The 62483-nt window shown below is 40.0% G+C and overlaps 2 protein-coding genes across 3 annotated transcripts; one reads left to right on the top strand and one right to left on the bottom strand.

Annotated features, from left to right (window-relative positions):
* Positions 1 to 1808: 1808 nt before the first annotated feature.
* On the bottom strand, positions 1809 to 34044 carry LOC147607616 (uncharacterized). The gene is made up of 3 exons (XM_086790787.1): positions 33127 to 34044; positions 32654 to 33041; positions 1809 to 2546 (listed from the first exon to the last, which is right to left on the bottom strand). Exons 1-3 carry the CDS (start codon positions 33756 to 33758, stop codon positions 1809 to 1811), a joined length of 1758 nt encoding a protein of 585 aa, XP_086646913.1. The 5' UTR covers positions 33759 to 34044.
* A 17643-nt stretch (positions 34045 to 51687) lies between these two features.
* LOC147607615 (L-type lectin-domain containing receptor kinase S.4-like) lies at positions 51688 to 55272 on the top strand. Of its 2 annotated transcripts, XM_086790263.1 has the most exons (2): positions 51688 to 54062; positions 54123 to 55272. In XM_086790263.1, the coding sequence occupies exons 1-2, from the start codon at positions 52266 to 52268 to the stop codon at positions 54297 to 54299; spliced, it is 1974 nt and encodes a 657-aa protein (XP_086646389.1). In that variant the 5' UTR covers positions 51688 to 52265; the 3' UTR covers positions 54300 to 55272. The 2 variants fall into 2 exon arrangements, with proteins under 2 accessions (XP_086646389.1, XP_086646388.1); XM_086790262.1 differs by having other exon boundaries at positions 51689 to 55272.
* Positions 55273 to 62483: the final 7211 nt, after the last annotated feature.

Below are 62483 nucleotides of genomic sequence, written 5' to 3'. Positions count from 1 at the left end.
AATAGTGTTTGTATATGTAGATTTTATCTCTTGATACACACATGCATGCACACACACACACACACACACACAAACACAACAACAACAACAACAAAACATATATGTGTAAAGGTTACTTTTCTACCTGAACTCTAGCAACTCATTTCAAAAGTGTGGCATTGTACTATTGCTAGCAACATTTGTTCAAATCTACCCTTGTTCTCCTCCAATGGTGACCTTTAATTGGCACTTTTAATAGTAGTATCAAAGTGTATAACTCGTCGACATATTAATGCCAAAAAGTTTACCTTGTGATTGGTGAAACCAAATATCATATTATTTTCCAAAACAAGCTTGCTTCGGACGCTAGCATAGCATTTTGGGTTGCTTTTTATAGATGAAATCATGATTAGTATAGCTAGCGTACACTACAATACGTCGGGGGCATAACAACATTTTCTAACAGCATTCCAACAACACTTATCTTGTTGAGATGTCGAGAAATTCGGTCGCTATCCCACAACGAAATATCGTTGCTTAGCAACGCATGTAATAGCAAAATTTCACTACTGTTTTGCTGCGAGAATAGTAGCAAAATTTCGCTACTATATTGTAATTTTGTTGCTCAACAACGAAAATAGCTGCTATTCTCGTTGCAAAAATTTCAGAGAGTTGTTGAGTGCCGAATTTAAGTTATATATGTCACATACACATAGAAAATGATTACAGTTAAAAAAAAAACATCAATCAGAACCCTTGGAGTCATGTTTCGAGAAAAAAAATAAAGATAGTTAAAAACTTTTGAGAAGGGAAATAATGTCAAGATCATGAATCTATCCCATCTTGTAATAATCATATGTGTTGCTTCATCAATGTCTATATCTAATGGAAACACAATGAAAAGATGTCACTATCATTATCTAATAAAGCATTGTTATTGTAAATGAAGGGGAAAAGAGAGAGAGAAGATTGCACTCATAATGGAGTACCACATGTACTCAAGATGGAGTACCACATGCACTCAAGGGAGTACCACCATAGCCAAGAAGCATGAAGCTTCAAGCAGTATCAATTCATTCATAAGAGTATGTTGGTAAAAGTATCATCCCCTAGTTACAATATTCACTTATATACTTGCCTACCATCTCACACTCATTAATGTTGGGCCTCCATACTTGCCCGGCCTTACCTATGCCCGTGGGCTCTCTTTGAGCCTAATTCCAAGCCCCCTTCATTACAAACCATCCCCACCCACAAGTTTCGTCCTCAATATCATGTATGGAGCAATGTATGGGTTGTTTGCAATCTTCTTGACTTCCCTCATAAATGCGAGATACATTAGTTGCATCTCCAAAAGTGCTTCACACAAAAGAACTCCACATAGAGCTGTCCACTTATTTTATGTACATATGGACTACTATCTATGATATCCATAAGCCCACGGAGTCTTGTTGAGTGTTGATTGATGAGTGGTGAAGTACACCAATGACCATGGCTATCCATACAGTAAATTTACAGCAATCACATCCTTTATATCCTCATTCCATTCCATGCATATAGCTGTCTAAAGGCACCATACAACTGTACTTATTCCATGAAGACTCAAGCATAAGGCAATAGGTGACCCACACCAAGTACCCATTACTTCCAAATATGCCTGATTAAAAAAGAAACCCTTTCACTTTCAATGGCAATGCATAGTATCCACCCGAGTCAAACGGAAATCCATCCGCTTCAAGTGGCAATGCATGTTTTCCCCCCGAGTCAAATGGAAATCCATCCGCTTCAAGTGGCAATGCATGTTTTCCACCCGAATCATATGAAAATTCCTACGCTTCAAGTGGCAATGTATGCTGTCCACTCGGATCATATGGAAATGAATCCACATCATGCATCTTGTCATGTATTCTGAAATCAAATGGGTATGAAACATCATAGTTGGAAGTGTCACCAACCAATGATCCACCATCAAAGTCCACCCATGAATCACTTCCATGAACCAAAGCATTATCATCATCATTACCCAAACCATTTTCCTCATAAATGTTATCACAAGGATCATAATCAACCACATTATTACTTTCATCCACACCATCATTTTGGGAATCCATATCATATGCCACATCTTCATGGTCGGCAACCACAAATCTCTCATGCAATGCAACACCATGAAGATCTTCGTAAGAGTTGTCTCCTTCATCAAGAAGAGTTTCATTGCATTCATCTTTATCCATACAATTCTCTCCAAGAAAAGATCCATGCATTTTCTCTTCATCTTTCTCATTAACAGTTGCATCTTCATGGCTATCCACTAGTTCATTTTCAGCCATCCATACATGCATTGAAGCCACTTGACGCAAATCATTAGCATCTCCATCATCACTTGAAGTGTCCCCATAGCAATGGCTTACAATAAGAGATGTGGACTGAAGTGAACTCCTATTAGAAAGTCCATATATAGACGGGGTAGGCTTGTAGAAGAGCTCCACGAACAACATGATCTCATTAAGAGCAATGCCATTGTCAATATCCATGATGCATTGGATCACTTGCATGAAAATCCTTGCCTAATTTTTGCACAAATCCACCTATGATCGCCTTCTCCTCAATGTTAGGCACAAAGAAGGAAAGGTACCCATATTCGTCGGCATACTTAGGCAATGAATCCACATGTAATAATGGCATGCATTTCTCCCTAAAGCTCCATTGGCTTGAGTAGCCCCACAAAGCTTTGTACCACTTCATAGGCTAAATTTGGCCAATCCCATTTGTACTCATGCATTACTTTGTAGCCACCATTGTCTAGCTTTGCCTCCAAATTTGCATATCACTTTCTTCACTTTGTCTTCCTCATTGCATGGAAATGCACAAAAGTAGGCATCCCAATTGAGAATCCATTCCTTGAGCTGTATACAAGTGACTCCTTCCCCATCAAAAGAGAGCAAAGCTTCTATAAATGATTCACCATGCTTGAACCATAAGCTTCCAATAGAAGTAGAAATCATACGATCCACAATTTCATCCTTTTCAAGGGCTTTGGTAACTTGGAATGTATGACCTCATCATATAACTGTGCATATCTATCTTTGTTATCCTCATTGGAAATTATGTCTATTTCCTTTTGTTTTGACTCCATCAAATCTTGCCTATGCATTCCTTCCTTTCGATAAGGCTTTGACAATGGTGAATCAACATGAGAAACATCTTTTGGGTTCTCTTGAAGTGTTGTCTTTATACTTTGAGTGTACCCATTGGAAGTTCTCACCTTAATTTCAACATCTCTATGCCTACTAAGCCCACAAGATGATGGATTTGGAAATGACCTTTGTGGTTGTGACCAGTCTCTTGTCCTATCAAGGGAAGTATCAATATTTTTCACACAACTTTGCACTTCATTTACCCCATCACCAAGCTTCTTGAAGCCCTTATTCATAGCATTGGACATTTGCTCCATGAGAACATTGCTTTGCTGCAAATGCTACTGTTTTGCCTCAAAAACTCACTGTTTTGAAAGCAAATATCCCTTTGTGTATCCTTTATCGCTTCGGTGATAGTAACCTTTAGTATATCCAAAGTAATGTGCTTCAAAGAAACTTGTGCACTTCCACTTGTGTGCCTTGTCATTCCCTCATTCACCATGTAATCACTTATGTCATGTAAAGGCATTCCCTCTTGTTTACGGTCAACCATAGTACCAAATTAGATTTTTTGGTGCTACGAATACTTCCATCACCGTGGATCACCACTTTGAGCTCCCCTATACCTCTCTGTTTTGACTTTTAGTTGAAAGTCAACTATGAGGATTGACCATCCATACGGTCACGGAACTGAAAACTATTTGGCTCATTGGGAAGCTCTTGAATAGTGTTCTCAAGCTATGTAAACACCTTCAATTAAGTCCGCACCATTTTTGATTGAATTAGGGTTTTCAGCCTAATAGAATTGTCTACTTTTTGTACCCTGAGATGGTGTCCGAATCCACCACTTGATAGCTAGTTAGGACCACCTTAAGACACCCTTTTAATACTTCCAAAGGTCCTTGAGATATCTTGATTGAGTTGGAACTGAATTGCACTTCTTTGACCACTACAGAGTGCAAAAAATCACAAAAATTTTGCTATAGTTTTCCCACAATTTGGCCAAAATCTCAATCAAAATGTAAAAGCAATTGCCCAATATCCACTCATGATGTAATTCCCCAAATGATCAACATCAAAAGCATATGATTGCTCATGTGACCCTTATGCTTTAACCACTAGCAAACATCCATGGCATATCCAATCAAGTGATCAATGGCTTCCATAGCCTCGGCATGCTTGCAATATAGTCGATTGTGTGTCGAAGAAGAGCTTTATGCTTGCTAATCTCCTGGCCAAGTCTTTTCACCCTCGTACTACTTAGTCCGATTCTAGACATAAGTTGGGGCCAAGTCTTCATATCCAAGTACCTAATCCCCCTTCTTGCTGCTTTACCAAAAGCACTCACGAGACAAGGAGAGTTCATGCCAGGGTACCCTCACACACACATGCTAGATTCTATGAATGAAAGTGGTTACAATGTGTGTGAGAGTGGTGTAAAATCCAAAGTGAAGGGATGAAATCACTTACAAATGCTTTTAGCATGAACTCATGCTCAATATCATAATATCAATCCCCTCATGTTGAATGTCTTCCACAACACCAAGCCTCAATCGGCGAACCTTATTCTCCCAATGGTATGAGGGATACCTTGGGCCATTCCCGGGCTTTGCTAATGACGCCGCCCGGCTACACAAGCACGGAATGGAGTTAGCGTCGAAGCCAGGAAAAACTTGCACTCTTTAAAGATAATAATTTCAATGCAATTTATTGAATACATCATCACACAATTCGTAACTTCATACAATTTTATGTCATTATTTTAAAAGGAAAGGATATACATTTATTAACACCAATATAAAAAAAAAATCTTCTTTAAAAGATAACCAAGCTAACCTGGCCACCATTTCCTTGAGGAGCTTGTAAAGGGAGAGTTGGAGCCGCATCGCGAGCATCTTTTCTAATCTCGTTGTTGCGCACTCCTCCCGAGATAATATTCTGACGTTTTCGGGAAAGGGCCATCTTGGACATCGTCTTGTAGGGCTCGCTGTCGCGGTCGAAACGCTCCAGTCGACGGATCTCAATTCTGAGATCATTTGCTCACCGTATGAGCAAAAGACCACAGCACATGAACCCTCTCTTAAGGCTAAAACCTCTTATTAAAAGTCCACGCAAATGGGGGAGGGAGAGAATTGTGAGATGTCAACACAAAAACGTTTTGCTAAAGGGGAGAAGGGCTGAGGGCTGCTGTAAGTCTCTTCACACCGGGGGGGGGGGGGGGGGGGGAGAAAGAGTTAAGGACACTGCCTCCTAGCAAGAGGGGGATAGAGGAAAATTGCCTTATCTGAAAAGTGGCAAATGAGGGGGTGTGAGAGGGGTGGCTGCAAAAGGGGCGGCTGTACTACAGCAAGTACACTGCACAGGGACGGATGGCGGTACGGACGGCAGCACAGCAGAGCAGCATAAGCTACGCAAAAATGCCTGTTGTCCATGGAGCAACCCGAGGGTTTATATAACTTTGGGGTACGAGTACGGGCGCTGCGCAAAGCAAGGACGAAAGGACGGTGTACCAGCAAAGGCTGTAGATCAGTGGCCTGCATGGGTCTAGGGGAAAGGCTGAGCTAGAGTTCTTCTAGGGTTACACTGGCTTGGGCACAATTGGACTGGTATGAAGGGGTTGGTCTCTAAATTCGGGGTCCTTAACTTCCCTGTCCCCTTGACATGGTAGGAGTCGGGTAGTCTTTCAGTTGGTGACCAAAACCTTGGCATCCAAAACATCAATTTTCACTTCTGAGCTCATCCCTCTGATTTCTTGAAAGAGGTGGGGCTCCTGAGAAAGTATTCTGGGGGAAGGGTCTTCCTTCACTTCGGAATCTTCCTGCATCCTGATTTTGATTTGGGCCTTGCTGCCTCTTCGGGGGTGGAAAGTTTGAAGTACTTCCTTAGGCTTGGAATCTTTTAAAGTTAGAGGGTGCAGGATTTGGCAGGATCTTTACTACAAAGGCTTTGGCAAAATCCTTTGCCATTCTTACTGCTTCAGCCATGGACACTAGCTTGGCATTTTTGACCAGATTATGATGCTGCCTAGTTCTGAGGACCGAGGCTAGTACGGTGAATAAGCCCACCCTAGTGTGCAGACATCTCTCTGAGGGGTGGGAGGATCGAGCAATGGAGCCTGAGAGGGCGACAAGCCGGCTTGAGTCCTCGCCAGCGGCCGACAATGAGGTGTATGGTCCCGTAGGTTTTTGCCCAGCGTGTAGAGAAGGCTGGAAGGTCGAATTCTAGATCATCGGTAGTATAAAGGAAAAGAATAAGAGAGTTGGTTTGGCTTTTATGGAATTGATTCATGTATAAACTTTTTTTTATAAATCTTATATTTGGCATTATTGTATTGTGAAAAAAGACTGTTTTAACAAACCTTGTGAAAAAGACCTTAATTAAGGAACATGTTTATTTATGTCAAACAGTGTGGTAGGATTAATTAGAAAACAAATTGATGCGAGTAGGGTAGAAAGTGGGAGGATGGAATGCCCCGACGGCACCATCCTACTACGGACGGGTGGACCCGATTAGTCGGAAAGCTTTCCAACAGATTAAGTGAAAGCCCTACGCTAGATAAATAGGTTCTTGGGCAACTCTATTCTAGAAGACTAGGCCAGCAGCTATGCCTTGCATGGATGAGGAAGAAAACGTTGCCTCTAGAAATCAAGTCTAGTAGTTGCCCAATTTATGGGTGATTTGATTTTTAGAAGATCACGCTCCCCCTGCGTGATACGACTAGTCTTACCTATGAATCGTATCCTTGAATCTCTACATAGTCAAGGTGTCGATGAATAAGAAATTTTCTCCAAGTTAAGACTTAGTGGACTATCTAAAGGGTTTCTCCTATTTTAGAAGGGAGGAATCTTACACTTATGGATAAAGTGATGAAAGTGTCACGAGTCTCTTAGGTAAGATCGCCTCATTCTATTCTCTTAAATAGAAAATGTCTCGTGTTTTATATACTCTCATTGCAAAAATTTGACATATGATTTCTTATGTTATGTTGTAGGCTTCTCAAGAAGATTCTTCCCCCTCAAAATCTATTGTCGAACTCATGAGATGGGTGTCATAAAATGCTCTTTATGCTAGGTATAGAATACACAAAAATACACACATGTTCCAATGATTGCATGCTATTTTTAGAGGGGTTAATAAAGATGGAACACAATATCTGTCAATGTGGAGAGAGCCACTATAGGGATAATTTTCAAGGAGACAAAATTCCCTGGAAGGTGTTGAAATGCTTCCCTATCATTCCTTGCATCTAACACATGCTTAAATCTAAGGGGATTGTAGAACTCATGACATGCCATGCTACTCATCATTCAACCGATGGCATCATGAGAATCATTAGTTGATTCACCAACATGACAACATGTGAAACATCAATGGCCAGAGTTTAAAGATGAGCCCTGTCACTTACTTCTTGGCTTGGACATGGATGGTGTTAACCCATTTGGCTTCAATTCCACATCATGGTCTACTTGGCCTATTGTATTGGTGAATTACAACCTCCCTCCATAGGTAGCAATCAAGAAAGGTCATATCACACTTGCTCTCCTTGTACAAGGCAAGTATAAGGTGGCAAACATGGATGTGTATCTTGAGCCTTTGATTGAGGAGCTTGAGACACTATGGCAAGGTATCAAAGTGCATGATGTCTCAAGGCCAATAAATAGGCGTGAGGTACAAGCTAAAGGAGTTTTGCTTTGGACTATGCATGACTCTCTGGGGTTCTTGGAGCGCTCAGATACATAGTTGATGTAGATAACTTTGAGCTTTAAACTTTAAACTTTAAGTTTATATCTCTACCTCTCCGGGGTTCTTGGAGCGCTCAGGTACATAGTTGATGTAGATAACTTTGAGCTTTAAACTTTAAACTTTAAGTTTATATCTCTACCTCTCAATCGTCTCAACTTTGAAATAGGTTTGGCAAACTCCGGATATCATGTATGTCCAATTTGTGGACCATCACAAACATCATCGATTTCTCCCTCCTTCACATCCCAAGTATGTGTGACATGATGTCTCACCACTTGTGTGATGAGCGGTGGAGATTGGTTTCAGGCATGGAGAAGCACCCCCAATCCACCACCCGATGAGATGTCTAGACACTCAATCTTCTTTTGACTTCCATATTTGTGTGAGTTGAAGATCAATCATCTCTTAGATTCCATGCATATCTTCAAGAATATGGCAACAAATATTTGGTACCATTTAATTGGTAAAAGAGATACAAAGGGTGTAAGGGATGATTTAAAAAACATTGTACGCCTTCCAAGTGCATAACCAATTGAAAGTGAGAGTAGTAACATGGTCCTACCAAAGGCACCATGGGTATTAACCAAGAAGGAGCATAATAAGGTGAAAAGTGTGATTTCCTCTTTTCGTACACCAATGAGAGTAATGCATTCATTGAAGGGTGCCTTCACAAAGATTAAAAAGAAAGGAGAGGTACAATTATATGGCCTCAAGACACATGATTGGCACAAGATATTATAGGTATATAGATTTTCTCTTATTCAATTTATCTTTATGGTACATAATTTGTAGGCTCATATCCTAACTTCCATTTTTTTCTATGCATAGCTTTTTTTTTCCAATTTCTATAGTTAGTTGTGGAGACGAGGTAAGAGAGTCTACTTACAAAATGGAAAGCTTAAGAAGGTATGAATCTTGTCTTCAATTCACTAACTAAGTTATATTACATATTTGTTATTCTCATGCGCTCACAAGTTATGTATAATAAATAGTACACATGATTGTTATGTATGTAGGTACATATCCTTAAAGGAGATAGATCCTACATCCATTGCATTGAGATGGCTCATCTCAATGCTATTGAGGGAGTGTGTATGATCGAGGGCACTTTCCTAGATTAATTCTCACTAGCCAATTGCATCTTGTGGGGTGCATTTGGTTGATGAAGTGGCGCTTTGTGGTGTTGTTCGTGTTCGATGGATGTTTTCCTTGAAAGGTTCATGAAAACCTTAAAGGACTTTATGAGACAAAGAGTAAGGCTAGAAGCAAGCATGAAAGAGAGATGGTTGATGCAAGAGTCTCTTGTGTGTATATCTCAAAACATCTCTCTCATAGATCCTTCCAGGCCATGATTTTGAGGATGATGACCGACTATGTGCCACAAGGAAAAGGACGGCAATGAAGACTAGATGAAGCACTACCCCAAAAGGTGAATACATTCTGTCACATCATGGAGAAGTGGGGAGATACAAGGATGCAATCAATAGACGAAAGGATAAGAGAAGAGCTTTCAGAAGAGCAATTAGACGCTTGCCAATCCCACCACTCGGCTTGGAACCTCTACCAAATGTAATCAATATAGAATGGCTTCATATGGCAATATCGATGGCATCGAAAAATGGAGAGATGGTCACAAGAGAAGAGAATGAGTATGCAAGAGAATGTGACTCTCAAGTAAGTACATTCTTCATCTCTATCTCATGTTTCGATCGTTATATACCTTGTTCAATACACTATACTAAATGTCATGCTTTTGTTTAATGTTAGTACAAACTATATAATATATACCTTGTTCAATACACTATACTAAATGTCATGCTTTTGTTTAATGTTAGTACAAACTATATAATGCGGCCGCTTGTGTGCTGCGTTTTTACCCCCGTTTTTGAGGCGATTTCAAATGCATTGCTGCTGTGAATCGTTGCTTGCTTAGGCTACTATTTGAGGCGATTTTATATGCATACGTTTTGCTGTGAATCGCAACCTGCTTAGGCTGTCATTTGAGGCAAATCACAGTTTGTTTTGACTACCATTTGAGGGCCGTTTTAGGCGATTTTGTCTCCATCAAACATGGCTAAGCTTAGCCTAAGTTTAGCTTAAGGCTTAAGCTTACATAATGGCTGCGTTTGCAGCCGTTTTTCAGCGCATAGAAGGCATCCCTTAGCCTGTTTTCAGCTCACGACTGAAGCAAGGAGTCCGACTACTGCTGGAGATTCATCTTCGTGAAGGATGGAGATCATTGACATTTGTAGCTATGGATTCTCTACTTACCACAGCTATGGATTCTTTACTTGACATGCTACAATCTTCTTCTTGCAAGCAATGAAGGTGGTTTGGTAAGTCTCAATGGCTTCAATTTCTACATTCTCATGGATACAAGGGTTTTACCACTAAAAATGTGAAAATGATGCTTCAAATTTATCAAGATAATGCTAATGATGCTTGATGATCATCATTAAGTGGTGAGCAATAATGCTTCAATGCCTTTTTTACATTGCAATGGAGCCTTCATGGAATTGAATGCACTAAGTGATACATGAATCAATATTGGGATTGGCGTATGATATGCTTATGTGAATGCATTTTGATGCATTGGTGCATCTTGGTGAGATTGGAATGCATTGCTTGGCATTGAAGGCATAAGTCAACACTTGTAATGGTACATGGTATGCTTATGTGAATGCCTAATACACATGTACATGGAGGGGTTGATTGCCCATGTGTTCGACATGTATGCCTCTTACATAGGCATGTCAAACACATGTATGCCTCTTTACATTTATTTGATTGATTGAACACTTTTTATTTTTCTAACACACTCCTTGAACAAGCTTCCACAATGCAAGTGCTTTAGCTCCATGGTGTCCATTATGTATGATTAGGGAAACCTCACCTTGTAAACATCCTCTATTTTTGTGATGAGCTTCATACCATACTCTACAATTTGATGCCACAAAACCTCAATTTTCAACCAGACATGCCACTGGTTAGTGCTAGCTGCAAGAAAAAATAAAATCAATGAGCATTGGATCATACCTCATGCACCACAAATGTGGGTAAATAATATATATCATAGTTAACATCTTACATTCCTCAAGTTTCAATAATTGTAGACTTTTCTTCTCATCGAACACCATTACCAACAAAATACTAACTTTGTGCTCTTTAGATATAGAGTTACTCCTTATTGATGCAATTTGGCTTCTCAACACTGTCACCTCTCTGGACTCTGCGGAACTGAGAGGGAGTCTCTGCACTGTATGCAACTGCCTAGAAGATTTACCATCTTTTTTGGGCTCGTTGCCACTCGTGCTAGCTTTAGGCTTTGGACACTCAGCCTTCGTGTGTCCTACTTCATTGCAATTAAAGCAGCGATTTTCCTTTCGCGCTTTAATATACTGCTCTTTCTTTTGGATTTCGGTGTCTCTTTTTTTCCTGGATGGTCGCGATTTTTTAGACCAATGACCACCTTGTCCTTCCTGGTCCGTCCTATCCCCTTGTTTCTCACTGCGGAACCCTTTTCTTTTGAGGCTTCACCTCCTCTTTTCACCAAAGCATGGTTGAGACAAAACATCTGTTGTATATGTGGTCGATGCAAGGGAAGTACATATGACAACGTCGTATAACAATTGTGCATGTCTGAACATATGGGCTTCATGAGGCATTGGCATGACCAAGTGTGGATGATGACATGGAGGAGAACCATAGAAAAGTGCTAAGTAACATGCCACACCATTCAGTGATGTCGGGTAGATTGCAAAAGGTGGCAAGGCTTCATAGGAAATCATGGGAGGAGACTCATCTTAACCAACCAATAAATGAGGTGCCTCCAACATTGCCATATGAGGAGAAAGAGAATCTCATCATGGATGACATGGTGAATGACTTATTTGGATGGGAGGGCCTAGATGATAGAGAGAAAGCTCCAATGTCAGAAGAGGAGGACACCTTCAATAGAGAGTCAAGCACCCCTTTGTATGGGGGATGTTCGTACTCCACACGATGAGCAAACTTGGAGCTATTAAACTTGCAAACATCTTATTGTAACATACCCATCTTCACTAATAAAGAAATGTCCATGTAATAGATAAATTTATGAGTTTTTATGGTATAAACATCAATGATTTTATTAAATGAGTCATTTCTACTTAGAATCTTCAAATTCTAAGCCCAAATTTAGAATCTGTGCCTAATTTTACCCCAATATAGGATTTTACAGCATCCAAAATGGACACCGGATCAAGCTTATACGTAAATTTCAGTCATTTTTAGTTAAAAAGTGACATTTCAGTCATTTTTAGTTAAAAAGTGACGCCCTTTAAACCTTAATAAATGCACGACCGGGCATCCGATTGACGAACGGTCTGCACCCCAACAACCAAGAGAACCTCCCAGACAAAAAAAATCCCCCCGGGACGGTCCGACACGTAAATCGAGGTCGGTGTCCCAAATTTGGCGTACACACTTACCAGGGTGCCCGTACGATGGCTACACAAGAACCAAAGGATGACCGCCCACTGTGTGGTCCACACGTAGTACCGCTACGTGGACACCCATGCTGTCCCTGACCAGATACATGCGTACCACTCCTTTCCCTGTTAACCGACACCGTACCTTTTTTCTAGACCCATGCAAGCCACTGATCTACAGCCTTTGCTGGTACACCGTCCTTTCGTCCTTGCTTTGCGCAGTGCCCGTACCCGTATCCCACAGTTATATAAAACCTCGGGGTGCTCCATGGGCAACAGGCATTTCTGCGTAGCTTATGCTCTGCTGTGCCGTCGTCCGTACTGCCGTCCGTCCCTGTGTAGTGTACTTGCTGTAGTACAGCTGCCCCTTGCAGCCACCCCTCTCACACCCCCTCATTTGCCACTTTTCAGATAAGGCAATTTTCCTCTATCTCCCTCTTGCTAGGAGGCAGTGTCCTTAACTCTTCTCCCCCCCGTGTGAAGAGACTTACAACAGCCCTCAGCCCTTCTCCCCTTTAGCAAAACGTTTTTGTGTTAAGGACATCTCACAATTCCCCCCCCATTTGCGTGGACTTTAGTAAGAGGTTTTAGCCTTAAGAGAGAGTTCATGCACTGTGGTCTTTTGCTCATATGGTGAGCAAACGATCTCAGAATTGAGATCCGACTGGAGCGTTTCGACCGCGACAGCGAGCCCTACAAGACGACGTCCAATATGGTCCCTTCTCGAAAACTTTAGAATATTGCCTCGGGAGGAGCACGCAACAACGAGATTAGAAAAGATGCTCCCGATGCGGCTCCAACCCTCCCTTTACAAGCTCCTCAAGGAAATGGTGGCAAAGTTAGCTTGGTTATCTTTTAAAGAAGAGTTTTTTTATATTAGTGTTAATAAATGTGTATCCTTTCCTTTTAAAATAATGACATAAATTGTATGAAGTTACGAATTGTGTAATGCTGTATTCAATAAATTGCATTGAAATTGTTATCTTTAAAGAGTGTAAGTTTTTCCTGGCTTCAATGCTAACTCCGTTCCGTGCTTGTGTAGCTAGGTGGCGTCGTTAAGCAAAGCCCAAGAATGGCCCAAGTTATCCCTCATACCATTGGGAGAATAAGGTTCGCCGATATTGAGGCGAGAGATTATGATGCTGCCTAGTTCTGAGGGCCAGGCTAGTGCGGTGAATAAGCCCACCCTAGTGTGCAGACATCCCTCTGAGGGGTGGGAGGATCGAGCGATGGAGCCTGAGAGGGTGACAAGCCGGCTTGAGTCCTCGCCACCACCGGGCCGACAATGAGGTGTATGGTCCCGTAGGGTTTTGCCCAGCATATAGAGGCTGGAAGTGTAAGATTCTTCACTAGCCTCTCAAGATGTCCAGCATCTTCCCCTGTAATCAATCTCCTCTTCAGAAATATAAAAGATCTTGTCTCTGCCTATTTTGACATAGAGAGAGAAAATATTCTACAGAGAGAATATTCAGATTTTGAATATTTTTAGATAGAAAAATTTCTCATATTATTAAAATGAATTTCCCAAAAACAGAAATTCAAAAAGAACTTTCCAATGTGCAATTAGAATTTATTGAAAATGGGTATAAAGGACCTTAGCCTAAGGGTCTAGATTTTCAAAAAAATTTGAATTATGGTCCAATTAAGGTTCCTATGGACCAATAGCATCAATCCATGTGTAGGGAGGAGATAAATCCAATTTGTAAAAGAAGATACCCAAAAATGAGTAAATGCTCACATAAGATGAAGAGTTGAAAATGTACAAGGTTTATTAGTAAAAAACTATGAGCAATATTAAAAATATGAGATATTTTGGGTATCTAAAAATGAGTAAATGCTCACATAAGATGAAGAGTTGAAAATGTACAAGATTTATTAGTAAAAAACTATGAGCAATATTAAAAATATGAGATATTTTGGGTATCCAAAAAGGAGTAAATGCTCACATAAGATGAAGAGTTAAAAATGTATAAAGTTTATTAGTAAAAAAAACTATGAGCAATATTAAAAATATGAGATATTTTGGGTATCCAAAAATGAGTAAATGCTCACACAAGATGAAGAGTTAAAAATGTATAAGGTTTATTAGTAAAAAACTATGAGCAATATTAAAAATATGAGATATTTTGGCTATAATGATTCTATTTTGACACATATGTAAGGAAGGGGAGTTCTTTAAAGGAGGTGTATATTTCACATGCTTGAATGAGTTTTAAACTAAAAAATAATGTGATATTTTTATCTCTCCTCTCTCTTGAACCAAACCAAACCAAATCAAAATGGAACCAAACTGAATCAAAAAGTAACCAAACTAGGTCTAAATCTAGTCCAAATTCAACTAAACTGAATTTAAAAAATTCTAGAATTCAGTTAGCTTTGGTTAGAGCTTCCCTCTCCTATAAATAGAACATGAGTCCTTTGAAAAAAGATATAGAAGAATTTTACTATACTAGAGTTATGCTGAAATAATGCTAATTTCTACTATTCTCTAAATTCTCTCCAAATTGAAGAAATTAGAGCTTCCCTCTTTCTTCAATCCCCATTGGTGGCTCCATCAACATACTTAACCAATTGATTGGTTGGGGACCTCTACCGTGAACAAAGAATCAAGCAATTTGTAAGGTAAATGGTGAATTTTGATCTTTTCTATAATTTCTCAATGTTTCTCTCTTCTCAACCCCTCTCAAGCTTGAGAAGCTTAATTGGAATGGTTTTTGAATGCTATTGAAGTTAATTGATGAATGGTAGTGAAGAGTTACATAATTTGATGAATGCTATTGAAGTTAATTGATTAATGATAGTTAAGAATTACATAAATTTTTATTTATGCTTAATTCAAATGGTTTTTATGTAATTTCTCTCTCTCACTCAAGAAATGGTCATACTCATGACCCATTCTCAATTCAAATGAAGCTTTTCATAAAGCTTTTCCTTAATCCAAGATTAATCTATACTTGAGGTCAAATTAATGACTTTTTTCTATGCTTTTAGTTTATGTATTTCATGAATATTGATGATTCAATCCAGTATGGATTACTGATCCAATTAGGGATCATTCTAATTAATTCTTAATGATAAGCTTTATCCCTTAAAAAATTTGAGATTTATCAATCATAGCTGCGGAGCTATGGTAAAATTTTTATAAAAATTATGCATAAAATAATTTCATTCAAAGCATGAAAAGAGGACTTCCTACCATATTCTAAGAATTATCATCCTAGATTAATTGAAGATATTCATTGTAATCATAGAGAAATTAAATTTTATATGATACATAATTGATTTTCATGCATAGAGGTATGCATAATAGATTATTATTGTAACATAAAAGTGTTACTTTTATCATAATTGATTTTCATGCATAAAGGTATGCATAATAGATTATTATTTTAACATAAAAGTGTTACTTTTATCATAATTGAAATTCATGCATAGAGGTATGCATAAAAGATGATTATTTTATTATAAAAGTGTTATTTTTAGCATAATTAAAATTCATGCATAGAGGTATGCATAAAAGATGATTATTTTATTATAAAAGTGTTATTTTTAGCATAATTAAAATTCATGCATAGAGATATGCATAAAAGATGATTATTTTATTATAAAAGTGTTATTTTTAGCAAAATTGAATTTCATGCATAGAGATATGCATAAAAGATGATTATTTTATTATAAAAATGTTACTTTTAACATAATTGAAATTCATGCTACCATAAAAGATGAATATTTTATTCTAAAAGTGTAATTCCTACTAAATTGAATTTATGCATAGGAAGATGCATAAAAGATTGATTTTTAATTCAAAAGTATCTTTCTCATCTAAATTGAATTTATGCATAGGAAGATGCATAAAAGATTGAATTTTAATTCAAAATGTCATTCTCATTTAAAATAAATTTATGTATAGGAAGATGCATAAAAGATTGATTTTATTCGAAAATGTTAGTCATCCTTAAACGGAATTTATGCATAAATAGATGCGTAAAGAAATCTTATATCAAATATGAGAATTCTCTTATATTCTATAAATAGATATGAGAAATGATAAGATGTGATAAGATGCATATGAGATGAGTTAGGATGTGATAAGATGAGTTAAGAAGTGATAAGATGTGTATGGGATGAGGTAAGAAGTGTATGCGATGGGATAAGATGTATATGGGTTGTGATAGGGTGAGAATATGATGTAAATGTGGATGTGGATGAGTATGTATGGATGTATACGTGTAGATATGGATGTATGCATGTAGATGTGAATGTGGATGTGGATGAGTATGTATGGATGTATACATAGAAATGTGGATGTATGCATGTAGATGTAGATGTATGGATGTGAATGAGAATTGTAGATGTGGATGTATACATGGAGATGTGGATGTATGCATATAGATGTAGATGTATGGATGTGAAACGGTGAATGAGGATGTGGATGTGGATGCATGGATGTAAATGTGGATGTGTATGTATGGATGTATGCATGTAGATGTGAATGTGAATGTGGATGTATGGATGTAAATGAGGATGTGGATGTAGATGCATGGATGGAGATGTGGATGTATACATATAGATGTAGATGTATAGATATGGATGTGAATGTGGAGGTGGATGTATGCATGTAGATGTAGATGTATGGATGTGAATGTGAATGTGGATGTGGATGTATGCATGGAGATGTGGATGTATGCATGTAGATGTAGATGTATGAATGTGGATGTGGATGTATGCATGTAGATGTGAATGTACGCATATAGATGTGGATGTATGGATGTGAATGTGCATGTAGATGTGGATGTATGGATGAGGATGCATGAATGTGCATGTAGATGTGGATGTGAAAATAGATGCATGGATGTAGATGTGGATGTATGAATGTGCATGTAGATGTGGATGTGAAAATAGATGCATGGATGTAGATGTGAATGTGGATGTGGATGTGGATATATGTATGGATGTAAATATATGATATGTGATGTGAAGGAATCTGAAGTGATGAGATGGAAAATGATGTGATGGGATGAGTACACATATAAATGAAATGTGGAATAAGTAATGTGGATTGATGAGGGATAATGTGGAAAAATGAGAGTTAATATAGAAACTGTATTTTGTAAATGCTGTTTGTAAATGGCTATTTTATGTCAAGAATGCTGGGGAAGCATTTTGACCGTCTTGTGATTAAGGTCGTGGAGACCTAACTGATAAAGTTGCAACTGCCTAACGGAGAGTCAATGGAGGACGTCTCGCGTAGCAAAGTCGGCCGAGGTCTTGACGAGCCTCGGTTCGATTAAAATGGTGAGCTTCCGGTACGGTGGATGAGGGACCAAGGAAGCGGTCTATGAGTGAAGCGCTAGGTCACCTGCGAAGGATCCCAGAGGGTGCTGACCATACGGTGCTCGGGCTCTGGGTCGCCTAGGATACCCACGCGTGCGTCGAGGAAGATATTGGAACAAGGAGTAAGAGTTGTTTTCTGAAACCGGGCATGGATCTGGTTGATTGACCTTGCTGGTCTTCAATGGATGAGTCCATGGCTCTCTATATGGATCTGTTGGTTGATCTTGCTGATCTTCAACGAGAGTCCATCTTGATTTTTATAAGTGATTATATTGCCGAGTATTATGGGCTAGGAACTATTGAAAAGGTCCCTGAGTGGACAGGTGGTGAGCGTTCTAGTTGCCAATGATGTCATAGATACTCTAATGAAGGAATGATGGGAAATTAAGAATCAACCGAATAATTTGAAAGTTTGTGATCAGTGGTACTATGGTTTCATTAAAGGATTATTTTAAAGTTAGCTGATGCTAAGAAAAAGGTAAATTTCATATTGGGTGTGTAATTGGTGTGGCTAATTTTATGTTTGCATGAATTTCCGGCTCGGGGACCTTGGAACTCTTTTCCTTGGTACCCGGGACAAAACCTAACCAAATTCCTAATTGGATCTCATCACTACAGTGGTTGGGCGGTTGGCTAACCCATGGGACTGGATGGGGTTAGGCTAGACTGATGGATCCGTAAATCGAGACTCAAAAATTCTGTTATTACGATAGATGAAGTAAATCCCGGATAGTAATTGTTCTATGGATAGGAATCAACGGCTGTGCCTCTTGATTGGAAAAAAAGCGTTGATCCCAATGATCCAAGTGCAAGTTTCTTCCTTGATCTGACCGAGTATCTTTATAGGTGCAGTCGGATCAGATTGATCACTAATGGTCTTGACTACGTTAGAGTAAAAAGTTATCCTGGAGGAATCGCCCCTGCTTTCCGGATAAGGGAAGTTTTTCCGGGTTCGGTTTTGGAAAAACCGATGGATTAGTCTTTTGTCCGGATATCCGTGGATGAGGCTCCGAGTGTGGGACCCTGCCTCGTGCTAGAAGTGCTACTTCCGCTGCTAGTACCCCGAATCCGTTGCGCGATGGGAACGGGGATCTCACAGGAAGGCCGAATTGTAGATCATCGGTAATATAAAGGAAAAGAATAAGAGAGCCGGTTTGGCTTATATGGAATTGATTCATGTATAAACTTTTTTTTATAAATCTTATCTTTGGCATTATTGTATTGTGAAAAAAGACTGTTTAATTAAGGAACATGTTTATTTATGTCAAACAGTGTGGTAGGATTAATTAGAAAACAAATTGACGCGTGAGTAGGGTGGAAAGTGGGAGGATGGAATGCCCCAACGGCACCATCCTACGGACGGGTGGACCCGATTAGTCCGGTAGCTTTCCAACAGATTAAGTGAAAGCCCTACGCTAGATAAATAGGTTCTTGGGCAACTCTATTCTAGAAGACTAGGCCAGCCGACTGTGCATTGCATGGAAGAGGAAAAAAGCGTTACCTCTAGAAATCAAGTCTAGTAGTTGCCCAATTTATGATCAATTACCCTATGGGTGATTTGATTTTTAGAAGATCATGCTCCCCCTACGGGATACGACTAGGTCTTACCTATGAATCGTATCCTTGAATCTCTACATGGTCAAGGTGTCGACGATGAATAGAAAATTTTCTCTAAGTTAAGACTTAGTGGACTATCTTAAGTGTTTCCCCTATTTTAGAAGGGGGGAACCTTACAATTGGTATCAGAGCCGATCTTAGCTCCTAGGAATTGCCACAAAAAAAACAAGTTGAATGATTGTAGGAAGAGAAAGATGCCTACTCAAAGTTTCAAATTGATGTTTGAATGATTGTAGGAAGAGGAAGATGCCTACTCGAAGTTTCTAGTTTTCCAATGCATCTTCGAGACTGCTAGTCACTCCTCAAATTTTGAATTCCGTGACACCATGGTGCAGATACTAGAGAAGATTTCCCTCCCTCGTTTCTCTCGTATTGAAAGAGGATGGGGTAGAGATTTCTGGAGTCGTGGGCCGAGATATTTCTTCATCCGAGCAGATCGAATTGGAAACCTTACCACCAACCTAAAGCGGATTTGTTGGATTGAAAAGTTGAAGATGATCCGTTTATTTTGGTTCGTCGGTACTCCCAGGGCCGACACCTCTGTGACTATAGATGGGATTTGCATACCTCAGGATCGCTGGGTGTATGACCAAGTGATGTAGGTCTTACCTGCTGACAAAGTAGCTGTGTTGGGACCTACCCCAATCCAGAGTCTACCACCCTTACCATCAGTTTTTAGAGTCTTAGAAACTACAACGGAACCCCCATATTTCACCTATGTGGACCGCTCTACCCTTATGTCATAGTCAAGCCTAGGAATTCCCCTTGATGGCAAATAAGACTAATTATATTAGTCTCAGATCTTTGTAATAAAACTCGTCCTTGTAAATATTTGAAAATAAAATAATTTCAATGTTTTAATCTCCAAAATAAGCGTTCTGAAAATATGAATCTTATAATCTTAAAATTGTTTTTACAATGATGGCCATGACGATCACCCTCCACTTCCCAATACGCTTTATACCGATATCCAGGAGAAGAAGCTCTTGCTCAAGCAAATGCAACCTCCCTCCTTTAAAGGAGAAGGTTCAAAGATTGAGAAGGATGTTGAAGTCTGGATTGAAGCGATGGACGATTATTTTTCTGTCGCCGCCGATACCGGAGTAGCAAATCAGTCTATGCTTGCACGGTTTCGCCTCATCGGAGATACTAAAATCTGTTGGAAACAGCGGTGCCGTGACAAGCGAGTCACCGAGCATTCTCAAACATGGAAAGACATTAAGCAGGCCATGAAGGAAAGATATCTTCCCCCATCCCATGAATCCATAAAGATGAATGAGTTTTTTAGTCTTAGGCAGTGCAACTTAACTCTTGAGGACTACTATTCCAAATTTATCACTCTTCGGAAGTATGCCCCAGCTATGACTACTTCCCAGCAAGTGCCTCATTTCTGCCAAGGGTTAAATGAACCCTTAGATTCCTGCCTTGAAGCAATGAGGCCAAGCACATTACAGGATGCTCTCATACGAGCAAAACCCCTTGTGAAAGAAATGAGAACTGACAAACCTAAGCATCAAAAGAGATCTTACCCTGAGGCAAATCCTAAAGATCAACCCTACAAGAAACCCCAACAGAATTTCTCCTACCACAACAGAGGGCGACAAGGCAACTCTTTTGTCCCCCGCTCGTATGTTGCTTCTTCCAGAGAAGGCCCTCTGTGTTTTAAGTGCAATGAGTCGGGACACTTTAGGGCCAACTATCCCAAGATGGCAACATCATATCAAGGCCGTGGAACCCCTATCCACCAAGGTGCAAGAGGCAGTGGGCGTGGCAGAGGCCGCGGAGGAGCAGTTGCTAGAACCGCCTATATTATAAGTGAAGAACCGACCTTGGAAATGGCTGAAGAAGACTGCGCCACCGTCCATGCGTCAGTAGAACACCAAGGTCCGAATAAACAATTTGGTGTAATCCAAACCCCAGCCACTCATCATGGTAAGCCATTTCAACTTTTGATTGATTGTGGCAGTACCCATTCATTTCTTTCTCCTAGGTGTTTGCAAAAATTAAACTTGGGTCAAAAAATAGCTAGAAGAATGACTGTAGAGCTAGCCAGTGGGAAAGAAGTAGTATCTCGCCACTCTATAGGAAACCTTGATTTTGAGCTGGGTAATGAGCGAACTCATGGCCACTTTAGAGTCTTGCCATTAGGAATTTATGATGAAATCCTTGGGATGGATTGGTTAATTGCAAACAAAGCTAGCATTCATTGTAACCAGGGGAGTATCACTTTTGAAAATGAGCATGGCCAAGTAATATCCATTCAGGGGATAACAGGAAAACCTAAATCTAGGGTAGTCAAGGCAAAACATCTTCTCAAGGGAACACGTAAGGGTCAGCAAGTTTTCTTAGTCAAGCTCAACAAACCCATTGAACCTAGTAAGAAGACAGAACCCTCTTGGCTCCAAGAATTCTCACATGTAAACTGACGAGCTTACAGGGCTACCACCTCCTTGTTGAGAAGTCGATCATGAAATCAAGGTGATCCCTAGAGCTCAACCCGTCTCAAAAATGCCCTATAAAATGTCCCTTCCTGGAGCCATTGAACTTACAGAGCAACTTTCCCAACTCATTGAGCAAGGATTCATACGCCCCAGTAGCTCTCCTTGGGAGACACTTGTCCTTTTCCAAAAAAAGAAGGACGAAACTCTCCACCTCTGCATAGATTATCGAGGGCTGAATCAAGTCACTGTCAAGAATAAGTCTCCTATCCCTCACATCGATCGACATCAAATTTTGCCCTGGGAAAGATAATGTGGTAGCAGATGCACTTAGCCGCAAATCTTTCTTGAGTGCAATTTCAATGCCAAATAATCCCATACTGGTCAAGGTGAAAGAAGTCTCATCTCATGATCCAGATTATCAGAGGACGATGAAGTTAGTAGAAGAAGGGAGAAATTCAGAGAAAGGGATGCTCCACTCATGAAGGAAGCCTCTACTTCAACACAGGCTATATATCCCTAAGGATCCTGCTTTAAAGAAACTAATCCTCCATGAAGCTCATGATAGTCCTACTGCAGGACACCCAGGATATGCAAAAACATTAAATGCCGTAAGAAGGACCTTTCACTAGGCAGGCTTGAAAAATGATGTCCTTCGGTACACTTAAAGCAATGTCTCTCATGCCAAAGGATCAAAGCTGAAAGGGTCAAGATGCCTGGGAAACTTCAACCCTCAAATGAAGTGGGAGTGCATTAGTATGGATTTTGTCACAAGTCTCCCCACTGTTCAAGGAGGATATGACTCCATTCTGGTAGTAGTGGACTTACTTACCAAAGTAGCTCACCTTATACTAGCAAAGAAGACCTTCAAAGCTTCTGATGTTGCTCAAATATTCATCAAGGAAGTCCTCAAACTTCATGGTCTCCCAAAAAGGATAGTAAGTGACTGGGATTTTGACTTCACTTCAAAAATCTAGCAGTCCTTATTTCAAGCCCTGGGAACTCAACTTTGCTTTAGCACAGCTTATCATCCAGAGATCGACGGCCAGACTGAGAGAGTCAATCAAGTAATTGAAGACATTCTCAGAGCATATTGTGGACGGGAACCAAAAAGGTGGATTCAATACCTTCCTCTGGTAGAATTTGCCTACAATGCATCTTATCATCACAGAAGAGGAATGTCACCATTCAAAGCACTCTACGGGCAAGAATGCTTGTCTCCTCTAAATTTCTCTGATCCGATCATAAGAGTTGAGGCATCTAGGAAAATTCTTGAAGAGATGGAGGAACAAACCAAGGCAATCCAAAAGGATATTAAAGCTGTCCAAGATCGACAAAAACATTATGCTGACACCAAGAGGTCTGAAAGGATCTTCAAGGAAGGAGAAAAAGTTCTTCTACAATTGCGACCCAAACGAAGTTCTCTATCACTTGGGAAATATAAGAAGCTCAGCCCTAGGTATTGTGGCCCCTATACAGTTATCAAGTGTCTAGGTAAAAGTGCCTATAAACTCCAACTCCCAGCCCATATCAAAGTCTACAATGTATTTCATGTAAGTTTGTTAAAACCTTATGTACCCAGTCTCGATCATATTCTTGATGATGAACAAGTTGTAATCCCTACTCAAGGAGTCCTTGAATTACAGCCCAATAGCATCATAGATTCTAGGGAAAGGCAACTCCGAAATAGAACTCTTGTAGAACATCTAGTACAGTCCAAATATTACCCTAAAGAGGATGCAACTTGGGAAGATGAAGCTACACTCTTAAAGGATTATCCCCAATTCATGACGAGATGAGGACATCTCGATTTCTTTAAGGGGGGAAGGATGTAACATACCCATCTTCACTAATAAAGAAATGTCCATGTAATAGATAAATTTATGAGTTTTTATGGTATAAACATCAATGATCTTATTAAATGAGTCATTTCTACTTAGAATCTTCAAATTTTGAGTCCAAATTTAGAATTTACACGCGATTTTACCCTAATATAAGATTTTATAGCATCCAAAACGGACACTGGATCAAGCTTATACATAAATTTTAGTTATTTTTAGTTAAAAAGTGACGACCTTTAAAAAGTGATGACCTTTAAACCTTAATAAATACACGACCGGATGTCCGATTGACAAACGGTCTGCATCCCAACGATGAGGAGAACCTCTCGGACAAAAAAAAAACTTCGCTCCCGGGTCTGGCACGCAAAAATCGAGGTCAAGTTTCCAAAATTTGGACCTTACACACTTACCAGGGTGCCCGTACAATGGCCGCACAAGAACCAAAGGACAGGCATCCACTGTGTAATCCACACGTACCGCTACGTGGACACCCATGCTGCCCGTGACCAGATAAGGTACATGTGTACCACTCCTTTCCCTGTTAACCAACACAACATCTGAAATCTGGCCAAAACTGATTATATGTTAGTACAAAAACACTTGATCTATCTAAAACTAGTAGATAGAAAATTACCGAGGGTTTTGCTGCGCTAGACAACGATTATAGCAGCGAAGTTAGCAGCAACCTGGAAATTGAGACTCCCCCTAAATTGCTGACGGGATTCTTTTCTTTCTACCTACTTTGACTCCTTGGATGTTTGAAGAGGATGCCTACTGCACAACAACATTTCCTCCCATCAAACCTCTTCCATCAAGCCAAGTGCCCCTTTCCTTTCTTGCTTTCTCCCAAGCTTTCATGGAGAGCTTCAATGTTTTCTTACATTCTAAGCTTTCATGGAAAACTTCTACATAGCTCTATGTGAGCTTTTCTTTCCCTTCCCCTCTCTTTACTTTTCCTTTCCCTAACCCTATGCATAGAGCTCTAATAGAGAGCTCTCCATGCATTAGGGGAAGGTTGAGGTCTATGGGGGCCCTTTAAGCTGCCATGAGATTAAGGAGATGATTAGTGTGAAGGCCAATAGGAAAAATACATGTGTACAAAAACGTTGGGTTGATTAAGACCCTAAATCTTGTGGTCAAAGGTGGAATCTTACCTTTTTCAGATCTGCCAGCAAATAAAATCTTCAATATCTTTTTTTTAAATATTTTTTTAAAGGAAAAGTTTCAAAAAGTTACCCCCCCCTCACTTCCCTCTTCCCTCCAAAAGTAGGGGCGTGTTTCTCTCTCCTCCCTTTTAGACTAACCCACTTTCCCCATCTACCACTCACTACACCCTCACTTGCAGCCCTATCTTCATCCCCAACTTGAGGAAAGCTCTTTGCTACCACCTACTCAGAGAAAGCTCTGTTATCAGCCTCTTTCTCTCTCTAGAGGAAGCTCTGTTATCATACTCTATCTCTAGGTCTCTCTCTCTCTGTGCAAGCAGGCACCTAATGCAATCTCTCATTAGCTTTCTTTTGAGGAAAGCTCTTTGCTACCAGCTACTCAGAGGAAGCTCTGTTATCAGCCCTTCTCTCTCTCTCTAGAGGAAGCTCTGTTATCAGACTCTCTCTCTCTCTCTCTCTCTCTCTCTCTCTCTCTCTCTCTCTCTCTCTCTCTCTCTCTCTCTGCATGCAGGCACCTAATGCAATCTCTCATTTGCTTTCTTTTGAAGGTTTAGCTTTCTGTGTGTGTGTGCATGTGTGTGTGTGTGTGTGTGTATTGTGTGTGTGTGTGTATGGATTTGCAGCAAACTTCTTTGAAGCTTTAGCTAGCTCTCTCTCTCTCTCTGAGCAGGTATTTGCTTTTTTGCCATATTCTTAACATTCACTTTCTTTTCATTTGGGCCATCTATGGCTCTTCAGTGTGTACGCAGGCCATCATCCACTATCGAGTCCATGGCTATTTCCACAGTACAGGATGATGAAGGTTATTGGATTCCTACCGTTTTTAAGCAGTTCATGTGGATAACAATGCAGCCCAGTTTGAGGGGTGCACACAAGGTTCCTCGAAGGCACATGGCTTCCACAAGCCATCACTGGGAAAGGAAGGATCTTAGAATTCAAAGTTTGCAACAAGGATGGAAAGCGGCTTGCAAAGGTACAACATGTTTACACCTCAAGCCAAATACATCTTGAAGATGAGAACTCACCACGGTTCCCAACTAACTGTAAGTTTCAGTACTTGTTTAATGTTTCTTTGCTTTGGAGAAATGCTTGCATGAAGACTATGTGAATATCAAGAACTCCAATGTATTCTATTGTATGCAGATGTTTTCCCTTCAACATGTGTGGAATGGCAGCCTCTAGAATGTTTTACAAGGACCTTCGAAGCATGTCATGTTGATCTAGGTAGGCTTATGTATGCTGGGGAAACAAGTTCCGAACTTGCAAATAGAGGAGTATTTTTCATTGCTGCAACATATGTTGTGCCACAGAGGGGAAGGTTTGGAGCACTTGAGCCAATTTCTCCTCCTGCACTAAATAGCCCGGAATGGCCCATTCCAGACCCCACTACAATGGAGAGCTTTCAGTGCAGGATTTTCCATGACATTCAGTCAAGCCTAAAGGCTGCATATGGATCCCACAGGATAAGTGTATCTCTTTTCATGCCTTTACATGTGTTTATTGCTATTTTCAAAGCAGGCAAGTTCCATCCCACCCCAACAATGTGGATAAGCAAACATGGGGCCTTTGAAGCTCTAGATACATTTCTAAAAGGCGTTTGGACCACCAAGGTGGCAGAACATAAGGGCGATGTAATAAAGTGCTCAGCGGTAATGTCAATGATAAGATGCAGGTATCAGATAGGCAAGCAAAATCTAACTATGGTGTACCCTATTAGAAGGTGGAAATGCTCGCATGGTGAATGGGAGGCTTTGGACTCTGATCTCTATGCTAGGGAGGAGGTAGAACTTCATATTGAAGTTCACCCAGGAGAGGAGCATACAGTGGTAGTTAATGATGATTGGAATTTTGCTCAGTTGAGAGATCGTATTGTCATGGCCTTTAATGTAAGGAACCAATTCAAGTTTGTTGTTTCTAATCGACCCATGCGTCAAAGGTCAGAGAAACATACACTCTGTGTGTCATTGGAGCCCCCTAGGGTCCTTAGCTTGAAAGACTGTTAAGTTGCAGACTTAGGTAACATTTTGAGTGATTTTGGGCGATAATTTGTAGCGGTGTACTTTTGAATACAAAATTATTGATTGCACCATAGTCCCAATGTCCTCTGTATTTCACTGCAATTTGGATTTTAATTTTGTTAATTTTAAAATTTTTAAGTATGTTCTATAAATTTATTAAACGTTATAGTGGAATGCTTTATAAGAATAGGTTTTGCTCTATAAAGCTCATTTCATTCTTAAGATCTTGCAGTTTCTATTTCCCTTCAATATCCTGCCATGGCTTCAAGCTCTAACTCGCTACGTGCAAAACTTGAGAAAATTGGGCTCTCAGCAGGTGCAGGTGAGAACATCGCCATTTTTAAGGGGGTGATCGATATGCAAAAAACTATAGACCTTCATGCAGAGGCTTTTCAAGAGCAGGTCCAGTACATGAATGATGTAGTGGCACAATATGTCGTGCAATTGCCAGAATCCACCACTAAATGGGTTCCAGTGGACTTAATCAGGCATTTGTACCATGGTGACAAGTCGTTCCGATTCAGGCTCAACCGATTTTTGAAAGGGCTTACATCTAGCAATTATAGGGTCGAAGATGATGACATCGTTTATGAATTGCAGGTTGGTAATGTAGGCACCACCTTCCTTTCATGGGATATGACGTTAGCACTGTTTCTGCAAGAAGCCAGGAATACAGAAAAAAAGAAGAGAAAGGCAGTGAGTAAGGAAGTAGCTCTTGTGAAGGAATCCAAAGGCGAGGTGGAAGAGGTTTTCTCAGAAGAAGCTGAAGCGTCCATGGCCTTGGTGCTTCTCCAACAAGGGTCAACTGAGGATGAAGAGCCTCATCGTGACCTCGAAGGGGATGAAATTGTGGAAGAGATCCCTGAGTTGGATGTAACCACTTTGAATCCCATCATCATGGATAACAAGGAATTTCTTTTCCTTGATGACATTTGTAAATCCTTGGGGTTAAGGGAGGATGAGGCCTTAAGCATATTAGCAATTGGGTCTGGTTTCTGCAAAGAAGACACACTTGAGCAACAGACTGCAGGTGTACAGATTGATTTTGATGACCATGATCTTACCAAAGCGCTAGCATTCCAAGGTTATGATACAGAACGTACAATTGAGGAAACTGTTTCCAATGCTCTTGTTGCTATAGAAAATGTAGCAGCACAGTATGAAAGTGTCCCTCAAGAAGCATTTCAACCACATAAGCGCTTGCATGTAGATACATCAGTTGAGCAGCGTGGAAGCAGTATAGACATATGCAACCCACGCATTAGCCAATGTGATGATGACATTGAGGTGGGGTTAAATCAAAGTTGTGCCTTCATATTTATAAGTGAGTTATTACTAACACCTGATTTTTTTCTCTTGTAGAAAGCTTATATTTTTGACAAGTTTGCTGCACGTGGAGGTGGAGTTCGTGTGCAATCCGATGGACGAGACACCTCCCTGATTCATTACCTTCCTAGCCTCTCTCCATCATTTATTCGAGTAATCCATTTAGAGTACTCTGAGGAGGCACAAGCAGAGCTCATCAAGTGTAAAGCTCTAAGTGGGGTTCTCACCGAAGATGGGCTAGCAAATAATGCAAACAAATGTATACTTATTAGCAGGGAGGCAGCCATGTACACATTTGCAGGCAACTACACCGGCCACGTGCTAAGCCATTGTGCCACTTCAATCTCCAAAGGTGTAACCAATCCTATTATTATAGCTAATAGCCTAGGTGAGAAAACCACACAGAGTGACGAAGCTAAAGAAGCTCTCAGAAATCTTCTCAGGAACTTGTAATTTTCTTTCTACGAAATCAATACAAAATGTATACTTTTTTAATTGTAATGTTTCTAAGAAGTCTGAACCATTTCTCTTGTTTATTTGTTGTGTCAGCACTGTGCCCTCTAAACTTTTGGCAAGCATGTGAATGTGTAGGAAATTTCATTGATAATGATCAAATATTTATTCTTTGAATGTCACTTAACATCCAGCTGAAATCTGGCAGTACAAAATCTGAACAATTTTTAAAAAATCAAAATTTTTTATGTTTTTTGATATTTGTAAGCATATTTTTCATCAAAAAAGTGCACATAATGCTGGATAGAATCCAAAAATTAAAAAAAAAGGGCTGTGCGCTACGGTGCAAATTTCAGCCTTTCAAATTGCAGGCCAGGCTTAAATTCGCGCCGTAGCGCACAGCCCTTTTTTTTAATCATTTTTTCACACATAAGTGCATTGTGTGCACTTTATTTTGATGATTACTTTGTCTAGAAACATAAAAAAAAAAGAAAACTGTTGCTTTTTTAAAAAATGTTCTATCTAATGCCAGACTTCACCAGGTGATTTTGAGCCCCAAATAACTTTTTTTTTTGTCCCTGAGCTTTTCTAAGGCCTTATTGAGCTTTAAGCCTTTTTTTCGGACCGAAAATAAATTCAATATAATTTTGTTTCTGCACTATGTAAGGATCCTCTGTTCAATGCCAACAACAATACCACGTATAACAAGATAATGTTTCACAATCACCTTATCAATAATATAAATTTTGTTCTTGTTTAACTAAGGCTCTTAATACATGATCAACAGTTTTACCCATTCAAACAACAGTACAAGAAATGAAATGTCTGCTTTTATAACAGTTGAAACAAATGAATACGTTGGTTAACGAGTCATTGACAATATCTTATAGATTCAAAAAAATGTATTACAATGTCGAGATTACAAAAGGCACAAAGGCCGCCGCCTAAAAGCTTAATCCTATCCTATGAAGCCTTCCTTATGGAGCGCTTTATCCTGACATAAACATAGTGCAAGTGCCATGTCAACAGGCTTTAGGGTCACCCTTTTGGCGTGAGCATGGCACAGCACCGAATCTTGAAACAGAGAGACCAAAATTGTTTCTGACGCCTCTTGGAGGGCCTCCAGTGCCGTACTCTGTACCCGAGTGACCCTGTCACTGTACTTGTCGATGACTTCTTTTACAACTCTTGCAAAAGGGGCCTTCGCCATGATGGGGTCTGTGCTCTTTTGGTACTTTCTGATTTCTCGCAGAGCCACGGTACCTGGTTTCCATCTTCTCTTCTTGTTGGCTACAGGGGGTGGTGGTGGATGCGACCTCTCTTCCCATGGTTGTCTATCATTTCTAAATTTTTTTCGCCTTTCTTGCTCGGCTGGATCTAGATTTAGTCTTCTCTTACTTGCTTCTGCCTTCTTCTTTTCGTGTTCTTGTTTTAATCTGCGTGCTTCTTGAATTCTTTGTTCCCGTCTTTCCCTCTCCCTTTGCACCTCCTGCTCCAGTCTTTCCCTCTCCCTTTGCTCCTCCTGCTCCAGTCTTTCCCTCTCCCTTTGCTCCTCTACTTGTCGTCGATCCTCCTCTTCCATCTCCACCTCTTGCTGCCTGTTTGCACGTTCCTTCTTTCTCTTGACACGAATCTTTATTCTTTGTTTTTTAGGTGGAGACGGGGGCTGACGCCTCTCAAGTTCCTCATGTAGTGTTTGTGCTAAGAGCCTATCCTGCTCTTCACGATGGCTTATTTCCTCTGCTTCATAGAAGTCAGCAGCCTGTTGATACTGCTCTTGCTCAATACACAGAAGTGCTTCCTGGTCTTCCTCAAATGCGACCCTTAGCTCCTCTTCTAGCTACTGAGGGAATAGGGCTTGCTGTTGCTCTCTTCTTCTATGCTCCTCCTCATCAATTTGGCGTTGTTGCTCTTCCAGCACACGCTCCTGCTGCTCATCCTCTGAGAGAGGTCGGGGGAATGGTGTACGCATGGCTCTAAATGAGCCGGTGTCTCCAGGCTGCTTGGAGACATCCTCAATATTGTCCAGTCCTGAGAACACATCCGGCTGTACATCTTCCTGTCGGGTCTCTACCTCTCTGTCCATGCTTGTATGCTTCTTTTTGATACGTTTTTGCACTTGTTGAAATGCCTGTGCCGCGGCTACTGCGTGTATGAAGTTGTGTGCACCAGACGGTACGTTTGGGTTCTCAGTTTTGCGTGCAGTGTGCTTAGTTCTAGCCATCCATTGACTTACACGAGTGAATGAACGTGAAAATGTAATTTTAAAACTCACTTTCATAGGTTTATATAGTTTTTGAAAAAAAACTTATTAATAAAAAAAATCTCGACATTAATAAAAAAGCTTTAACTTAAAAAAGGCTACAATTTTTTAATATGGAACCCATTTTCGACCCATACGCCTCCGCGCAGCGAACCACTCACGCATCCCATGCACGGCACTTGATGCTCGCCATGCAATTGCTCGTTGCAGATTGACATTTTTTACAACCCTTCGTAGTAATGACACCTGCCCTTTTGGTTTCTGTCGGCGTTGACCTCCCAAACTGCGATAAAACCAATTAAACATCTCATGCAAGGCATTACTTTTTTCCTTACCACCTCCACCATGTCGCGTGTTCTTAAAGTATGCTGCCTTAGCTTGATAATGAGAGCGCTCCATTCCTTGGGTGCTCCAAATTGCCATTGGACCATATTCGTCGAGAAAAAACTGTGCGTGGGCAAATATAATGTGCTGCAACAAAGATCATATCAGAATTTTACTATTTGGCAATTAATATCAGTAAATAGATAGAAAGGTAAATACCATATAGTGGGTGATATGTGTTTCTCCCCATGCATCAACCATTTGCTGAGTAAATGTATGTATTGTAGTCTTTAAGTTTGTAATCTCCTCAGCAACAAGTGGAGCCTTTTCTAGCAATTGAATCATTTTGTCAAGTGACTCCCACAGCCTTGCCCGCTTGAGACCAAGCTCTGCATTATTCCCACGATAAGTGGTGCATTCACAAATGGCCTTCCATAATTCATATTTTGTGTGACTATTGTACCCCTCGTAATTTGAGAGAAGGTGTCTTGCTTTGGACCCACCCATGCATATTTTGTTTGGATTATCCTGACCCGGTCCTGACTTTTTAGTATCCTTAGTCAACTTTACAGCACCACCATGAAGCCCCACACTTGAAAGGACATCTTCCAGCTTACTGATGCATTCGTTGCGAAGATGTTCAGGCTCCATATTCCATGCATAATTGATATGTAACTTTAGTAATTTGTCCATTATGCGTAACCTAGCATGAAGCGTGCAAATATGAACACGGGAAAGTGGAATCTCTAATATAGGGCTCCATGAGATATCTTCTTGATCACGATTAGGCGGACAATTGGTATTACAATTCATGATGCCATTAACCCACTGCATAGGTTTCTTTAGATCTTTGTTTTGCGTTGCACTCATTGAAGTTGGTTGTACATTTTTCTTGCCCTTTGCATGAGATTTGGTCGTCTTGGTGGCTGCAACCTTGCCTGAAGCTTTGCCGCGATCAATATACTCTGATTTTGAATGGCAGCAATAAATACATGGAAAAAAAGTATTTGCTCCTAGCTTGCATCCCAGCATACACTTCAATGTCTTTAAATCACCTGCCATGTGCCACTCAACTGTAAATGTTCCTACATCTTCCACATGCAAAGTTTCTCCTTTTGATTGCAATGATATGACATTTGGGATGCCTGTTCGGGTAAGGTACCATCGCAATGTATCATTCGTCTCCTGTGGAAGCTCAAATGCTGCCAACCACCATATATTCTTTTCTGATTGCACTCCATAGTAATCTTTTCCCTGAGATTGACTTCCCTTGTTGGAATTTGAGGCTTGTGCACTACAGTCAAGAAGATTATCATCCTGTTCCAGATTTCCTTTGATAGTCCTGTTCATAAGTGTTAGGCTGACTCTTTCTAATTTTCGTCCTTTTACAATTTGACACTCATCAAGCTTTAACACAAACACAGCCTGACCTTGGCACTCCTCAATTCTTAGACCATAATAAGAAATCATAGCTCTTTGAAGGGTCCTTAAATCAATAAAGACATTGTTGTACTTGTTGTATTCAAATACCTTTGTAGTACATACAGGCAGAGCATCCTCCACATGACGGTAGCCACCTAACATGGTCGCAATTTCTGAATTTACACTTTTTCTTGCCATGGTTACACTATATGGAGTTGGTAGCATGGGTCGAAGAAAACCTTTAGCACGATGACCTAGTGTAAACACCCTGTAGATGGCTTCATATCCCTTCCTACTGACACCAGCACTATCACATGCATCCATAATCTGTATGGGGCTTACCATATTTTGCAGCTCTCCAGAAATTCTGTTTCGGATTTGCTTAGATATTTTGCATGTGGGATCTTCTAGCAGCTTATATATGTCTGATAACTTAACAACATGTTTCAATATGCCCGCTCTACATTCCTCAGCACCACCTTCATATCCCATCATATCCCCAGCAATATCTCTACATGGAACATAAATACAAAATAACATCAATATGTTTCACAAAATAAAAAGGCCTGCAAAACAATGGCAAGAATAGAAGTTACCTTGTTGCTCGTACACGTCGTTTTCTTGCTCCACTTAGGGTTGCCAAGGTTTCTAGGGACTGACGCTTTCTTTTCCGTTGTCGAAAGCCTACTGGAAGCTTCTTCAGGCTTGCAAGGTGTCGTTGCTTGTTTCGTGCATCCTGTTTGGCTGCATTCACCTTGTCCCGTTCAATATCAAAGGCCTGCTTAAGCAAAAAGTTGTTCTTCTGGAGCTCCTGATTCTGAGTTTTCAAGTTGTTCACCACTTCTTCAAGCCTATCAATGTCCTTCTTGTGTTGCTTTTGCAACTCAAGCCATAAGCCTCGAAAATGCAGTCTTGAATGCGATTCCTGAGCTGCAACAAAAGAAAGCCTCCTACAATAGCCAAATAGACCATTAGCTCCATCACCTACATAACTAAGAAATGTAGTGATATTAACAAAATGAGGTGGAGCATTGGTGAGCGGGTCAATAGGGTATATGAATCCATTCATCCAGAGGTCAATACATTTTCGCCCTTGTGATCGAAGAGTACCCAATGGCACATCGGTCACACCACTTGATTTTGTGCTGCGGATTGTAGCATACTCAGCAGCCAAATCTACATGTAACCTGAACTTTGGTGCTCTGTTAGATATATCTTCAAGTGGCATTTTCTTTAGGGTTAGGCAATGCTGAAAAGAGCTTCTTGTAGAACACAATGCAAGAGTGAGGATAGGGTATTCTGAGGAGAGTGCAATGAAGTTTTGCTGTAAAAAATATTAGAAGGTCATAGATCTTCTGATTAGGTAATAGGAGAAAGGACAAGGAAGATGGCAAGAGGCATAGAAAATGGTAGATTGAGGTTTTGCAGCATAATGCAGTAGAGAGAGAGAGAGAGATGTAGATTGCAGACAGAAGTAGGGGATATGTATGGTAAACAATGCAAGAATGGAAAATGGTAAGCTCTGAAGCTATGGAGGTTGACAGAGGGATTTTCTACACTTCAATGGGGGAAAGACATGAGAGAGAGAGAGAGAGAGAGAGAGAGAGAGCAGAAAATGATAAAAAGATGAGGCATGGAGGATGAGAGAGTGTGAGATATCTGCATTTGGAAGTGCAGAGGTTATGGAAGCTTACTAATCAGAGATGCAGAGCCATGGCACACCCAAATGTGAGAAAGGGGAAGAGAAAGAGAGTGGCAGAGAAACGAGGGCGTCTTAGAGAGAGAATGTAGAGAGAGAAAGTGGGGGGGGGACCTAAACGTGGAGGGAAGAGAGGAGGGAAGGCTTTTTAGCCATTTTGAATTTGGGGAAACCAAAAAGTTACCCCCATTTTAGCTCAAGCAAATATATATTTGAAAAAATAGAAATTCAAATAATGATTGCATAAAGATCCCCTTGTCAGGCCTAGTCAAAGTATGCTTAGAGTCCTTAAGCAAAAGTACTTAAAAACATAATATGGCAGCTTAAAGGGCCCCCATAGACCTCAACCTTCCCCTAATGATGGCAAGCGATCTATTAAGCATTCTATGCATAGAGCTAGGGTTAGGGCAACATAAACCAATTTCTTTCTGCATTAGGAATAGGGTTTAGGATACTCACCTCTTTTTCCTCTTCTTCTCCTTGCTTGCTACTATGTTAGAATGAACTAACCGTTTGATTTATTATGTTTCTTTTTTGTATGCTTATTTAAGTGAACAACTAACAAGGGTTTAGGCCAATCCTCTCCTACAACTTCTCAAAGAAGAGGTAAGTCCTCTTTTTCCATTCTTTGTTTATTTTTTTCTCTTTGTGTTATTGTACCCTCCTTGGGTGCCGAGATTAGGATTAGGTCAAGTTATGCATAAGCCTTATACAAGCTCTATGCATAAGCCTTATGCATTGGCTTAAGCTTATGAATAGATCTTAAGCTTAAGGCTTAAGCTTAAGCATTATGGTTAAGCTCTATGAAGCATAAGCCTAAGCCTATGCAGAGAGCTTATGCATAAGCTTAAATCTCTATGCATAAGCTTAAATCTCTTTACATAAGCTTAAGCCTTATGCTTAGAGATAGAAGCTTAAGCTTCTATGCATAAGCTCTCTTTGTATAAGACTAAGCCTTATGCATAAGCTCTCTTTGCATAAGCTTTATGCATAAGCTTAAGCCTTATGCTTAAGGCTTATGTATAAGCCTATGCATGGAGAGCTTATGCATAAGCTTCAAGCTCTATGTGTAAGCTTCAAGCTCTATGCATAAGACTTATGTATAAGCCTATGCATAGAGCTCTATGCATAGGCTTATGTATAAGCCTTCAGATTAAGTCTTAGGCATAATGCTTAAGCATTTTTATAAGGCTTAAAGCTACCTTTGGCTTTAATAGTGGTGGGGAGTGTTGAGATTCAAGCTCGATGTCAGTGTGAGCCAGCTATGTTATGTGCTGGCATGTTAGGTAGGAATATGTGTGAGACATAAATGACCGCGTGTCCAGCTGGTCATAGTGTGTGGACATTAGCTAGGGTTGGATGTGTGTTTATTAGGGTTTATGAGTGAGTGAGTGAAGAGGGAGAAGAAGCTGTGAAGAGAACCTGTGAAGCTTGCCATTGGAGCTGTGAAGCTTGGAGCACACCAATTCTTATCAGATCTAAGAGCTTGGCTTACCGGGTAAGGTATTCTAAATATCCTTGAGCGGATTGCAGGTGATTCAGGCAAAAGCAAAGCAAGTTAGAGCAAATCAAAGCAAAGAAAATTTTTGGTTTTTGGAAGCTTTCCATTAAAGCTTGGAAGCACTGATGTATGGTGGAAATACATGTAAATCTGTAAAACAAACATGTATCTAACAGGGAGAGATGTATTGGAAACTCCTATGCAAGCCCTCAACTCATTTTGGAGCAATTTGGATGCATATGAATGTATGAAATTTTTTTATTTTTGAGCTCTCACAAAACAGAGAAAAGCAAGTCAAAAATTGATGCATTTGGAGCGTGTTTTTGGCAAAAATCCAAACATTGACTGGTTGCACACATACCCAAGTGTGTTGGGGACTTAAATGCCTCATCAATTAACAATTAAATCACTCCCAAATCCCTCAAATACAGGCAGCGCAGACTCCACAGAGAAAACAGAGCAGAATTTTGATATAATTGAAGCGAGGAGATCGATTTCTACTTGGTTGCTTGATACATTTCAAAATTTCTTTAGCAATTGGTTGCTATACACGTTGGAGAAGAGGGCTACATGGTTGGTTTGATCAATTATGCTTAATTGAGCTGGGAATGAGCTGATTAAAAAGCCTATCCACTGGTTGCAGAGAAACAGAGCAATTTTAATTGAGCAATTAATCTTTGGTCTTATAGAATTGGACAAATTCCTCTTACATGGAGTTAGTGGACACTATTGCTAAGCTATTGAATGCCTAGTTGCTCAATTTGGACAAATATTGAAGAAATTAGAGCCATTTTACTACTGGTTTTTCCCAAAACAGAGAAAGGGGTTTTCAAAAATTGATATGTACACATGTCAGATGGTGTTGATACTCTACATTGAGGTTGTTTAGGTCTCAATGCAAGTTTCCCATACTTGATTGCACCACTACATTGTGATTTGGAGCCTTGGAAGGTGCATCAAAATAGGGTATCTCAGACTGCGTGAGCCAATTCATTTTGGATGCATACAGGTTGATTTTCTACATCAAATTTGAAGATTGGTGGTTACTTTGGAGTATCTGGAACACTCATTGGAGTGTGGTTAAGCTGAGGAAGGCTTGGTTACAGATTTGGACGAGTGCGGAAGGTGCACATTGAGCAAACATGTCGGATAATCCAGTACAGATTGTTGGTGAAAAGCTGGATAGGAAGAACTTCCAGGCATGGAAGTACAGGATAAAAAGTTTCTTGAAAGGAAAAGGATTTTGGAATCTCATTACAGGTGCTGAGCCAGAGCATGAGCTACCCCGACAACCTACACAGCAGGTTATTGCTCATAAGCAATGGTCAGAAAGAGCATTCAAAGTGTTGCATTATCTATCTATATGTATTTCTAATGCTATGCTCATACACATATAGGATGCTGAGAATCCCAAAGATGCATGGGATACTTTGGTAAAGATGTTTGATACAGACACGAGTGCTCGCAAGTCTCAATTTCGACAACAAATACATAATGTGAAGCGGAATAAAAGGAGCATCCATGATTATGTGCAAGAAATCAAGAAGTTTGCAGATGCATTGGCCACAATAAATGCCCCCATGCCTGATAATGATTTGGTGGATATTACCTTGCGTGGTCTTGGCAAGGAATATAAATCATTTGATACATCTATCTCAGTGAGGAGTACAAGTTTACCACACTGTGATGAGTTGGTTTCACTCTTACTTGTTGAGGAAATCAAACTCAGTGATTCATTTCTGGATGCATCTACTAGCCATGATGATAATGGCAGAAATCAGGCTTTCTACTCTCAGCAGAGAGGTTTTAGAGGCAGGGGGAGAATCACATGACGTGGCCATGGTGGTAATGGTCGTGGATGGCAGGACAGGTCACCACAACAGAATTTTCAGCCTTCATATGGTGCTCGAGGTGGTCGTGGATATACACCTCAGAGAGGCAGAGGTAACCCCCGTGGTAGAGGACGTTGGCAAGCCAACAAACATCTATGCAAGATGTGGAATGCCATTATTGTGGGAAATATGGTCATATGGTGAGAGATTGTTTCCGCAAACAGAATGATTTGAGAGGGGGTAGAGCACAACGTGGTGGTCATTATGGTGGAAATTATGCACAACATGGTGGTGAAAATTATGCATCAAGCAGTAATGATGGCACTACAAATCATTTGTTCGCCATGAAACATGTTGTTGGATCAATGATGACAAATGCTGAGAATGATGATACTTGGTATATGGATTCTGGAGCATCAAACCATATGACATGTCATGGTGAATGGTTTGAGCATATGAAGCCTATGGATGTGAAAGGCTATGTGGAGACAGGTGATGATACCCAGCATGCCATTACACATGTTGGAAGTGTACCATTGGTTATGCACAAATGGTCAAACAAAATCTATGTTTGATGTATTGTACGTGCCTTCTATCACGAAGAGCTTGGCCTCTGTTGGTCAAATGGTGGAACAGGGATTACAGGTTCGTTTCAACGAGCATGGTTGCTTCGTTGAGGATTTCAAACATGGATGTAAAGTCATTACTAAAGGCAAGAAAGAAGGCAGATTGTTTAAGCTGGATGCTGGAATTCTTGAGTTAAAATCAGCCATGTTCTCTAAAATCAGGAATGTGGTACAGGACATTGATATGTGGCATAAGAGGATTGGACATGTTAATATACAAAGATTAAAGAACATGCAGACAAGAGGCATTGTCAGTGGATTGCCTAGATTCAAATATGATGGACATATGCATGTTTGTGAAGCCTGTCAGTTTGGAAAGTAGGCAAGGTTGAGGTTTCCTAGAGAAGGAAATATGAGTAGCAGGCCACTTGAGATAGTACATAGTGATGTATGGGGTCCTACACAAAACCCATCTATCAAAGGCAATTTATACTATGTGACATTCATAGATGATTTCATCAGGATGACATGGATATACTTTCTTAGAGAGAAAAGTGAAGTATTGGAAAAGTTCATGGATTTCAAAGCTTTTGCAGAAAAGCAATATGGCTGTTGGATTAAATGTTTGAGGACAGATGGAGGTGGTGAATACACCTCAAAAGCTTTTGAGCATTTCTTGAGGAAGCATGGAATTAGAAGACAATTGACTTGCAGGTATACACCTCAGCAAAATGGTGTGGCTGAGAGAAAGAATAGAGTCATATGTGAAGTGGCTAGGGCGATGCTCAATGAAAAGAGCATGCCAGATTACTATTGGGTAGAAGCATGTGCTACTGCAGTGTATATACTGAACAAAACACCTACAGCAGCCATTCATGGAAGCACGCCAGAGATGCGGCTTACAAGTTATAGGCCAGACATTGGACACCTCAAAGTTTTTGGATGCATAGCTTATGTACATGTGCCTGATGAAAGAAGAAGGAAGTTGGATCCTAAGGCAGAGAAATGTGTATTTGTTGGATATGCACAGGATCGAAAGGCATACAAATGTTACAACCCACAAACTAGACAAGTGGTCATCTCACGAGATGTGGTGTTTGATGAGCTTGCTAGTTGGTACAAAGCAAAAGATGAGGGTGTCATTGAGTCACTTGAGGCTGATGTGCCTGTGAACTTGCCACAAGCAAGTTCTAGTTCTACTTCTATGTCTGGGCCAGCAGAAGTAGTACTGTACGTCCATGGTCAGGACGTTTGAGGCATGAGAGTGTGAGCACTGGAAGTAGTGCTATGGATAAAGGCAAAAAGAAAGTTGAAGGAATTGGAATTGCAGGTTATGAGTCATCTAGTTCAGAGAGTTTAGATGAGGAGCTTGGTATACCTGTTTTACGCACACCTGGTGCTAGGCAGGACAGATATGTGCGACCACATGCTAGAGTGACAGGTGTTCAGAGTGACCCACATGCATTGTGGAGATCCCAGAGAGTCAGATATCCAGTTAACAGATTGACATATCGAGATTTTGCTATGAATTATGCATATATGACATCTATGGTGAATCATGTGGAACCTACATGATATACAGAAGCTATTGGAGAGCATGTATGGGAGAAAGCAATGGATGTTGAGATGGACGCATTGGTCTATAATGATACATGAGATTTGGTTGCACTACTAAAGGACAAAAATGTTATTGGATGTAAATGGGTTTACAAAGTGAAGTGCAAATCTGATGGTTCTATTGAGAGACATAAAGCAAGATTGGTAGCAAAGGGTTGTGCACAAACCCAAGGTTTGGACTATGATGAAACTTTTAGTCCAGTGGCAAAGATGGGCATAGTGAGAGCAGTCATTGCTATGGTTGTAGCTAATGGTTGGGAAATGCATCAGATGGATGTCAAAAATGCATTTCTAAATGGAGATCTACAAGAGGAAGTGTATATGGCACAGCCAGAAGGGTATGTACACCCAAGATATCCCACTCACGTATGCAGATTGAAAAAGGCATTGTATGGTCTGAAGCAAGCATCTCGTGCTTGGAGTGATAAGATGAGCAGATATCTTATCTCACTTGGTTTTCAGATCTCTACAGCAGATTCTTCACTTTATGTGAAGAAGACAGAGCATGGGATTGTTTTACTTGTCATCTATGTGGATGATTTGATTATCACAGGTGATCATAGTGCAGATGTGATGCATGTCAAGAAAGCTTTGAGTGGGCAATTTGACATGAAAGACCTTGGTGAGTTGAGATACTTTCTTGGAATAGAAGTGATCAAAGACCATGCAGGTACATGGTTAGTACAACGCCAATATGCATTGGATATGTTGGCAAAATATGGCATGACAGGGTGTAAGCCTATGAGTACACCTTTGGAGCAAAATGTGAAGTTGCGGGCTGATTATGGTGAGGAGCTTGATGATCCATCTATGTATAGGAAGATGGTTGGTAGTCTCATTTACATGACTATCACACGCCCGGATTTGAGTTATGCTGTGGGGCTAGTAAGCCAGTTTATGCAGAGCCCCAGAAAGCCTCATTTGGATGCAGTGAGACGCATCATGAGATATGTAAAGACCACTGCACATTATGGTCTACTTTATGAGAGTGGTAAAAGCTTGGATATACATGGCTACACAGATGCTGATTAGGCAGGTAGCTCATATGACAAGAGGTCTACTAGTGGTTATGCTTTTACACTTGGAAGTGCCGTGGTGAGTTGGAGTAGCAAGAAGCAACCTACAGTTGCTTTATCTAGTACAGAGGCTGAATACAGGGGTGCAGCCATTGCTACTTGTGAGGCAGTATGGATAAAGAGTCTTGGCAAATTTGGGTGAGCCTATTGATGGCAAAGTTGTCATTCATTGTGACAACATGAGCAGTATACAGTTGGCAAAGAATCCAGTGTTTCATGCGAGGACCAAACACATAGAGGTCCATTATCATTTTGTCAGAGAGAAGGTGCTGGATGGTACAGTTGATCTTCAGTATGTGAAGACTGATGAGCAGGTCGCAGACATCTTTACAAAGCCACTTAGCAGGGAGAAGTTTGAGTACTTCCGTACTATGTTGGGAGTACATGGGATGAGCTTGAGGGGGAGTGTTGAGAGCCTTGATATCCACAAGCTCATCTACATCTTCATCGGTAGTACATCATGAGCTTGAGAGGGGTTGTTGAGATTCAAGCTCGATGTCAGTGTGAGCCAGCTATGCTATGTGCTGGCATGTTAGGTAGGAACATGTGTGAGACATAAATGACCGCGTGTCCAGCTGATCATAGTGTGTGGACATTAGCTAGGGTTAGATGTGTGTGGACACAACTCATAGTGTTGTGTGTATTATGGATTATGGCATTATGCTTTGTGTGAGAGTGGAGATGGCTTCCCTCTATGGTTAGGGTTTGCAATATACATTAGGGTTTGCTCCTGTGTGTGTGTCTCCTCCCCCTCTACGGTTCTTTCATCAACAGGGAGCGTGTGGAAAATCCTCAGAAGCTATCATCCAAAAGGGGCACTGTTCACCCTTCTTTTCTAAGAAGTATTGTAGAAGGTCTCAACAATGTTCTAATATCACATATTGCCTCTTTTGTTTAAGCTTTAAGCATTCTTTTGTTAGAGCATTCTTGTGTTGTTGCCTCTTTTTTTTGTAGCTCTTGCACTAATTCTCTCTTTTGGCTTCACATAAGAGTGGTAAGCTCTCTTCTTCTTTTGATTGCTTACAATATGTTTTTCCTTTATTGCACCCTTAGGTGTTGGGTTTAGGTTTAGCTTAAGTTTACCTCTATACATAGGCTCTCGCACGCTGTATACATAAAGCTTCTATACGTAGACTTTATGCATAAGGCTCTATGCATAGATCTTTATGCTTCAAGCTTTATGTGTTGATAGCCCAAGCTCATCTTCTTCATATATGGCTCTACATCATGAGCTTGAGAGGGGCTGTTGAGATTACAAGATCGATGACAGCTAGAGCCAAGCATGATATGTGCTGGCATGGTAGATAGCAGCATGTGTGTGACAATAAATGGCCACATCCAGCTGGCCATAGTGTGTGGACATTAGATAGGGTTATTTAGTGTGTGTGAACACAGCACATTAGTGTGTGTGTAGTTCTCTTCTATTATGCATTATGTGAGAGTGGATATGGCTTCCCTCTATGGTTGAGGTTACACTAATGGATTAGGGTTTGATCTCTTGTGTGTGTGCTCTCTCTTTATTAGTCTTTTATCATGGTATCAGAGCACCTGGTGCTCTCTATCAGGGTTTTGTGAGTGAGTAAAGAAGAGGAAAAAATTCTGTTTTGGATCTATCCATTGGAGCTTGGAGCTTGGAGCAAAGAGAAGATGGGAGCACACCCCTACTCAACATATTTGAAAGCTAAGGACCATAGGTAAGCAAAGCTAAACACCCTTGAGCGGATTGCAAGTGATTTGACACAAGCAAAGCAGGATTTGAGTTGCCCAAAGCAAGTGAAAATTCTCGTTTTTTGCAAGCTTTAATGGAAAGCTTGAGAGCTTGATTGGAAAGAGACAAATGCATGTATTTGGTAAAGGACACATGTATGTGGTATTGTGTGATGTAATAGCAACTTGGGAGCAAGAACTAGCATCAATTTGAAGCCATTTGATGCATTAAACAAGAGGGAAAATCACTATTTTTGGAAGCTTCACAAACCAGAGAGTATATGCCCAAAGTTGATGCCATTGGAGGTGTGTAATGCATAAATTGGAAGCATTCATGTGTTGGTAGCATATATAGGTAGATTTCTAAGGTATATGTTTAGCCATTGATGATTGCAAAGCTTCCCAAATCCACTAGAAGTAGGTGGCACTAGAAAAATAGTCCATTGGAGCATAATTTCACCATTTTACACATGTTTGGTACCCCTTGGAGCTATATGGAGTGATTGGTTACACATAGAGCTTAGAAAATTGGTGCGCATTGATGTGGAGAAGCCCTTGCAACATTTGGTTAAGTGTATTGAGCAATAAAGAGCTGTTTTGGAGCACATTAGTAGAGGATTAAGCCTGTAATTAGCAAAACAAAGCTTACTAATTCATCAATTACTCACTCACTACTCAAAATTGGATCAATTCCTCTTACACGGAGGTGGAGCAACACATATGGAGCTACTGAATGACTGGGCCTTGAATTTGGATCTCATTTGAAGTGATTAGAGAGGGATTAGTTATTGTAAATCACTATTTACAGGTTTTTATCAAAACAGATTACAACATTTGGCATGTGTTTGGCATGTAATGACCTTGGATGATGTTTATATGCTATATGGAGGATGTATGGATGTTAATGCATATCGTCCACACTTGATTTGATCATTTCCCAGTGTTTTGGAAGATTGGAAGGCTCGAAAAAACCCATCACAACAAGGCAAAGTGGACTGTTTGTACATGGTTGAGCTTAAATGCTATGTGGATGATCTTGTATGCATAAAAATATGAGAAAATTAAAGGTTTCTGGAAAGTGGAGGATTGTTTTGGATGCATTTCTCAGAATTTGTGAGCGGTGAATAGTTATTGTTACGTTTTATTGTGTATCTGGATTAGAAAAATAGAGAAATCATAAGTTTATTATATTTTTGGTTTTTCCGTGTGATTGTGTAGAAGGAAGAACAAGGACGATAGCATCAAAGCTGGTGATTCAAATCCAATTCTCTGTTCAACTTGAGGTTGGTTTCTTTGTTGGCCTTTTTGTCTTTATCTATTTCTGTGTCTATTGTATGGTTGGCTAGAGAGAGAGAGAGAGAGAGAGAGAGAGAGAGAGAGAGAGAGAGAGAGAGAGAGAGAGAGAGAGAGAGAGAGAGAGAGAGAGAGAGAGAGAGAGAGAGCACATTACAACATTCTCTATTTCTCTTTTAATCTCATTGAGTGTGTTTCCACGTTTAAACAATTTTTACAATATTGGTGTGCTTAGCTACATAAGCTATAAACATTCCATTTTTATTAGACTATTGCCTTTGAGATTGTAGAGAGAGTTCTAGCGAATAGTTGTTTTAACTTTAGAACGTTCTTAAAAAAGTTTAAAAATTTGATGATTTTGCCAATATATAAAATATAGAGAGACACTTATATGTATCTCTATGTAATTTTCTAGGAGGAATCTACATTTGTATAGGTAAGTTTCTAGGGTTGGTTATATGTTGGCAAAGATATGAAGAGAGATTTGTAGAGCCTTAAGATATTAATTTTGAATTTTAGCAAATGAAGATTCAGAATGATAACAACCACTCAAGAGATGTACTAGTGGCTGTGAAGGATTCTTCCAATGAAGAAGTAGCTTTGTCTACTCCACCGGAGTTGATGAATGTTCAAGATGCAAAACACCTTGCTAGGTTAAGGTCTCCATCCGGGCAACCAAACTCTAAACGTCTACAAAATATTGCGAACATATGCGAGCGGTCTGAGAAAAATCAAGTTGCTTGCAAGGAGTACTTAGAAGCCCTTTGGGATGAGATCCGTGGGAGGGGCAACCAAAGGAGAGATATGCTAATAAACGAGTTGTCTCATCATCTCCACCGCGTCCTTGACAGTAATGGTCGAATGGAGGCTAACCAACTAGACATGATTTCTTTCATGAAGAATATGCATGTTAAAATTGGGGAACGCCAAGACGGATGTAATGGGCAATGTAAGGAACAAGTGGATTATCGAAAAGAGCAAGTACATACTTTAGGCTTGGAGGTCTCTATTAATCGACTATTAATAGATATCTATTAATCAACTCAAGATATCTATTAATCGACTCAATGCTATTATCTAAAGATGAGTCGTATGTTAGAAGCCCGGGTAGTTGCCTAGGGTTTTTGTGAGAGTAATGATGTTTTTACTCAAGGCACAAATTGTATTGCGACTTGCAGAATTGGCTCTCTCTTTTGGCTATATGTATGAATTTTCCTTTTTCTCAAATTCAATACTTCTCTCTTATTTTGTTCTCTCGCACTTTTTTATTGTGTCTCAACTTCTATTCTCTCTCTCTCTCTCTCTCTCTCTCTCTCTCTCTCTCTCTCTCTCTCTCTCTCTCTCTCTCTTATGTGATTATATATGTTATTACCCTTTATCTTTGTAGAGATGGATTGTATATGTTATGCTCCCTTATTCATTAGGAAATGGTTTGTATACGTTATACTCATGTATGTATTAAAAACTTCTCTAAGAATTACATTCTTATTGAATTGAGTCTATTTGGAGCAGGGTCACATGTGTGATAATGGCTATTGAAGTAGGATATTATGTTGGTGTTTGAAGTTAAGAATGTTTTAAAAGGAAGTTAGTATTCCCTATTTTGTGTTTTGAAGGAGATTTGAAGATGGTTAGGAGCTGTTTATACTTGTGTTTATACTTGAGTTTAAACCAAGTTCATCGGCTTCTTCGAGTTTTGGACACAACACTTGTGTCTTGCCATAACTCGTTCAAGGACAAGGTCTTGCATTCGAAAACAAAATGTTACTAATTTAATGAATTATGTTACTAAAAATGAAGTTGGAACATTTTGAAGGGTTGAAGACGAAGAGGAACATAGAGGAATCCATGGTGGAATCCACTTATGCATCACAAGAAACAGAGCAATTGCCAATGCTGTGGTACTTCAAGAACTTATCAATGAACATCGAAATGCACAGCCATAGAGAGATATAGAGAAAGGCTCTTTTTCATTTGATTTAAATGAGCCGCTCGTGATGATAATTTCTATTCTATTATTTGTTGTGTCGCTGGTGATATGAAAGATATTAAATCTAAATGTCACTCTATAAAGCATGCGTTTTCATTTTCTCGGAATGTTAAGCACCCAACAACTATGGTGGTGTATTCCGGAGATTGCACTCTTCACTCATTGGGAGCCCTTACTTATAAGTGCCATTTTTGTAATGCACTAATTTGGAAATGTAAGGCATCAAGAAAGCTAAGACAATATGTAGGCAAACACTGCTGTGGAAGTGGGAATGTCTCTTTGCTACCTTTGGAAAACCCACCTCTTGCATTGGCTGAGTTGCTGCTTGGATATGATAATACAATTAAGGAATACAGAAAGAATATCCACTCTTACAATAATGCTTTGGCATTTGTTTCACTTGGTGCTCACTTGGATAATCAGTTCACTAGGGGGGAGGAGTATTTAATTTCCGAATCCATGGTACTACCTATCATCGTGCTGGTTATGTAATCCTTGATGAAACACAAGATGCGGCTCCTTGATTTAAGCAACTGTATGTGTATGATATAGAGCATGAATTAGAGAATAGACTTCATGGGATGCCTTCTTTAAATTATAATGTACTTGAGAGGTTGCAAACAATGATGTATGGATATAATTTGTATGCATCTGCTCTTCGTACAATGAGAGAAATGTTGCAGTTAAGTCCACATGAAGATCTGAGAATGGTCATCACTGAAGTGCGTTCAACTTCAAGGCAATACTTGGTTCCTACTACAGAGGAAGTGAGGTAGCAACTATCATGCTGGGTCAAGGGGACGATCTACATGTGGGGCATAGAGATATTCAAATAGTGTCGCGCAGAGGTGCTATAAAAAAATATCTAACTTGCACCGTTCGTATATGCCTCTCTTATGTATTCTTCTATTTCCTTTGGGCGAGGATGGTTGGCATGTTGGAATTCAACTCAATGGTAGGAATAGACAAGGTTCAAAAATGAGGAGACAAAGACCATAACTCAATGACAATATTATGCATATAGACTACAAATAAGGGAAGCTACAAATGCATGCCTTCTGCGTGTGGTGGTCGGCTATTGCAACAATACGTGCGGCGGTCGGCTATTACAACAATACGTCGTTGATGCATATAGTAGCATGGAATAATCTAGATTAGTGTGGATATGCTATAATAAAAAAGCATTGCATGGTGCTGAAGTATACCAAGGTCTTGCAGATATGGTTAATTCAAGTGATAGGGTCAATAGAGTCTCTTGGGGCATTGCTGGGTGCAGGGTAGTTCTACCATCTTCATATACCGGGGAGCCTAGATATATTCATCAATTGTACCAAGATTCAATGGCAATTGTTAGGAGGATGGGTAAACCTGACCTGTTTATTGCTTTCAATTGCAATCCTAAGTGGGATGAAATAACCAATGCCTTACTGCCTGGTCAGGCTCCCCAAGATCAACCTGACTTGACAGCTTGGGTGCTTTTTATGAGAAACACAAGGACATATTGCACTTATTGGTGAAAAAAGCAATATTTGGAAAGGTGTTGGGATTTGTGTCTGTTATTGAATTTCAAAAAAGAGGCACATATATTATTAATATTAGAAAGTGGAAGTAAACCGGTGGAGATTGCACACTATGATATGTTGGTATGTGTTGAACTTCCTGATAAGGTGATGTTTCTTGCGTTGCACACCATAATTAGTCATTGTTGGCATCCATGGACCATGTAGGGAACTAAATATGTGCTCTCCTTGCATGGTCAATGGGAGGTGCAAACATCCCATTGACAATGGTAGTTTCATAATAGGTAAAGGATCAAAGGGTGGATAGTCGATGGGTTGTTCCATATAACCCTTTTCTGTCTATGAGGTAAAGGATCAAAGGGTGGATAGTCGATGGGTTATTCCATATAACCCTTTTCTGTCTATGAGGTATAAATCCCATATTAACATTGAAGTATGCTATGCTATTAATGCCGTAAAGTATTTGTATAAGTATGTATACAAAGGACATGATAGAGCTACTATAGAGTTGCAAGACTCACACGGGGTTATTGATGATGAGGTTAGTCAATATTTGGATGCGTGGTACGTGTCTACGTCAGAGGCATGTTGGCACATATACCAATATGATTTGCATGATGAAAAGCCTGATATACAAAGGTTGCATGTCCATCTCCCAATGCAGAACAATGTGATATTCAATGATCAGGATGATTTACGTGATGTGATTAGTTGTGACAGAAACCAGAGAACATCTTTGACTGAATAGTTCAAAGCTAATCAATTTTATACGGATGCAAGTAGCCTGCTATGTGTTAGATTTTCCTTGCAAGTGGGTGTGGAATTCAACTTCACGCTCATGGACTAAAACAAAAAGGGAAAATGTGATAGGATGTATGTATAATGTTACTCCGAGTGCAGGTGAGAAATATTACTTGCGCATGTTACTTACTGTGTGCAAAGGTTGTAAATCTTTTGAGGATTTACGAACAATGAATGGACATTTGTATCCCTATTTCAAGGCTGCATGTGAAGCCAGAGGAAGGCTAGAGAGCGATGAGGAGTGGTATATGTGTCTCCACAAGGAGCTACATTTCAGAAAAAAGGATTCTCGCTACGTCAATGCTTTTGTCATTATAATGGTTTTTTGTAAGCCTTTATCCCCTGGACACCTTTGGAATAAATTCTCCACCGAGCTTTTAGATGATTTTTTCCATGCCTTGCAGCAGCAAAGAGGGTGTACAGATGTTGGTGTTTATCATTCTATAGTAAATAATCAAGCTCTATTGCAAATGCAAGACCTCTTACAACAGTATGGAAAGCGGTTGCATGATTTTGAAGGGTTGCCTGTTCCCAATAGATCAAGTATTGCCAGTGTCAACAATGGTTTCTTGATGGAAGGGATGATGTTTGATTCTGTTTAGCAGGATGATTTGTACGTTTCCATGGAAAGGAGTCTAAATATTTGTCAATCAAGAGAATTTGACACTATCCTTGAGGCTGTTTCGTTGAACCAGGGTGGTGTTTTTTTCCTTGATGGACTAGGTGGATCAGGCAAAACCTATCTTTATAATGCTTTGCTGTCATGATTACATGGAGAGAATCAAGTTGCATTGCCATGTGCATCATTTGGAATAGCTACATTGTTGCTTTCAAATGGTCGTACAACGCACCCACGTTTTAAAATTCCATTAGTGCTCAATGCTTCTAGCACATGTGGAATTAAAGCTAATAGCCCATTGCCGGAGGTGTTTAAGCTTGCAAGGTTACTTATTTGGGATGAGGCTCCAATGATGCATCGGTACGCATATGAAGCACTGGACATGATATTAAAAGATATTATGCAGAGTGATTCAGTGTTTGGTGGGAAAGTTATTCTCTTTGGTGGTGACTTCAAGCCAATCTTACCAGTTATGCCAAAGGGATCACGTGAGGACATTGTTGATGCAATGTTATGTCGGTCACATATTTGGAGATGCTTCTTATGAGAATGACGCAATATTGTACCCAATTGAGTACTTGAACAGTTTGAACTTGGGTGGTGGTTACCCTCCTCATCGCTTGATTCTAAAGATTAATGCTCCTATCATGCTGCTCCGCAATTTGGATCCTCGGCGAGGACTTTGTAATGGTACGAGATTAATATGTAAGCAATTTTACTTAAAGGTGATAGAAGCAGAAATCATTACAGGTACCAACATTGGAGACAGGGTCTTTATTCCCAGGATAACATTCATATCTTCTATATTGCCTTTTGACATGAGAAGGAGACAATTTCCTGTAAGGTTAGCCTTTGGTATGTTAATAAATAAGTCCCAAGGACAAACATTGAGTGTATTGGGACTTTACTTGGCCACACAAGTATTCACGCATGGACAATTATACATTGCTATGTCATGTGTTAGATCATCCGATGTAGTGAAAGTGTGTATGGAACAAGAAAGCAGCATTAGAAGGTTCAACCAAAGTTTTCACAACCAATGTTGTCTACAAGGAGGTCTTCCAAATGGCTTAAATCAGGATGCAAGTTTGTTCTCTGCCGAGAAGGCAGAGAACAAACTATTGATATAACAACTTATAAACAGTGGAGATTACAATCATAGAGATATCTGTATCTACTATCAATGAAAAAAATGTTTCCAATGATGTAACATATGTAATCTATGTTATCTTTCTGTGCAATCTTTCACATTGATGCTTCTCTTTTTGGTATTATTGAATTCATGTGTATAAATCTACTTTCATTTAGCTAAAGATACCATGTAGATCCACAAAAGAGAGTGGCCTGTCTTTGCTCAAGAGGTGGTTCTAATTATTGAGCTAGCAGACGGGTGTTGGTGAGTTCCTATTTGTTATCTTTGGACATTTGGATAAGCAAACATTTACTTTTGACTTGCTTTTATTTATTTTTCTTGCTTGGCACAAAATACTAAACATATATATATATATATAGAGAGAGAGAGAGAGAGGGAGACCTTAAAGTGTTATGTAAATTATTAGTGTTATGAGTGTTATATTTGATATCAGGGGTATATTTCTTAGGATGAAGGCGACAAGGAGATCATTTTCTTAGGATGAAGGCGACAAGGAGATCATTTTTATTTGTTTATGGTGATGGCCAAGATATTGAAGGTAATTATTTTTGAGATTGCTATAATTCATGTATTTTTGTTTTCCATAATCTATGTAATATTCATGGTTGAATTGTAGACCCTCCGTTTTGGGAAGGACAAGTAACGGCATCTCTAATTATCGAATTGTTGGAGAGCACCGGTGTTTTACGGTATATATAGAAACTTATTTTTTATGTAGGTTTTGAGTTTTGTTTGATGAATTTATGTTGCTATTGATATATTCTTTTCGCAACAGGGAATATCTTTATTTTTTAGAACCGAAATTATTATTGGGTTTGTATGGTCGAGACCCTTACAAACGAGAACTTTAGGCTCCTTGGAATTTACAGTCTGAGATTACAAGATCAACTTCATGTACATGTAATGTTTGTGGACTATGAAAAGCCTGATAGGTTAGATTTTCGAGTCATAGGCATTGGACAATACATAATTTTTCGGTTTGCTGTCTACAAGCCTGTTCAAACCCCGTTCGCGTCAAATATTAATCCACCAAATGAGTTCTGTAAGGTTTTATTGTTTTTCTTCTTTTTTTCCACCACGAAAAGCTTATCTTTCACTAGCTAATGTTTTTTTGCCAGATGGAGGCGAGGAGTATAGACTTCCAAGGAGAGATAATCCAGTTGTCCGAAGATTTTTTAAAAAAAACTTTATTCAGGTGTGTCAGATGGTCAACATTATTTTGAATTGAAATGTTGGTTGTTTATTTACGCCAAGTTTAGTGCTTTATTCAATGAGATTAAGTGCTTTAGGAGTATAGATATGGCAATCATGATGTGTTTATATGTAGGTGTATATATAGTAGGGGTGGCTTTCAAATTCTAGGCTTGCTGGTTTACAACCTCGATTGCTATAGAAAACTAACCAAATGCTATGTGTTGAGCTTGCAACCACAGATGTAGGGGATAATTTTGTTTTTATTTCAAAGACTAGGGGTCCATGGAAAGTGGACCATATTACGTGGCATTAAAGCGTTGCATACAAGGTAATGTGTAGTTGTCCTAAAGTAAACTGTCAACTTTATGAGAAAGATGTTGAGATGGAGGCGGGTTCAGTTCTCTCGAGTCTCTCTCTGCTTGTCTCGCGCGCGCTCTCTTTGTCTCTCGTCGCTTTCTAATGTATTATATATATATATATATATATATAAGAAACTCAATAAGTAAATGGTGACAACTAATTGTGCATCTAGGAGTGTGGGAAAGAAACTACTCTTCTCCTTTCTCCTTTTCAAAAATTCTCCCTCCTCTCCACGTAAAGTAAAGGGGTGGGGACTGTTCCTTTATCTTGTAATAGATAGATGTTGAGATGGAGGCGGGTTCGGTTCTCTCGAGTCTCTCTCTGCCTCGCGCGCGCTCTCGCTGTCTCTCGCTACCTATTACCTAAGCTGTGTATGTGAATCCGTGAGGCTCGTGAGTCGTGATCCCACTGACTCCATGGGTCTGCAGATTCTATGCTAGCTTTCCCTGCTTCCCTGCATGTGTACAGAAGCGCGCATGCGATCTCTGCATGAGATGAAGCATTCTCTCGCACATCATTGTGCATTCATAGCAGGCATCATGGCAGTTCATCACCCCTTTCATAGCTGGCATCATGGCAGTTCATGGGTCTTCCCCTGCACTCCTTGTCTTGACACCCATTCAGCACGTTTTCAAATTCTCACCATCTAGAGCTCGCCATCTCCCTTCGAGGCTCGAGCTTCTTCTCTCTTTCTGATGCGCCCCCTCCTTACTGACCCAGCGTCTGGTCTTGAAAAATTTCACGGTCGATTTTTCAGAATTTGAAGCTTTTTTCCCAACCTTCTTTGGGGCAAAAATTATTTGATAAATGAAGCTCCTGCACAGATCTCAGCTGCTACTGCTCACCTTGCTCGGGTGCCTGTGTTCGTCTCTAATCATCACACAGGCTTCTGCAGTAGATACCAGCTTCATCTTCAATGGGTTTGATGGGACCAATATAACCTTGAGTGGGGTTGCAGAGTTTGATGCTAGGTTGATCAAGCTCACAAACGTGTCTGCGCGTTTGTTTGGCAGGGCATTCTACCCTTATCCCATATACATAAAGAACACCACCACCAACGTGGTCTCCTCCTTCAGCACTACTTTTGTGTTCTGCATCACCCCCCTGTATGAGACCCTAGGAGGCCATGGCATGGCCTTTGTCATGGCCCCTTCCCTTGACTCCAAAGGTGTCTTTGCAAGCCAATACCTTGGCTTGCTCAACGCCACCGACAATGGCAATTCCTCTGACCACATCTTTGCGGTGGAGTTTGACACTTTCCAAAACCTTGAGTTTGCAGATATTAATGATAACCATGTGGGTATTAACCTTAACAGCATGATATCAACCAACTCCTCTGTAGCAGGCTTCTATACCTCCCCCATCAATACCTCCCAGAATGCGTCCCAAAACAGCTCCATGACGGTAATTAATCTCAAAAGTGGAGAAGTCGTCCAAGCTTGGATAGAGTATAATGGGTGGACACAGCAGCTTAATGTCAGTATTGCTCCTGTTTGGCAGCCTCGACCCGCTATCCCACTTCTTTCTGTTAACCTTAACCTGTCTGAAGTGCTGGAGGAGCATGCATATGTGGGATTTTCTGGCTCTACAGGGGTGATTTCGGGCACACACAGAGTGCTCTCATGGAGCTTCAACAGTAATGGAGTGGCAAAAGTCTTGGATCTATCCATGCTGCCGTCAGTTGTACCGAAAGCCTCTCTCCTTGCATCCAAGGGCTTTAAAATAGCCATCAGCATGTTGATTGTGCTTTCAGTTCTGGTTTTTGGTACTGTAGTAGCATTGATCTTGCATAAGAGGAGCCAGAGAGAGGTAGTGGAGGGCTGGGAGCTTGAATTTGGGCTACATAGGTATAGCTACAAGGAACTGAAAAGTGCTACAAGGAGCTTTCATGATAAAGAATTGCTTGGGGTGGGCGGTTTTGGACGTGTTTTCAGAGGGGTGCTGCCCAATTCTGGGCTTGAAGTGGCTGTAAAAAGGCTGTCCAGAAACTCTGATCAAGGGGAGAGAGAGTTCATTGCAGAGATGGCGAGCATCGGGCGGCTGCGGCATCGCAATCTGGTGCAGCTTTGGGGGTGGAGCCGGTGTAGGGGGGAGCTTCTCTTGGTGTATGACTACATGCCCAATGGCAGCCTGGACAAGATGCTGTTTGGCAGGTCAGGCAAGGTTCTTAGGTGGGAGCAAAGGCACAAGATTGTGAAGGGGGTCGCGGCAGGGATGCTCTATTTGCATGAGGGATGGGAACAACAAGTTCTCCATAGAGACATCAAGGCCAGTAATGTGTTGTTGGATGCAGAGATGAATGGTAGATTGGGTGATTTTGGTCTAGCAAGGCTACATGAGCATGGGCAAAACCCACATACAACAAGGGTAGTGGGGACATTTGGGTACTTGGCACCAGAGTTTGCAAGGACAGGCAAGGCAACAACAAGAACAGATGTGTATAGCTTTGGCGCTCTGCTTCTGGAGGTGATGACAGGGCGACGGCCATTTGAGCACCGGGTATTGGGTGAGGCTTTCCTTCTTGTGGAGGGGGTGTGGGATTTGTACACAAAAGGGATGCTTCTTAAGGCTGTGGATCCAAGACTTGATGGGTTATTTGATGCTGAAGTGATGCAGCAGGTGCTTATGTTAGGGCTTTTGTGTTCTCATCCTGACCCTTCGACTAGGCCTTCAATGAGGCAAGTGGTGCAAATGCTTGCCAATGAGGCACCCCTCCCTCCACTACCCAATTTCTGCTTTCAATATGGGCTGAAAGGTGACGCTGAACCTCTATCTGTCTCATCCTCTTCAATCATGTCATGGAGTACCCTTGATGCTAGCACACACATAAGTGCTCGTTAAAGGTCTATGCCATTGCCCAAAACAACTATAAGCATAGCATTGCAGAAGAAGACAATTGAAGATGGTGAGTTGGGCTCTCATTTCAGCTCTTGCATTCTGTTGGCATATAAGCCATATCATCTAAAAGGCTATTCACACTCACGCATGTAGCCGTCTCAAAGGCTATAAATAGCCCCTCATGCATGTAAGCGTATAACATCTGATGAACGAAAACCGCCTTATGTAACTGTCTACCTCTGGTTCTGGTTCTGGTTCTTGTTTCTTTCTCATGTCTGTCTAACAGCAGTAATCCATGGCTTTCTTCCTCAATCTCTTGAGGCCACCAGGCTTTTATATGCCTACCTGCTACTCACGTTACCCAACAAAGAAAGGTTAAATCCGGTATATGTTTCCATGTCTCAGCTAGCGGCCAACCATTCAGGCTATGTACTTCAAACAACTCATGCAGCAACACACAGCAATCATTTACACAAGCTGTCATGTGTGTGCACATTGTAAGAGAGGAAGACATCTTACTGCTCCTTCAGCCATTTCTGCAACACAAGGTGCATGTCAAGCTGCAGCTTTTTACGAATACTGCTACCACTGATACTTATTGCAAATGTCAAAGCAGCTAACACTCTTGGTACACTCTATGTAATCAACTATGTTAATCAGTCAAAGAAGAAGCCTCCCTCAAGCTTTGGGGGGATGATCAAGGAATTCAAGCGCGAGTGATGCTGGTGCCCGGGAATTATTACTACATGCTGATCATACCAAAGTGCAAAGCTCGTGTGAAAATGAAGTCCGAGCTACTCATATGTTTCCTGATGAAGAAGTTATAGATCCAGGCTGCTGAATTGGGTTATTGTGTCTGCATCCAAGTCCCTCAAAGTTTCTCCTAAATGCATAAGCTGTTAATCTAGGGAATCAGGCCTTGATCTAGGAAGTGTTTCAATCCCTATATGGATAAATTTAATTTTCTTTCTTAATCTAGTAAATGTGCTCGTGATCTACATAGGTATTAATAGTGTTTGTATATGTAGATATTATCTCTTGGTAAGTGCACACATAAACACAACAATAACAATAACAACAAAACATATATGTGTAAAGGTTACCTTTCTACTTAAACTCAAGCAACTCATTTCAAAAGTGTGGCATTGTACTATTGCTAGCAACATTTGTTCATATGTACCCTTGTTCTCCTCCAATGGTGACCTTTAATTGTAGTAGTATCAAAGTATATAACTTGTCGACATATTAATGCTAAAAAGTTTACCTTGTCATTGTGAAATCAAATATCATATTATTTCCAAAACAAGCTTGCTTTGGATGCTACCATAGCATTTTGGGTTGCTTTTTATAGATGAAATCGTGATTAGCATAGCTAGCGTACACTACAACACGTCGGGGACATGACAGCGTTCCAACAGCACTTATTTTGTCGAGATGTCGAGAAATTCGGTCGTTACTCCACAACAAAAAATCGTTGCTCACAGCAGCGCCCGTAATAGTGAAATTTCATTGCTTTTTCGTTGCGAGAAGCGAGAATTTCGTTGCTATATTGTAATTTGGCTATACTGGACAATGAAAAGTTGTTATTCTTGCTGTATAAAATTCCAAAGAGTTGTTAAGTGTTGAATTTAAGTTATAAATGTTACATACACATAAAAATGATTACAGTAAAAAAAACATCCATCAAAACCCTTGGAGCCATGTTTCGAGCAAAAAAATAAAGATAGTTAAAAACTTTTGAGAAGGAAAATAATGTCAAGATCATGAATCTATCCCATCTTGTAATAATCCATATGTGTTGCTTCATCAATGTCTATATCTAATGGAAACTCAATGAAAAGATGGGATTTCATATTAATATCACTATCATTATCTAATAAAGTATTGTTATGATTGATAGGTGACTCATCATTTTCTTCGGATTGATATTCCTCATGCTCTTAATCGGCCTTCTCCAAAAGTTTTTCTTCATCATCTTCTTCCAGTAAGCCGATTTAAGGTAGTACTTGCACCTTATCTATAGATTCGACCTCAACATCTTCATCTTGAAAGATGTGTTTTGGACGAAGGAAAACTTGTATAACATGCCACCACTTTGGATCAATTCGATCGACGTAAGATACATTAACCTAATATCACAAAGCAAAGGGGTTACACTTTATTATACTACATTAAGATCTATTGCTGGGATTGGTTGGGTTACTAACTTGTTGACAGTGTGTTGAGGTAGTATGAAAGTATCTTTCTCATCATTCCAAAACTTGGTGGAATCAATTTGAAAGAATCCATTTGGATGTTTCTTTACAGTTGCTTAAGCACCTTGATATGTCACCTTGAACCATTTAACATCAAAGATGACTAGACTAAATGCTCTAAACCCAACCTCAAGAATATCTTGAATAGCTCCACAATACTCAAGGTTGTCCTCTATGACATTGATATCATGTCTACTAGCTCGACTTTCTTGGTCAAAAGTTACCATCACACCACAATGAAATGTGTTTCTTTTAGAATCCACATGCTTTGTGTAAAAGTGCATTTCCTCTGACCATATTAAATTATATAGTTTGTACTAATATTAAATAAAAGCATGACATTTAGTATAGTGTATTGAACAAGGTATATAACGATCGAAGCATGAGACAGAGATGAAGAATGTACTTACTTGAGAGTCACATCCTCTTGCATACTCATGCTCTTCTCTTGTGACCATCTCTCCATTTTTCGATGCCATAGATATTGCCATACGAAGCCATTCTATATTGATTACATTTGGTAAAGGTTCCAAGCTAGGTGGTTGGATTGGCAAGTGTCTAATTGCTCTTCTGAAAGCTCTTCTCTCATTCTTTCGTCTATTGATTACATCCTTGTATCTCCCTACTTCTCCATGATGGGACTATTTAAAATGTAGAATGTATTCACCTTTTGGCATAATGCTTCATCTAGTCTTCGTTGCCTTCCTTTTCCTTATGGCACACAGTCGGTCATCATCCTCATTGCTCCACAATTGTGGCCTGGAAGGATCTATGTGAGAGAGATGTTTTGAGATATACACAAGATACTCTTGCATCAACCATCTCTCTTTCATGCTTGCTTCTAGCCTTGCTCTTTGTCTCATAAAGTCCTTTAAGGTTTTCATGAACCTTTCAAGGAAAAACATCCATCGAACACGAACAACACCACAAAGCGCTACTTTATCAACCAAATGCACCACAAGATGCAATTGGCTATTGGAATTGTTCTATTGTTGCAAATATTTTGACATATGATTTCTTATGTTATGTTGTAGGCTTCTCAAGAAGATTCTTCCCCCTCAAAATCTATTACCGAACTCATGAGATGGGTGTTATAAAATGCTCTTTATGCTAGGTATGGATTACACAAAATACACGCATGTCCCAAATGATTGCATGCTATTTAGAGGGGTTAATAAAGATGGAACACAATATCTGTCAATGTGGAGAGAGCCACTATAGAGATGATTTTCAAGGAGACAAAATTCCCCGGAAGGTGTTGAAACACTTCCCTATCATTCCTTGCATCTAACACATGCTTAAATCTAAGGGGATTGTAGAAATCATGACATGCCATGCTACTCATCGCTCAACCGATGGCATCATGAGGATCATAGCTGATGCACCAGCATGGCAACATGTGGAGCATCAATGGCCAGAGTTTAAAGATGATCATGGTCACTTACTTCTTGGCTTGGACATGGATGGTGTTAACCCATTTGGCTTCAAGTCCACATCATGGTCTACTTGACCTATTGTATTGGTGAATTACAGCCTCCCTCCATGGGTGGCATTAAGAAAGGTCATATCACACTTGCTCTCCTTGTATAAGGCAAGTATAAGGTGAAAAACATGGATGTGTACCTCGAGCCTTTGATTGAGGAGCTTGAGACACTATGGTGGCGAGGTATCAAAGTGTATGATGTCTCAAGGCCAATAAATCGGTGTGAGACAGAGGCTAAAGGAGTTTTTCTTTGGATGATGCATGACTCTCCGGGGCTCTTGGAGTGCTCAAGTACATACTTGAAGCGGATAACTTTAAGCTTTAAACTTTAAAATTTAAGTTTATATCTCTATCTCTCAATCATCTCAATTTTAAAATAGGTTTGGCAACCTCCAAATATCATGTATGTCTGATTTGTGGACCATCACAAACATCATTGATTTCTCTCTCCTTCACATCCTAAGGATGTGCGACATGATGTCTCACCATTTGTGATGAGCAGTAGAGATTAGTTTGAGGCATGGAGAAGCATCCCCAATCCACCACCCGATGAGATGTCTAGATACTCAATCTTCTTTTGACTTCCATATTTGCGTGAGTTGAAGATCAATCATCTTTTAGATTCCATGCATATCTTCAAGAATATGGCAACAAATATTTAGTACCATTTAATTGGTAAAAGAGAAACAAAGGGTGTAAGGGATGACTTAAAAAACATTCAAAGTGCATGGCCAATTGAAAGTGAGAGTGGTAACATGATCCTACCAAAGGCACCATGGGTATTAACCAAGAAGGAGCACAATAAGGTGAAAAGTGGTAACATGATCCTACCAAAGGCACCATGGGTATTAACCAAGAAGGAGCACAATAAGGTGAAAAGTGTGATTTCCTCTTTTCGTACACCAACGAGAGTAATGCATTCATTGAAGGGTGCCTTCACAAAGATCAAAAAGAAAGGAGAGGTACAATTATATGGCCTCAAGACATATGAATGGCACAAGATATTACAGGTATATAGATATTCTCTTATTCATTTTATCTTTATGGTACATAATTTGAAGGCTCATATACTAACTTCCATTTTTTTCTATGTATAGTTTTCTCTTCCAATTTCTATAGTTGGTTGTAGAGACGAGGTGAGAGAGGCTACTTACAAAATGGAAAGCTTGGTGTGAGGTATGAATCTTGTCTTCAATTCACTAGCTAAGTTATATTGCATATTTGTTATTCTCATGTGCTCACAAGTTATGTATAATAAATAGTACACATGATTATTATGTATGTAGGTACATATCCTTAAAGGAGATAGATCCTATATCCATTGAGATGGCTCGTCTCAATCCTATTAAGGCAGTGTGTATGATCAAGGATAACTTTCCAATGAGAGTATATAAAACACAAGACATTTTCTATTTAAGAGAATAGAATGAGGCGATCTTACCTAAGAGACTTGTGGCACTTGTATCACTCCATCCATAAGATGTTTGCAAGTTTAATAGCTCCAAGTTTTTTCGCATTGTGGAGTACAAACATCCCCCATACAAAGGGTTGCTTGCCTCTCTATTGAAGGTTTGCTCCTCTTGTGGCATTGGAGCTTTCTCTCTATCATCTAGGCCCTCCCATCTAAATAAGTCATTCTCCATGTCGTCCATGATGAGATTCTCTTCCTCCTCATGTGGCAATGTTGGAGGCACCTCATTTATTGGGTTGGTGAAGATGAGTCTCTGCCATGATTTCCCTATGAAGCCTTGCCACCTTTCACAATCTACCCAATTTCATTGAATGGTGTGGCATGTTACCTAGCACTATTCTATGGTTCTCCTCCATGTCATCATCCGCACTTGGTCATGCCAATGCATCATGAAGCCCATATGTTTGGACATGCTTAATTGTTATATGACGTTGTCGTATATATTATCCCTTGCATCGACCACATATACAATAAATTTTTTGTCTCAACCATGCTTTGGAATCAACTTCCGGCCCTTAATCATTGTCACAAACATCTAGAACCTGGCCAAAACTGATTATAGTTAGTACAAAAACACTTCAGCTATCTAAAACTAGTAGATAGAAAATTATCGAGGGTTTTGCTGCTAGACAATGATTATAGAAGCCAAGTTAGCAATGACTTGGGAATTGAGACTCCCCCCTAAATCGCCGTGACGGGAGTCTTTTATTTCTACCTACTTTGACTCCTTGCACATGTGAAGAGGATGCATGCTGCATAGCAGCATTTCCTCCCACCAAACCTCTTCCATAAAGCCTCTCTTCCTCTGCAAGGTAAGTGCCCCTTTCCTTTCTTGATTTCTCTCAAGCTTTCATATGGAGAGCTTCAATGCTTTCTTACATTCTAATCTTTCATGGAAAGATTTTACATAGCTCTATGTGAGCTTTTCTTTCCCTTCCCCTCTCTTTCCTTTCCCTTTCCCTACCCTTAACCCTAACCCTAGCCCTAACCCTATGCATAGAACTCTGATAGAGAGCTCTCCATATGGCAAGCTATCTATTAAGCATTCTATGCATAGAGCTAGGGTTAGGGCAACATAAACCAATTTCTTCAATAACTTATGCATTAGGAATAGGGTTTAGGATACTCACCTCTTTTTCCTCTTCTTCTCTTTGCTTGCTACTATGTTAGAATGAATTAACTTTTTGATTTATTATGTTTCTTTTTGTATGTTTATTTAAGTGAACAACTAACAAGGGTTTAGGCCAATCCTCTCCTACGGCTTCTCAAAGAAGAGGTAAGTCCTCTTTTTTCATTATTTGTTTATTTTTTTCTCTTTGTGTTATTGTACCCTTGGGTGTCGAGATTAGGATTAGGTCAAGTTATGCAGAAGGTTATGCATAAGCTTTATGCATTGGCTTAAGCTTATGAATAGAGCTTAAGCTTATGCATAAGCTTCAAGCTCTATGCATAAGCTTGCTTAAGCATTATGCTTAAGCTCTATGAAGCATAAACCTAAGCCTTATGCATAAGCCTATGCAGAGAGCTTATGCATAAGCTTAAATCTCTTTACATAAGCTTAAGCCTTATGCTTATAGATAGAAGCTTAAGCTTCTATGCATAAGCTCCTTTTGTATAAGATTAAGCCTTACGCATAAGCTCTCTTTGCATAAGCTTTCGTAAGCTTAAGCCTTATGCTCAAGGCTTATGCATAAGCCTATGCATGGAGAGCTTATGCATAAGCTTCAACCTGTATGTGTAAGCTTCAAGATCTATGCATAGAGCTTATGCATAGAGCTTTATGCATAGGCTTATGTATAAGCCTTAAGCTTTAGGCTTATGCATATGGCTTAGGCATAATGCTTAAGCGTTTTTATAAGGCTTAAAGCTACCTTTGGCTTTAATAGTGGTGGGGAGCATGTGGAAAATCCTCAGAAGTTATCATCCAAAAAGGGCACTATCTACCCTTCTTTTCTAAGAAGTATTGTAAAAGGTCTCAGCAATGTTCTAATATCAGATGTTGCCTCTTTTAATTAAGCTTTAAGCATTCTTTTGTTAGAGCATTCTTGTGTTGTTGCCTCTTTTGTTTTGTAGCTCTTGCACTAATTCTCTCTTTTTTGGCTTCACATATAAGAGTGGTAAGCTCTCTTCTTCTTTTGATTGCTTACATGTTTTTCCTTTATTGCACCCTTAGGTGCTGGGTTTAGGTTTAGCTTAAGTTTACCTCTATGCATAGGCTCTCACAAGCTGTATACATAAAGCTTCTATACGTAGGCTTTATGCATAAGGCTCTATGCGTAGATCTTTATGCTTCAAGATCTATGCATAAGGATCTATGCGTAGAGCTTTATGCATAAGGCACTATGTATAAGTTCTTGCAAGATCTATGCATAAAGCTTATATGAGTAGGCTCTATATCCATAAGGCTCTATGTGTAGGTTCTATGCATAGAGCTTTATGCATAAGGCTCTATACGTAGGTTTTATGCATAAGGCTTTATGCGTAGTGCTTTATGCATAAGGCTATTGTAAGCTCTATGCATAAAGCCTATGCATAGAGCCTTATGCATAGAGCTTTATGTAGAAGACTATATGCATAAGACTCTATGCATACAGCTTTATACATAAGACTCTATGCAAGACTCTATGCGTAGAGATTTATGCATAAGGCTCTATGTGTAGAGCTTTATGCATAAGGCCTTTATGAATAGCTATTTATGAATGCTTTATGCTTCAAGCAATCGACTCTTATGCATGTATTTGGGTTGGGTTGTATGTATATGCAATGTTGATAGACCCATCTCAAGACCCAGATGTTGCAAATCTATTCTCTATCATCAACGAACGATATGGGCAACATGCTTGGTCAGAGTTTACTCAAACATAGGTATGGTTTAATAAAAACTTTTCACATACACAAAGTTGTTGAGATATCGAGCTCATCTAGTGAGGCGGTGGACACTGATGACCCGCCTGGGGGATAGGCCCCACACTTACACC

Source organism: Cibotium barometz, chromosome 55, assembly GCF_041138505.1.
Source record: "Cibotium barometz isolate CiBa-2024 chromosome 55, ASM4113850v1, whole genome shotgun sequence".
NCBI lineage: Eukaryota > Viridiplantae > Streptophyta > Polypodiopsida > Cyatheales > Cibotiaceae > Cibotium > Cibotium barometz.
Note: the sequence above shows the minus strand (reverse complement) of the source record. Positions and strands in the feature narration are given on the sequence as shown.

What these genes read in the sequence shown, in the direction of transcription:
- LOC147607616 (XM_086790787.1), bottom strand. Translation starts at nt 33,758, where the DNA reads ATGCCACTTGAAGATATATCTAACAGAGCACCAAAGTTCAGGTTACAT. An exon ending in CGACGTGTACGAGCAACAAG is followed by an intron (nt 33,042 to 33,126) that starts GTAACTTCTATT and finishes TGTTCCATGTAG; the next exon opens with AGATATTGCTGGGGATATGA. An exon ending in ATGTGGAGGATGCTCTGCCT is followed by an intron (nt 2,547 to 32,653) that starts GTATGTACTACA and finishes TGCAAAAATTAG; the next exon opens with GCAAGGATTTTCATGCAAGT.
- LOC147607615 (XM_086790262.1), top strand. Translation starts at nt 52,266, where the DNA reads ATGAAGCTCCTGCACAGATCTCAGCTGCTACTGCTCACCTTGCTCGGG.